Genomic DNA, 72089 nt, shown 5'->3' with positions numbered 1-72089 from the left:
ATAGTAAGAAATGTTTTTTAAGGTTGTGTGAGAGAGAAATAAACATGTTTTATTGTGTTATTTATTTTACGTGGTATCTTGCTTTGAAAGATAAGTATGATTTTAAAGATTCTGAAAGAGAATGAAGAAAAGTGTATCCGCCACGTAATGAAGATTCTGAAGGAGATTAGGTAAGTTAGTATTTTTAATTATTTTTATGCATTGTTGGAAATGTAAGGTGGAAAGGAATTTGGTATTATTGGGAAAATTGTTATTAGCAATGATTTAGTTTAAAGTAATTAGGATTGTAAGGTAATTTTTATTAATTGAATGTATGTGCTCATGTATATTTTAAGTGGTGTTTTTGAATTTAATTATATTTTAATGAAATGATAGTTATTTTGTGAATTTTATACTTGTAGGAATTTGGTGTATGTTTAAGTTGAAATAAATGTGCATGGAAATAATTTAAATATTTGATAATAAATATTTGTAATGCTTCATGTATGAATTCGTTGGTGACGTGTATAATGTAATAGATGATTTAGAGGTAAACGTTTTTGGATATTTTATTTATTTTATATGTGGAAATGTTCATATTTGTAAAGGGTAAATACTTTTTCGCGATCATGTAATTTCATATATGTTCTTTTTACCGGGTTTAAAGATTGAGAAAATTGTCATGTATTTTCGTGAAATTTTTCGAATTTATGAGAAAAAAGCAGTGTACATGGATATAGTGAAGAGTGTGCGCAATGCCATTTTTGTGCAATTCTGAGATGTTTTTTTAAGTAAAAATAAGTCGGCGTGTACATGGTTTATGTGTATGTGTTATTTTGAAAAACGCGTAAGGTGTATGGTATTGTGCACTTTCTCCGAATTTTGCAGTGAATATTTGTCATGATTAAGCAGTTTTGTTTGATAAAATTTCTAGCATAAGTGTAATTCGGCTAGTAGATTGTTGGAAGAAGTGTTCAGTAGATAAGAAGAAAAGAAACATGTCTTTACTTCGTGAAGACAAAATGGCGGCGGGGAAAAAAAATAGAGGGTTGCTGTACGGGAGTTGGTCGCCAAATTTTCGCCAAAAAATCGCCAAGTTACCGTAATGTAAAGATCAACCCTTGTTTGCAAAAGTTGGGTGACAAATATATTGCGATTTGCAACAGACTTCTTTTATACCCCCGAGCTAAATGATTACATTTGAAAAATAAATATTATCTTATGCTTTACAGAATGCTTTACGGATGACCGGAAACACACGTCCGGTCACAGAAAAAGCTTTACGGATGAACGGAAACACACGTCCTTATTTATGTTTTATTATTCATTTAGCTAAAATGACAGTGCAATTACTGCTAATTTCATTAACATACAAGTAATCCAACCCCATTATTGCTGTTTTATGTGCTTATATATTTTCTGTAAAAATGCGTTTCTTTTCGTTTCTAAAAGCGGGCTGTAAACATAAATGTTTGGGAAACACAGCTTTAGGGCCCGATTCATGACATTTTTAACCACAGCGTTAAGTGATTTTTACGGAATCACGTGGTACTCTGACATCACAAGAAGTTAAATCGCAAGTATTGGTATTCTCATCAAAGCTAGCGTTAAATTTCACCGTTAAATTGACGAGACGGCTGTTAAAGTAAGGGTAGGTCTGACCCATCGTGTTAAATAAACAGATGATTATATTTCCGGCAATAAACATGGCGGAAGGTTTTGCGTCAGTTTTAGCTGAAGCGTATGTCATCGAAGCAATGCGTTCGATTTACATACAATATAGACAATGGATAATTAATTATTGTCAAGATTAATGAATTCCGGGCCCAGGAGAGTGTTGTTGGTGAGGTAAGTTCAGCTTCGTATTTTTTCATAGAATGTTAGAAAAATTACTCTTCGTATTTCTTCAAAATGTGTATTTTTATTTCACTGTCACTTATTGACGATCAACCGATTGTATAAATACAAAATGAATTGCGGAATGTGCATGTGTTTGTGCAGTAAAATTATCGCCAATACTGTTTGTGATGTTTCTTTTATTATCGCCTAGTTTATGCTGTTTGTAAAATTGTATCCTACATTTCATGTAAACTTTGTGCTGAGTTGTCACATGAAATTCAGTAATTATATTTCATGTATACATTATACTTGATAAAGAACTATATCAGTATCTCACGTTGCCAGCCATAAAATTCTGTACACATGTCATTCTGATAAATGTTGTATGTGTGTAAAAATGTCTACCTGCTGTATATTTAAGTGATGCATTTAATAAGCTTGTTTTTTTTGCCCAACTTTAAATGCTTATATATCTAAAATTGTGTATATTCCTCATTCTACTTAGCATTGTGGGCACGTATGATGGATATATTATTTATATTCAGCCATTGCATATTTTCAAATTTTATCCTTGATATACAGAACTGAACGTTTTCTTAAGTATATATTGGGATTATGAGAGTTATTATTTTTTGTGTGCTGTTAAAATATATTTTAGGATGTCTGTGTCTCTTTTATTTATAATAAACAGATTGATTTGATCAATAGCTTTATCAAAAATTTCATTATTTTCATTTGAGAAATTGAAGTTTCTCTAACACTGAAAATGTAAATTGCTGCAATGCACTTAATTCAATTACTAGTTTCTTAATGTTAACACCAATGAAATTTAGAATACAAATGAAAGTGAAGAGAAACACACTTGTGTAATATTAAAATTAGTCAAAAAAGCAACTTCGGGTTTGAGTTTCATTCAAAATCTATGCCACAGTAAGACTTTTTTTTTTCTTTTATGACGCAATGATTTTAGAATGTCAATGCAAATACTGCACAGAGGTCAAAATCTGCATTATTTAAACTTTTATTGTTTAAGATTTTCTAAAAATAGTTATTTAATAATATAAAAAATTCTTTAGTATGTAAAATTTAATCTCTTTAAGTAATATTTTTACTCCAATGCCGTGGAAAGAGATATACAAATTTTAGATCACGGTGTATTACTATGTTAATTACATCTTTGATAGGGGATACTAAATTATTTTTTGGCCCAGTACAGCCGATAGAAATATTTTGAAAATTTTTCACTGAAATAGTACATGATCTGAAACTATCTGTTAACTTTTTACTATATAAATAATTAAAAAATAAGGTTTATACTCTGAATTACCTTTAAATTAGAATAAATAGTTGTAATGCGTACATTCCAGAATAGCGTATGTCTATATGAAAGCAGGAATTAAAATCGAGATCAAATAGCTGTGAAAAAAAAAAAAAAAAGGTGAGATAGCTTAAAATTCCATGCTTTCCTTCTAATTAAAATATTTTTACTAAGAAGAAATCAACAATTTCTGACTACTATGGATTAATCGTTTTTAAACTTTGCATATAACAAGACAGAATTCGTTTTTGGTACATTTTTGTAAACATCGCAAAGTGTAGCAGAATTGTAGCGCCATCTTGCGGTCAGTAGGAACATCACGCAGGCAACCGAAAACACAAAACAATATTTTCACACTGGCAGGCCTTGAGTATAAGTTGGCCTTGCTGCAATTAAACTTTTATATCTTCAAATATAAACAAATGTCTCGTTAGTCTTAGCTCACTCTAAAAGTTTAAATATTCATAACCTATAAACCATGCAAGTTGGGATCGTGCTTTTAAAAATACAAGTAGAAATCACAATTCCAAATACATCTCTTTAAAAAAATAAATTTGCACGGTATATTTATCAAAACATCAACATAAAACTTACCCGTGCATGCAATTGGGGCGTTCCGTGACGTAGAAATTTTCAATCATTCGTATCTTCAAAAACAACCACAATCTTCATACAGAAAGCACATTTTTCGAAGCCGAAGCACAAAATAAATTATAATAACACACTTTCAGAAGCACAAAAGCAAAATTCACAAAATTATAAAGATTATCGAAACACCAAACCATTCAACTAACACGGCTGCTGACATGCCCGTCGCAAAGGGGTGTTAGGTTTGCCAGAATGTGTAAGGAAAGTCACGGTACCCACATTTGGCGCGAAATCGCCCATTTAGCGATATGCCATAGACGGAACGAGAACATTCTGGAACTAAATTTTAGCGGTTTTTTTAGGGAATATTTCGAAAGGTAGGTTAAAACTCTATATACCCTGCCTATACAAGAAGATAGTAGTGTCTTGAAGGTCAGAGATTGGCTAGAGAGCAACGACAGAGTCGAAAGTTGTATTTTAGGTCTTTGCCGTGAAGCTTTCTTCACTGTTATAACCTCAAGGGTGCGTTGCTGATTGTTTCCGTGTGTTCGTAGTAGTTTTGTAAACGTGTCTTTGGAACTGTCCTGTGTAATAGCGCTTACAGGCCAATAAATTGTGTTTCAATTCTTCATCAATTACTCCAAATCCACAAACCCGTAATGCAAAGATTTGAAAGGAAATCATTTAATTCTGCATGTATTTTTGAGCCCAGTCTCAAAATTGCTTAGACTAAAAGCATTTTCAATTCTGCTTCAAAAGAAACTAATGCTTATACAGAGCAACCATATAATTGTTATCGAAGATCCTTAATTTTTTAAAAATTCCTATTTCTATTCTCGTCGAAATATTGGATGGCATGAAAAAACTGAAATAACATAAATTTAAAGAGTTTTTAAAATTATTGTACATTTTATATCCGTGTGCTTACTTTGATGCTTCATTAGGATTAAACTATTTTTACGATTAGCGACTCTTCACCATAATCGCGAATGGGCAATTCCCCCCAGTTGGGCAATGTTTTTCCACCCCAGTTAAGGCAATTTTTTCCCACCCCAGTTGGGGCAATTTTTTCCCACCCCAGTTGGGACAATTTTTTCCCATCCCAGTTGGGACAATTTTTTCCCACCATAATTGGGGCAATTTTTTCCCACCCCAGTTGGGGCAATTTCTTTCCCACCCCAGTTGGGGCAATTTTTTTCCCACCCCAGTTGGGGTAATTTTTTTCCCATCCCAGTTGGGGCAATTTTTTTTCCACCCCAGTTGGAGCAATTCTTTTTGCACTCAGTTGGGGCAATTTTTAGGCATACCATCCTTCCGTTAGGTATGCATCCTTTGAACACGTAAAAATATTATAATAACTAAACTCGCTTGGTCTCCTGGAATAGGCATTGTAGTCAATTAGTTTGTATCCCGAAATACCGGAACAGCGGTAAACTGGGGAAAATAAATTGTAATTGTACCCTTCCTATCTGTGTCATTTCTTCTACAATTTCAAAGAACATAGTTTAAAGTAAACTCATTTTTCTACTCGGAACACTCACATGTGTGCCAAATCAACTAGGCGAAATAGTAGTTCTGATAAATGTTTTAATAGGAACTGGCAGCGGGAATCCAACACTGGTGTTAATATTAGTGGCGTCGCTTAAAAATTAAGGCTGTGTAGAAATGTGAATACCTATTTTTGTAAAAAAGCAACTAGAACTTACTTAATAGGTATGGCGTTCAACAGGAGCGCAACTATGGCAACGCGAACTTGAGACAGGTGATGTGAGAGCAATAGTATGGTGAGTTTTCCAAATCTTATGTGTAGACGGTGGCTTTCTTCTTATTTTGATGCTCAAGAGCGCACAATTTCATCCAGATCGGAATAAAAGTGTACATTTGTACAAATTACACTACAAAGAGAAACGGGCACAGATTTTTATATGTACAGATGATTCTAATAAATTCGGTTAGTGTTATTTCATAAGTTCAGATAATTTATATGAATCTCGGCTTTTTTCTAAATCGCTTAGTTTGTGAAAAATAGAAGAATTAATTTGAAAGGAAAATTAAAATTCCTGCGCTTTGTTGAATGAGAAAAATCTGCTGCGTGGTCAGCATAAATATTTAATTCGGCTAGTGGCAATGCATTTTTTTAAATAACTTGTTTGGGTTGATCTTTACATTACGGTAACTGGTAGTTTGGCGACATTTTGGAGGCGATAAAGGTTACTACCTGGGACTTTGGTAATAATGTGAGCAGTACTGAGTTCCGATTACGCATTATTTTGTGTGGGGGAAATGAGAGATAATGGGATATGTCATGTGATATTAATGGACGAATTACGGTTCTTTAATCGGAAGAGATCATGGGATATGTCATGTGATTTTAATGGACGAATTACTGTTCTTTAATGGGGAAAAATCTAGGAATTTTGTATTTGGCTTTATTCTGTGTTGTGTGAAATAGTGTTTGTGAATTTTTGGATCCCATGGCCGTAAGTAAAGTGAATTCGAAATGGGTATTTATTGGTATTGAAAAGTATAGTAAGAAATGTTTTTTAAGGTTGTGTGAGAGAGAAATAAACATGTTTTATTGTGTTATTTATTTTACGTGGTATCTTGCTTTGAAAGATAAGTATGATTTTAAAGATTCTGAAAGAGAATGAAGAAAAGTGTATCCGCCACGTAATGAAGATTCTGAAGGAGATTAGGTAAGTTAGTATTTTTAATTATTTTTATGCATTGTTGGAAACGTAAGGTGGAAAGGAATTTGGTATTATTGGGAAAATTGTTATTAGCAATGATTTAGTTTAAAGTAATTAGGATTGTAAGGTAATTTTTATTAATTGAATGTATGTGCTCATGTATATTTTAAGTGGTGTTTTTGAATTTAATTATATTTTAATGAAATGATAGTTATTTTGTGAATTTTATACTTGTAGGAATTTGGTGTATGTTTAAGTTGAAATAAATGTGCATGGAAATAATTTAAATATTTGATAATAAATATTTGTAATGCTTCATGTATGAATTCGTTGGTGACGTGTATAATGTAATAGATGATTTAGAGGTAAACGTTTTTGGATATTTTATTTATTTTATATGTGGAAATGTTCATATTTGTAAAGGGTAAATACTTTTTCGCGATCATGTAATTTCATATATGTTCTTTTTACCGGGTTTAAAGATTGAGAAAATTGTCATGTATTTTCGTGAAATTTTTCGAATTTATGAGAAAAAAGCAGTGTACATGGATATAGTGAAGAGTGTGCGCAATGCCATTTTTGTGCAATTCTGAGATGTTTTTTTAAGTAAAAATAAGTCGGCGTGTACATGGTTTATGTGTATGTGTTATTTTGAAAAACGCGTAAGGTGTATGGTATTGTGCACTTTCTCCGAATTTTGCAGTGAATATTTGTCATGATTAAGCAGTTTTGTTTGATAAAATTTCTAGCATAAGTGTAATTCGGCTAGTAGATTGTTGGAAGAAGTGTTCAGTAGATAAGAAGAAAAGAAACATGTCTTTACTTCGTGAAGACAAAATGGCGGCGGGGAAAAAAAATAGAGGGTTGCTGTACGGGAGTTGGTCGCCAAATTTTCGCCAAAAAATCGCCAAGTTACCGTAATGTAAAGATCAACCCTTGTTTGCAAAAGTTGGGTGACAAATATATTGCGATTTGCAACAGACTTCTTTTATACCCCCGAGCTAAATGATTACATTTGAAAAATAAATATTATCTTATGCTTTACAGAATGCTTTACGGATGACCGGAAACACACGTCCGGTCACAGAAAAAGCTTTACGGATGAACGGAAACACACGTCCTTATTTATGTTTTATTATTCATTTAGCTAAAATGACAGTGCAATTACTGCTAATTTCATTAACATACAAGTAATCCAACCCCATTATTGCTGTTTTATATGCTTATATATTTTCTGTAAAAATGCGTTTCTTTTCGTTTCTAAAAGCGGGCTGTAAACATAAATGTTTGGGAAACACAGCTTTAGGGCCCGATTCATGACATTTTTAACCACAGCGTTAAGTGATTTTTACGGAATCACGTGGTACTCTGACATCACAAGAAGTTAAATCGCAAGTATTGGTATTCTCATCAAAGCTAGCGTTAAATTTCACCGTTAAATTGATGAGACGGCTGTTAAAGTAAGGCTAGGTCTGACCCATCGTGTTAAATAAACAGATGATTATATTTCCGGCAATAAACATGGCGGAAGGTTTTGCGTCAGTTTTAGCTGAAGCGTATGTCATCGAAGCAATGCGTTCGATTTACATACAATATAGACAATGGATAATTAATTATTGTCAAGATTAATGAATTCCGGGCCCAGGAGAGTGTTGTTGGTGAGGTAAGTTCAGCTTCGTATTTTTTCATAGAATGTTAGAAAAATTACTCTTCGTATTTCTTCAAAATGTGTATTTTTATTTCACTGTCACTTATTGACGATCAACCGATTGTATAAATACAAAATGAATTGCGGAATGTGAATGTGTTTGTGCAGTAAAATTATCGCCAATACTGTTTGTGATGTTTCTTTTATTATCGCCTAGTTTATGCTGTTTGTAAAATTGTATCCTACATTTCATGTAAACTTTGTGCTGAGTTGTCACATGAAATTCAGTAATTATATTTCATGTATACATTATACTTGATAAAGAACTATATCAGTATCTCACGTTGCCAGCCATAAAATTTTGTACACATGTCATTCTGATAAATGTTGTATGTGTGTAAAAATGTCTACCTGCTGTATATTTAAGTGATGCATTTAATAAGCTTGTTTTTTTTGCCCAACTTTAAATGCTTATATATCTAAAATTGTGTATATTCCTCATTCTACTTAGCATTGTGGGCACGTATGATGGATATATTATTTATATTCAGCCATTGCATATTTTCAAATTTTATCCTTGATATACAGAACTGAACGTTTTCTTAAGTATATATTGGGATTATGAGAGTTATTATTTTTTGTGTGCTGTTAAAATATATTTTAGGATGTCTGAGTCTCTTTTATTTATAATAAACAGATTGATTTGATCAATAGCTTTATCAAAAATTTCATTATTTTCATTTGAGAAATTGAAGTTTCTCTAACACTGAAAATGTAAATTGCTGCAATGCACTTAATTCAATTACTAGTTTCTTAATGTTAACACCAATGAAATTTAGAATACAAATGAAAGTAAAGAGAAACACACTTATGTAATATTAAAATTAGTCAAAAAAGCAACTTTGGGTTTGAGTTTCATTCAAAACCTATGCCACAGTAAGACTTTTTTTTTTCTTTTATGGCCTAATGATTTTAGAATGTCTTTGAATATCTGCAATGCAAATACTGCACAGAGGTCAAAATCTGCATTATTTAAACTTTTATTGTTTAAGATTTCCTAAAAACAGTTATTTAATAATTTAAAAAATTCTTCAGTATGTAAAGTTTAATCTCTTTAAGTAATATTTTTACTCCAATGCCGTGGAAAGAGATATACAAATTTTAGATCACGGTGTATTACTATGTTAATTACATCTTTGATAGGGGATACTAAATTATTTTTTGGCCCAGTACAGCCGATAGAAATATTTTGAAAATTTTTCACTGAAATAGTACATGAGCTGAAGCTATCTGTTAACTTCTTACTATATAAATAATTAAAAAATAAGATGTATACTCTGAATTACCTTTAAATTAGAATAAATAGTTGTAATGCGTACATTCCAGAATAGCGTATGTCTATATGAAAGCAGGAATTAAAATCGAGATCAAATAGCTGTGAGAAAAAAAAGGTGAGATAGCTTAGAATTCCATGCTTTCCTTCTAATTAAAATATTTTTACCAATAAGAAATCAACAATTTCTGACTACTATGGATTAATCGTTTTTAAACTTTGCATATAACAAGACAGAATTCGTGTTTGGTACTTTTTTTGTAAACATCGCAAAGTTTAGCAGAATTGTAGCGCCATCTTGCGGTCAGTAGGAATATCACGCAGGCAACCGAAAACACAAAACAATATTTTCACACTGGCAGGCCTTGAGTATAAGTTGGCCTTGCTGCAATTAAACTTTTATATCTTCAAATATAAACAAATGTCTCGTTAGTCTTAGCTCACTCTAAAAGTTTAAATATTCATAACCTATAAACCATGCAAGTTGGGATCGTGCTTTTAAAAATACAAGTAGAAATCACAATTCCAAATACATCTCTTCAAAAGAAATAAATTTGCACGGTATATTTATCAAAACATCAACATAAAACTTACCCGTGCATGCAAATGGGGCGTTCCGTGACGTAGAAATTTTCAATCATTCGTATCTTCAAAAATAACCACAATCTTCATACAGAAAGCACATTTTTCGAAACCGAAGCACAAAATAAATTATAATAACACACTTTCAGAAGCACAAAAGCAAAATGCACAAAATTATAAAGATTATCGAAACACCAAACCATTCAACCAACACGGCTGCTGACATGCCCGTCGCAAAGGGGTGTTAGGTTTCCCTAACAACATGTAACAACATTCCCTAACAACATGTTTCCCTAACAACATTCCCTAACAACATGTTTCCCTAACAACAGTCCCTAACATGTGTAAGGAAAGTCACGGTACCCACATTTGGCGCGAAATCGCCCGTTTAGCGATATGCCATAGACGGAACGAGAACATTCTGGAACTAAATTTTAGCGGTTTTTTTAGGGAATATTTCGAAAGGTAGGTTAAAACTCTATATACCCTGCCTATACAAGAAGATAGTAGTGTCTTGAAGGTCAGAGATTGGCTAGAGAGCAACGACAGAGTCGAAAGTTGTATTTTAGGTCTTTGCCGTGAAGCTTTCTTCACTGTTATAACCTCAAGGGTGCGTTGCTGATTGTTTCCGTGTGTTCGTAGTTGTTTTGTAAACGTGTCTTTGGAACTGTCCTGTGTAATAGCGCTTACTGGCCAATAAATTGTGTTTCAATTCTTCATCAATTACTCCAAATCCACAAACCCGTAATGCAAAGATTCGAAAGGAAATCATTTAATTCTGCATGTATTTTTGAGCCCAGTCTCAAAATTGCTTAGACTAAAAGCATTTTCAATTCTGCTTCAAAAGAAACTAATGCTTATACAGAGCAACCATATAATTGTTATCGAAGATCCTTAATTTTTTAAAAATTCCTATTTCTATTCTCGTCGAAATATTGGATGGCATGAAAAAACTGAAATAACATAAATTTAAAGAGTTTTTAAAATTATTGTACATTTTATATCCGTGTGCTTACTTTGATGCTTCATTAGGATTAAACTATTTTTACGATTAGCGACTCTTCACCATAATCGCGAATGGGCAATTCCCCCCAGTTGGGGCAATGTTTTTCCACCCCAGTTAAGGCAATTTTTTCCCACCCCAGTTGGGGCAATTTTTTCCCACCATAGTTGGGGCAATTTTTTCCCACCATAATTGGGGCAATTTTTTTCCCACCCCAGTTGGGGCAATTTCTTTCCCACCCCAGTTGGGGCAATTTTTTTCCCACCCCAGTTGGGGTAATTTTTTTCCCATCCCAGTTGGGGCAATTTTTTTCCACCCCAGTTGGAGCAATTCTTTTTGCACTCAGTTGGGGCAATTTTTAGGCATACCATCCTTCCGTTAGGTATGCATCCTTTGAACACGTAAAAATATTATAATAACTAAACTCGCTTGGTCTCCTGGAATAGGCATTGTAGTCAATTAGTTTGTATCCCGAAATACCGGAACAGCGGTAAACTGGGGAAAATAAATTGTAATTGTACCCTTCCTATCTGTGTCATTTCTTCTACAATTTCAAAGAACATAGTTTAAAGTAAACTCATTTTTCTACTCGGAACACTCACATGTGTGCCAAATCAACTAGGCGAAATAGTAGTTCTGATAAATGTTTTAATAGGAACTGGCAGCGGGAATCCAACACTGGTGTTAATATTAGTGGCGTCGCTTAAAAATTAAGGCTGTGTAGAAATGTGAATACCTATTTTTGTAAAAAAGCAACTGGAACTTACTTAATAGGTATGGCGTTCAACAGGAGCGCAACTATGGCAACGCGAACTTGAGACAGGTGATGTGAGAGCAATAGTATGGTGAGTTTTCCAAATCTTACGTGTAGACGGTGGCTTTCTTCTTATTTTGATGCTCAAGAGCGCACAATTTCATCCAGATCGGAATAAAAGTGTACATTTGTACAAATTACACTACAAAGAGAAACGGGCACAGATTTTTATATGTACAGATGATTCTAATAAATTCGGTTAGTGTTATTTCATAAGTTCAGATAATTTATATGAATTTCGGCTTTTTTCTAAATCGCTTAGTTTGTGAAAAATAGAAGAATTAATTTGAAAGGAAAATTAAAATTCCTGCGCTTTGTTGAATGAGAAAAATCTGCTGCGTGGTCAGCATAAATATTTAATTCGGCTAGTGGCAATGCATTTTTTTAAATAACTTGTTTGGGTTGATCTTTACATTACGGTAACTGGTAGTTTGGCGACATTTTGGAGGCGATAAAGGTTACTACCTGGGACTTTGGTAATAATGTGAGCAGTACTGAGTTCCGATTACGCATTATTTTGTGTGGGGGAAATGAGAGATAATGGGATATGTCATGTGATATTAATGGACGAATTACGGTTCTTTAATCGGAAGAGATCATGGGATATGTCATGTGATTTTAATGGACGAATTACTGTTCTTTAATGGGGAAAAATCTAGGAATTTTGTATTTGGCTTTATTCTGTGTTGTGTGAAATAGTGTTTGTGAATTTTTGGATCCCATGGCCGTAAGTAAAGTGAATTCGAAATGTGTATTTATTGGTATTGAAAAGTATAGTAAGAAATGTTTTTTAAGGTTGTGTGAGAGAGAAATAAACATGTTTTATTGTGTTATTTATTTTACGTGGTATCTTGCTTTGAAAGATAAGTATGATTTTAAAGATTCTGAAAGAGAATGAAGAAAAGTGTATCCGCCACGTAATGAAGATTCTGAAGGAGATTAGGTAAGTTAGTATTTTTAATTATTTTTATGCATTGTTGGAAATGTAAGGTGGAAAGGAATTTGGTATTATTGGGAAAATTGTTATTAGCAATGATTTAGTTTAAAGTAATTAGGATTGTAAGGTAATTTTTATTAATTGAATGTATGTGCTCATGTATATTTTAAGTGGTGTTTTTGAATTTAATTATATTTTAATGAAATGATAGTTATTTTGTGAATTTTATACTTGTAGGAATTTGGTGTATGTTTAAGTTGAAATAAATGTGCATGGAAATAATTTAAATATTTGATAATAAATATTTGTAATGCTTCATGTATGAATTCGTTGGTGACGTGTATAATGTAATAGATGATTTAGAGGTAAACGTTTTTGGATATTTTATTTATTTTATATGTGGAAATGTTCATATTTGTAAAGGGTAAATACTTTTTCGCGATCATGTAATTTCATATATGTTCTTTTTACCGGGTTTAAAGATTGAGAAAATTGTCATGTATTTTCGTGAAATTTTTCGAATTTATGAGAAAAAAGCAGTGTACATGGATATAGTGAAGAGTGTGCGCAATGCCATTTTTGTGCAATTCTGAGATGTTTTTTTAAGTAAAAATAAGTCGGCGTGTACATGGTTTATGTGTATGTGTTATTTTGAAAAACGCGTAAGGTGTATGGTATTGTGCACTTTCTCCGAATTTTGCAGTGAATATTTGTCATGATTAAGCAGTTTTGTTTGATAAAATTTCTAGCATAAGTGTAATTCGGCTAGTAGATTGTTGGAAGAAGTGTTCAGTAGATAAGAAGAAAAGAAACATGTCTTTACTTCGTGAAGACAAAATGGCGGCGGGGAAAAAAAATAGAGGGTTGCTGTACGGGAGTTGGTCGCCAAATTTTCGCCAAAAAATCGCCAAGTTACCGTAATGTAAAGATCAACCCTTGTTTGCAAAAGTTGGGTGACAAATATATTGCGATTTGCAACAGACTTCTTTTATACCCCCGAGCTAAATGATTACATTTGAAAAATAAATATTATCTTATGCTTTACAGAATGCTTTACGGATGACCGGAAACACACGTCCGGTCACAGAAAAAGCTTTACGGATGAACGGAAACACACGTCCTTATTTATGTTTTATTATTCATTTAGCTAAAATGACAGTGCAATTACTGCTAATTTCATTAACATACAAGTAATCCAACCCCATTATTGCTGTTTTATGTGCTTATATATTTTCTGTAAAAATGCGTTTCTTTTCGTTTCTAAAAGCGGGCTGTAAACATAAATGTTTGGGAAACACAGCTTTAGGGCCCGATTCATGACATTTTTAACCACAGCGTTAAGTGATTTTTACGGAATCACGTGGTACTCTGACATCACAAGAAGTTAAATCGCAAGTATTGGTATTCTCATCAAAGCTAGCGTTAAATTTCACCGTTAAATTGACGAGACGGCTGTTAAAGTAAGGGTAGGTCTGACCCATCGTGTTAAATAAACAGATGATTATATTTCCGGCAATAAACATGGCGGAAGGTTTTGCGTCAGTTTTAGCTGAAGCGTATGTCATCGAAGCAATGCGTTCGATTTACATACAATATAGACAATGGATAATTAATTATTGTCAAGATTAATGAATTCCGGGCCCAGGAGAGTGTTGTTGGTGAGGTAAGTTCAGCTTCGTATTTTTTCATAGAATGTTAGAAAAATTACTCTTCGTATTTCTTCAAAATGTGTATTTTTATTTCACTGTCACTTATTGACGATCAACCGATTGTATAAATACAAAATGAATTGCGGAATGTGCATGTGTTTGTGCAGTAAAATTATCGCCAATACTGTTTGTGATGTTTCTTTTATTATCGCCTAGTTTATGCTGTTTGTAAAATTGTATCCTACATTTCATGTAAACTTTGTGCTGAGTTGTCACATGAAATTCAGTAATTATATTTCATGTATACATTATACTTGATAAAGAACTATATCAGTATCTCACGTTGCCAGCCATAAAATTTTGTACACATGTCATTCTGATAAATGTTGTATGTGTGTAAAAATGTCTACCTGCTGTATATTTAAGTGATGCATTTAATAAGCTTGTTTTTTTTGCCCAACTTTAAATGCTTATATATCTAAAATTGTGTATATTCCTCATTCTACTTAGCATTGTGGGCACGTATGATGGATATATTATTTATATTCAGCCATTGCATATTTTCAAATTTTATCCTTGATATACAGAACTGAACGTTTTCTTAAGTATATATTGGGATTATGAGAGTTATTATTTTTTGTGTGCTGTTAAAATATATTTTAGGATGTCTGTGTCTCTTTTATTTATAATAAACAGATTGATTTGATCAATAGCTTTATCAAAAATTTCATTATTTTCATTTGAGAAATTGAAGTTTCTCTAACACTGAAAATGTAAATTGCTGCAATGCACTTAATTCAATTACTAGTTTCTTAATGTTAACACCAATGAAATTTAGAATACAAATGAAAGTAAAGAGAAACACACTTATGTAATATTAAAATTAGTCAAAAAAGCAACTTTGGGTTTGAGTTTCATTCAAAATCTATGCCACAGTAAGACTTTTTTTTTTCTTTTATGGCCTAATGATTTTAGAATGTCTTTGAATATCTGCAATGCAAATACTGCACAGAGGTCAAAATCTGCATTATTTAAACTTTTATTGTTTAAGATTTTCTAAAAATAGTTATTTAATAATTTAAAAAATTCTTTAGTATGTAAAATTTAATCTCTTTAAGTAATATTTTTACTCCAATGCCGTGGAAAGAGATATACAAATTTTAGATCACGGTGTATTACTATGTTAATTACATCTTTGATAGGGGATACTAAATTATTTTTTGGCCCAGTACAGCCGATAAAAATATTTTGAAAATTTTTCACTGAAATAGTACATGATCTGAAGCTATCTGTTAACTTCTTACTATATAAATAATTAAAAAATAAGGTGTATACTCTGAATTACCTTTAAATTAGAATAAATAGTTGTAATGCGTACATTCCAGAATAGCGTATGTCTATATGAAAGCAGGAATTAAAATCGAGATCAAATAGCTGTGAGAAAAAAAAGGTGAGATAGCTTAGAATTCCATGCTTTCCTTCTAATTAAAATATTTTTACCAATAAGAAATCAACAATTTCTGACTACTATGGATTAATCTTTTTTAAACTTTGCATATAACAAGACAGAATTCGTGTTTGGTACTTTTTTTGTAAACATCGCAAAGTTTAGCAGAATTGTAGCGCCATCTTGCGGTCAGTAGGAATATCACGCAGGCAACCGAAAACACAAAACAATATTTTCACACTGGCAGGCCTTGAGTATAAGTTGGCCTTGCTGCAATTAAACTTTTATATCTTCAAATATAAACAAATGTCTCGTTAGTCTTAGCTCACTCTAAAAGTTTAAATATTCATAACCTATAAACCATGCAAGTTGGGATCGTGCTTTTAAAAATACAAGTAGAAATCACAATTCCAAATACATCTCTTCAAAAGAAATAAATTTGCACGGTATATTTATCAAAACATCAACATAAAACTTACCCGTGCATGCAAATGGGGCGTTCCGTGACGTAGAAATTTTCAATCATTCGTATCTTCAAAAACAACCACAATCTTCATACAGAAAGCACATTTTTCGAAGCCGAAGCACAAAATAAATTATAATAACACACTTTCAGAAGCACAAAAGCAAAATGCACAAAATTATAAAGATTATCGAAACACCAAACCATTCAACCAACACGGCTGCTGACATGCCCGTCGCAAAGGGGTGTTAGGTTTCCCTAACAACATGTAACAACATTCCCTAACAACATGTTTCCCTAACAACATTCCCTAACATGTGTAAGGAAAGTCACGGTTCCCACATTTGGCGCGAAATCGCCCGTTTAGCGATATGCCATAGACGGAACGAGAACATTCTGGAACTAAATTTTAGCGGTTTTTTTAGGGAATATTTCGAAAGGTAGGTTAAAACTCTATATACCCTGCCTATACAAGAAGATAGTAGTGTCTTGAAGGTCAGAGATTGGCTAGAGAGCAACGACAGAGTCGAAAGTTGTATTTTAGGTCTTTGCCGTGAAGCTTTCTTCACTGTTATAACCTCAAGGGTGCGTTACTGATTGTTTCCGTGTGTTCGTAGTTGTTTTGTAAACGTGTCTTTGGAACTGTCCTGTGTAATAGCGCTTACTGGCCAATAAATTGTGTTTCAATTCTTCATCAATTACTCCAAATCCACAAACCCCTAATGCAAAGATTCGAAAGGAAATCATTTAATTCTGCATGTATTTTTGAGCCCAGTCTCAAAATTGCTTAGACTAAAAGCATTTTCAATTCTGCTTCAAAAGAAACTAATGCTTATACAGAGCAACCATATAATTGTTATCGAAGATCCTTAATTTTTTAAAAATTCCTATTTCTATTCTCGTCGAAATATTGGATGGCATGAAAAAACTGAAATAACATAAATTTAAAGAGTTTTTAAAATTATTGTACATTTTATATCCGTGTGCTTACTTTGATGCTTCATTAGGATTAAACTATTTTTACGATTAGCGACTCTTCACCATAATCGCGAATGGGCAATTCCCCCCAGTTGGGGCAATGTTTTTCCACCCCAGTTAAGGCAATTTTTTCCCACCCCAGTTGGGGCAATTTTTTCCCACCATAGTTGGGGCAATTTTTTCCCACCATAATTGGGGCAATTTTTTTCCCACCCCAGTTGGGGCAATTTCTTTCCCACCCCAGTTGGGGCAATTTTTTTCCCATCCCAGTTGGGGCAATTTTTTTCCACCCCAGTTGGAGCAATTCTTTTTGCACTCAGTTGGGGCAATTTTTAGGCATACCATCCTTCCGTTAGGTATGCATCCTTTGAACACGTAAAAATATTATAATAACTAAACTCGCTTGGTCTCCTGGAATAGGCATTGTAGTCAATTAGTTTGTATCCCGAAATACCGGAACAGCGGTAAACTGGGGAAAATAAATTGTAATTGTACCCTTCCTATCTGTGTCATTTCTTCTATAATTTCAAAGAACATAGTTTAAAGTAAACTCATTTTTCTACTCGGAACACTCACATGTGTGCCAAATCAAATAGGCGAAATAGTAGTTCTGATAAATGTTTTAATAGGAACTGGCAGCGGGAATCCAACACTGGTGTTAATATTAGTGGCGTCGCTTAAAAATTAAGGCTGTGTAGAAATGTGAATACCTATTTTTGTAAAAAAGCAACTGGAACTTACTTAATAGGTATGGCGTTCAACAGGAGCGCAACTATGGCAACGCGAACTTGAGACAGGTGATGTGAGAGCAATAGTATGGTGAGTTTTCCAAATCTTATGTGTAGACGGTGGCTTTCTTCTTATTTTGATGCTCAAGAGCGCACAATTTCATCCAGATCGGAATAAAAGTGTACATTTGTACAAATTACACTACAAAGAGAAACGGGCACAGATTTTTATATGTACAGATGATTCTAATAAATTCGGTTAGTGTTATTTCATAAGTTCAGATAATTTATATGAATTTCGGCTTTTTTCTAAATCGCTTAGTTTGTGAAAAATAGAAGAATTAATTTGAAAGGAAAATTAAAATTCCTGCGCTTTGTTGAATGAGAAAAATCTGCTGCGTGGTCAGCATAAATATTTAATTCGGCTAGTGGCAATGCATTTTTTTAAATAACTTGTTTGGGTTGATCTTTACATTACGGTAACTGGTAGTTTGGCGACATTTTGGAGGCGATAAAGGTTACTACCTGGGACTTTGGTAATAATGTGAGCAGTACTGAGTTCCGATTACGCATTATTTTGTGTGGGGGAAATGAGAGATAATGGGATATGTCATGTGATATTAATGGACGAATTACGGTTCTTTAATCGGAAGAGATCATGGGATATGTCATGTGATTTTAATGGACGAATTACTGTTCTTTAATGGGGAAAAATCTAGGAATTTTGTATTTGGCTTTATTCTGTGTTGTGTGAAATAGTGTTTGTGAATTTTTGGATCCCATGGCCGTAAGTAAAGTGAATTCGAAATGGGTATTTATTGGTATTGAAAAGTATAGTAAGAAATGTTTTTTAAGGTTGTGTGAGAGAGAAATAAACATGTTTTATTGTGTTATTTATTTTACGTGGTATCTTGCTTTGAAAGATAAGTATGATTTTAAAGATTCTGAAAGAGAATGAAGAAAAGTGTATCCGCCACGTAATGAAGATTCTGAAGGAGATTAGGTAAGTTAGTATTTTTAATTATTTTTATGCATTGTTGGAAATGTAAGGTGGAAAGGAATTTGGTATTATTGGGAAAATTGTTATTAGCAATGATTTAGTTTAAAGTAATTAGGATTGTAAGGTAATTTTTATTAATTGAATGTATGTGCTCATGTATATTTTAAGTGGTGTTTTTGAATTTAATTATATTTTAATGAAATGATAGTTATTTTGTGAATTTTATACTTGTAGGAATTTGGTGTATGTTTAAGTTGAAATAAATGTGCATGGAAATAATTTAAATATTTGATAATAAATATTTGTAATGCTTCATGTATGAATTCGTTGGTGACGTGTATAATGTAATAGATGATTTAGAGGTAAACGTTTTTGGATATTTTATTTATTTTATATGTGGAAATGTTCATATTTGTAAAGGGTAAATACTTTTTCGCGATCATGTAATTTCATATATGTTCTTTTTACCGGGTTTAAAGATTGAGAAAATTGTCATGTATTTTCGTGAAATTTTTCGAATTTATGAGAAAAAAGCAGTGTACATGGATATAGTGAAGAGTGTGCGCAATGCCATTTTTGTGCAATTCTGAGATGTTTTTTTAAGTAAAAATAAGTCGGCGTGTACATGGTTTATGTGTATGTGTTATTTTGAAAAACGCGTAAGGTGTATGGTATTGTGCACTTTCTCCGAATTTTGCAGTGAATATTTGTCATGATTAAGCAGTTTTGTTTGATAAAATTTCTAGCATAAGTGTAATTCGGCTAGTAGATTGTTGGAAGAAGTGTTCAGTAGATAAGAAGAAAAGAAACATGTCTTTACTTCGTGAAGACAAAATGGCGGCGGGGAGAAAAAATAGAGGGTTGCTGTACGGGAGTTGGTCGCCAAATTTTCGCCAAAAAATCGCCAAGTTACCGTAATGTAAAGATCAACCCTTGTTTGCAAAAGTTGGGTGACAAATATATTGCGATTTGCAACAGACTTCTTTTATACCCCCGAGCTAAATGATTACATTTGAAAAATAAATATTATCTTATGCTTTACAGAATGCTTTACGGATGACCGGAAACACACGTCCGGTCACAGAAAAAGCTTTACGCATGACCGGAAACACACGTCCTGATTTATGTTTTATTATTCATTTAGCTAAAATGACAGTGCAATTACTGCTAATTTCATTAACATACAAGTAATCCAACCCCATTATTGCTGTTTTATGTGCTTATATATTTTCTGTAAAAATGCGTTTCTTTTCGTTTCTAAAAGCGGGCTGTAAACATAAATGTTTGGGAAACACAGCTTTAGGGCCCGATTCATGACATTTTTAACCACAGCGTTAAGTGATTTTTACGGAATCACGTGGTACTCTGACATCACAAGAAGTTAAATCGCAAGTATTGGTATTCTCATCAAAGCTAGCGTTAAATTTCACCGTTAAATTGACGAGACGGCTGTTAAAGTAAGGGTAGGTCTGACCCATCGTGTTAAATAAACAGATGATTATATTTCCGGCAATAAACATGGCGGAAGGTTTTGCGTCAGTTTTAGCTGAAGCGTATGTCATCGAAGCAATGCGTTCGATTTACATACAATATAGACAATGGATAATTAATTATTGTCAAGATTAATGAATTCCGGGCCCAGGAGAGTGTTGTTGGTGAGGTAAGTTCAGCTTCGTATTTTTTCATAGAATGTTAGAAAAATTACTCTTCGTATTTCTTCAAAATGTGTATTTTTATTTCACTGTCACTTATTGACGATCAACCGATTGTATAAATACAAAATGAATTGCGGAATGTGCATGTGTTTGTGCAGTAAAATTATCGCCAATACTGTTTGTGATGTTTCTTTTATTATCGCCTAGTTTATGCTGTTTGTAAAATTGTATCCTACATTTCATGTAAACTTTGTGCTGAGTTGTCACATGAAATTCAGTAATTATATTTCATGTATACATTATACTTGATAAAGAACTATATCAGTATCTCACGTTGCCAGCCATAAAATTTTGTACACATGTCATTCTGATAAATGTTGTATGTGTGTAAAAATGTCTACCTGCTGTATATTTAAGTGATGCATTTAATAAGCTTGTTTTTTTTTGCCCAACTTTAAATGCTTATATATCTAAAATTGTGTATATTCCTCATTCTACTTAGCATTGTGGGCACGTATGATGGATATATTATTTATATTCAGCCATTGCATATTTTCAAATTTTATCCTTGATATACAGAACTGAACGTTTTCTTAAGTATATATTGGGATTATGAGAGTTATTATTTTTTGTGTGCTGTTAAAATATATTTTAGGATGTCTGTGTCTCTTTTATTTATAATAAACAGATTGATTTGATCAATAGCTTTATCAAAAATTTCATTATTTTCATTTGAGAAATTGAAGTTTCTCTAACACTGAAAATGTAAATTGCTGCAATGCACTTAATTCAATTACTAGTTTCTTAATGTTAACACCAATGAAATTTAGAATACAAATGAAAGTAAAGAGAAACACACTTATGTAATATTAAAATTAGTCAAAAAAGCAACTTTGGGTTTGAGTTTCATTCAAAATCTATGCCACAGTAAGACTTTTTTTTTTCTTTTATGGCCTAATGATTTTAGAATGTCTTTGAATATCTGCAATGCAAATACTGCACAGAGGTCAAAATCTGCATTATTTAAACTTTTATTGTTTAAGATTTCCTAAAAACAGTTATTTAATAATTTAAAAAATTCTTCAGTATGTAAAGTTTAATCTCTTTAAGTAATATTTTTACTCCAATGCCGTGGAAAGAGATATACAAATTTTAGATCACGGTGTATTACTATGTTAATTACATCTTTGATAGGGGATACTAAATTATTTTTTGGCCCAGTACAGCCGATAGAAATATTTTGAAAATTTTTCACTGAAATAGTACATGAGCTGAAGCTATCTGTTAACTTCTTACTATATAAATAATTAAAAAATAAGGTGTATACTCTGAATTACCTTTAAATTAGAATAAATAGTTGTAATGCGTACATTCCAGAATAGCGTATGTCTATATGAAAGCAGGAATTAAAATCGAGATCAAATAGCTGTGAGAAAAAAAAGGTGAGATAGCTTAGAATTCCATGCTTTCCTTCTAATTAAAATATTTTTACCAATAAGAAATCAACAATTTCTGACTACTATGGATTAATCTTTTTTAAACTTTGCATATAACAAGACAGAATTCGTGTTTGGTACTTTTTTTGTAAACATCGCAAAGTTTAGCAGAATTGTAGCGCCATCTTGCGGTCAGTAGGAATATCACGCAGGCAACCGAAAACACAAAACAATATTTTCACACTGGCAGGCCTTGAGTATAAGTTGGCCTTGCTGCAATTAAACTTTTATATCTTCAAATATAAACAAATGTCTCGTTAGTCTTAGCTCACTCTAAAAGTTTAAATATTCATAACCTATAAACCATGCAAGTTGGGATCGTGCTTTTAAAAATACAAGTAGAAATCACAATTCCAAATACATCTCTTCAAAAGAAAGAAATTTGCACGGTATATTTATCAAAACATCAACATAAAACTTACCCGTGCATGCAAATGGGGCGTTCCGTGACGTAGAAATTTTCAATCATTCGTATCTTAAAAAACAACCACAATCTTCATACAGAAAGCACATTTTTCGAAGCCGAAGCACAAAATAAATTATAATAACACACTTTCAGAAGCACAAAAGCAAAATGCACAAAATTATAAAGATTATCGAAACACCAAACCATTCAACCAACACGGCTGCTGACATGCCCGTCGCAAAGGGGTGTTAGGTTTCCCTAACAACATGTAACAACATTCCCTAACAACATGTTTCCCTAACAACATTCCCTAACATGTGTAAGGAAAGTCACGGTTCCCACATTTGGCGCGAAATCGCCCGTTTAGCGATATGCCATAGACGGAACGAGAACATTCTGGAACTAAATTTTAGCGGTTTTTTTAGGGAATATTTCGAAAGGTAGGTTAAAACTCTATATACCCTGCCTATACAAGAAGATAGTAGTGTCTTGAAGGTCAGAGATTGGCTAGAGAGCAACGACAGAGTCGAAAGTTGTATTTTAGGTCTTTGCCGTGAAGCTTTCTTCACTGTTATAACCTCAAGGGTGCGTTACTGATTGTTTCCGTGTGTTCGTAGTTGTTTTGTAAACGTGTCTTTGGAACTGTCCTGTGTAATAGCGCTTACTGGCCAATAAATTGTGTTTCAATTCTTCATCAATTACTCCAAATCCACAAACCCCTAATGCAAAGATTCGAAAGGAAATCATTTAATTCTGCATGTATTTTTGAGCCCAGTCTCAAAATTGCTTAGACTAAAAGCATTTTCAATTCTGCTTCAAAAGAAACTAATGCTTATACAGAGCAACCATATAATTGTTATCGAAGATCCTTAATTTTTTAAAAATTCCTATTTCTATTCTCGTCGAAATATTGGATGGCATGAAAAAACTGAAATAACATAAATTTAAAGAGTTTTTAAAATTATTGTACATTTTATATCCGTGTGCTTACTTTGATGCTTCATTAGGATTAAACTATTTTTACGATTAGCGACTCTTCACCATAATCGCGAATGGGCAATTCCCCCCAGTTGGGGCAATGTTTTTCCACCCCAGTTAAGGCAATTTTTTCCCACCCCAGTTGGGGCAATTTTTTCCCACCCCAGTTGGGACAATTTTTTCCCACCCCAGTTGGGACAATTTTTTCCCACGATAGTTGGGGCAATTTCTTTCCCACCCCAGTTGGGGCAATTTTTTTCCCACCCCAGTTGGGGCAATTTTTTTCCCATCCCAGTTGGGGCAATTTTTTTTCCACCCCAGTTGGAGCAATTCTTTTTGCACTCAGTTGGGGCAATTTTTAGGCATACCATCCTTCCGTTAGGTATGCATCCTTTGAACACGTAAAAATATTATAATAACTAAACTCGCTTGGTCTCCTGGAATAGGCATTGTAGTCAATTAGTTTGTATCCCGAAATACCGGAACAGCGGTAAACTGGGGAAAATAAATTGTAATTGTACCCTTCCTATCTGTGTCATTTCTTCTACAATTTCAAAGAACATAGTTTAAAGTAAACTCATTTTTCTACTCGGAACACTCACATGTGTGCCAAATCAACTAGGCGAAATAGTAGTTCTGATAAATGTTTTAATAGGAACTGGCAGCGGGAATCCAACACTGGTGTTAATATTAGTGGCGTCGCTTAAAAATTAAGGCTGTGTAGAAATGTGAATACCTATTTTTGTAAAAAAGCAACTAGAACTTACTTAATAGGTATGGCGTTCAACAGGAGCGCAACTATGGCAACGCGAACTTGAGACAGGTGATGTGAGAGCAATAGTATGGTGAGTTTTCCAAATCTTATGTGTAGACGGTGGCTTTCTTCTTATTTTGATGCTCAAGAGCGCACAATTTCATCCAGATCGGAATAAAAGTGTACATTTGTACAAATTACACAACAAAGAGAAACGGGCACAGATTTTTATATGTACAGATGATTCTAATAAATTCGGTTAGTGTTATTTCATAAGTTCAGATAATTTATATGAATTTCGGCTTTTTTCTAAATCGCTTAGTTTGTGAAAAATAGAAGAATTAATTTGAAAGGAAAATTAAAATTCCTGCGCTTTGTTGAATGAGAAAAATCTGCTGCGTGGTCAGCATAAATATTTAATTCGGCTAGTGGCAATGCATTTTTTTAAATAACTTGTTTGGGTTGATCTTTACATTACGGTAACTGGTAGTTTGGCGACATTTTGGAGGCGATAAAGGTTACTACCTGGGACTTTGGTAATAATGTGAGCAGTACTGAGTTCCGATTACGCATTATTTTGTGTGGGGGAAATGAGAGATAATGGGATATGTCATGTGATATTAATGGACGAATTACGGTTCTTTAATCGGAAGAGATCATGGGATATGTCATGTGATTTTAATGGACGAATTACTGTTCTTTAATGGGGAAAAATCTAGGAATTTTGTATTTGGCTTTATTCTGTGTTGTGTGAAATAGTGTTTGTGAATTTTTGGATCCCATGGCCGTAAGTAAAGTGAATTCGAAATGGGTATTTATTGGTATTGAAAAGTATAGTAAGAAATGTTTTTTAAGGTTGTGTGAGAGAGAAATAAACATGTTTTATTGTGTTATTTATTTTACGTGGTATCTTGCTTTGAAAGATAAGTATGATTTTAAAGATTCTGAAAGAGAATGAAGAAAAGTGTATCCGCCACGTAATGAAGATTCTGAAGGAGATTAGGTAAGTTAGTATTTTTAATTATTTTTATGCATTGTTGGAAACGTAAGGTGGAAAGGAATTTGGTATTATTGGGTAAATTGTTATTAGCAATGATTTAGTTTAAAGTAATTAGGATTGTAAGGTAATTTTTATTAATTGAATGTATGTGCTCATGTATATTTTAAGTGGTGTTTTTGAATTTTATTATATTTTAATGAAATGATAGTTATTTTGTGAATTTTATACTTGTAGGAATTTGGTGTATGTTTAAGTTGAAATAAATGTGCATGGAAATAATTTAAATATTTGATAATAAATATTTGTAATGCTTCATGTATGAATTCGTTGGTGACGTGTATAATGTAATAGATGATTTAGAGGTAAACGTTTTTGGATATTTTATTTATTTTATATGTGGAAATGTTCATATTTGTAAAGGGTAAATACTTTTTCGCGATCATGTAATTTCATATATGTTCTTTTTACCGGGTTTAAAGATTGAGAAAATTGTCATGTATTTTCGTGAAATTTTTCGAATTTATGAGAAAAAAGCAGTGTACATGGATATAGTGAAGAGTGTGCGCAATGCCATTTTTGTGCAATTCTGAGATGTTTTTTTAAGTAAAAATAAGTCGGCGTGTACATGGTTTATGTGTATGTGTTATTTTGAAAAACGCGTAAGGTGTATGCTATTGTGCACTTTTTCCGAATTTTGCAGTGAATATTTGTCATGATTAAGCAGTTTTGTTTGATAAAATTTCTAGCATAAGTGTAATTCGGCTAGTAGATTGTTGGAAGAAGTGTTCAGTAGATAAGAAGAAAAGAAACATGTCTTTACTTCGTGAAGACAAAATGGCGGCGGGGAAAAAAAATAGAGGGTTGCTGTACGGGAGTTGGTCGCCAAATTTTCGCCAAAAAATCGCCAAGTTACCGTAATGTAAAGATCAACCCTTGTTTGCAAAAGTTGGGTGACAAATATATTGCGATTTGCAACAGACTTCTTTTATACCCCCGAGCTAAATGATTACATTTGAAAAATAAATATTATCTTATGCTTTACAGAATGCTTTACGGATGACCGGAAACACACGTCCGGTCACAGAAAAAGCTTTACGGATGAACGGAAACACACGTCCTTATTTATGTTTTATTATTCATTTAGCTAAAATGACAGTGCAATTACTGCTAATTTCATTAACATACAAGTAATCCAACCCCATTATTGCTGTTTTATATGCTTATATATTTTCTGTAAAAATGCGTTTCTTTTCGTTTCTAAAAGCGGGCTGTAAACATAAATGTTTGGGAAACACAGCTTTAGGGCCCGATTCATGACATTTTTAACCACAGCGTTAAGTGATTTTTACGGAATCACGTGGTACTCTGACATCACAAGAAGTTAAATCGCAAGTATTGGTATTCTCATCAAAGCTAGCGTTAAATTTCACCGTTAAATTGATGAGACGGCTGTTAAATTAAGGGCAGGTCTGACCCATCGTGTTAAATAAACAGATGATTATATTTGCGGCAATAAACATGGCGGAAGGTTTTGCGTCAGTTTTAGCTGAAGCGTATGTCATCGAAGCAATGCGTTCGATTTACATACAATATAGACAATGGATAATTAATTATTGTCAAGATTAATGAATTCCGGGCCCAGGAGAGTGTTGTTGGTGAGGTAAGTTCAGCTTCGTATTTTTTCATAGAATGTTAGAAAAATTACTCTTCGTATTTCTTCAAAATGTGTATTTTTATTTCACTGTCACTTATTGACGATCAACCGATTGTATAAATACAAAATGAATTGCGGAATGTGCATGTGTTTGTGCAGTAAAATTATCGCCAATACTGTTTGTGATGTTTCTTTTATTATCGCATAGTTTATGCTGTTTGTAAAATTGTATCCTACATTTCATGTAAACTTTGTGCTGAGTTATCACATGAAATTCAGTAATTATATTTCATGTATACATTATTCTTGATAAAGAACTATATCAGTATCTCACGTTGCCAGCCATAAAATTTTGTACACATGTCATTCTGATAAATGTTGCATGTGTGTAAAAATGTCTACCTGCTGTATATTTAAGTGATGCATTTAATAAGCTTGTTTTTTTTGCCCAACTTTAAATGCTTATATATCTAAAATTGTGTATATTCCTCATTCTACTTAGCATTGTGGGCACGTATGATGGATATATTATTTATATTCAGCCGTTGCAAGTTTTCAAATTTTATCCTTGATATACAGAACTAAAAGTTTTCTTAAGTATATATTGTGATTATGAGAGTTATTATTTTTTGTGTGCTGTTAAAATATATTTTAGGATGTCTGTGTCTCTTTTATTTATAATAAACAGATTGATTTGATCAATAGCTTTATCAAAAATTTCATTATTTTTCATTTGAAAAATTGAAGTTTCTCTAACACTGAAAATGTAAATTGCTGCAATGCACTTAATTAAATTACTAGTTTCTTAATGTTAACACCAATGAAATTTAGAATACAAATGAAAGTGAAGAGAAACACACTTGTGTAATATTAAAATTAGTCAAAAAAGCAACTTCGGGTTTGAGTTTCATTCAAAATCTATGCCACAGTAAGACTTTTTTTTTTCTTTTATGACGCAATGATTTTAGAATGTCAATGCAAATACTGCACAGAGGTCAAAATCTGCATTATTTAAACTTTTATTGTTTAAGATTTTCTAAAAATAGTTATTTAATAATTTAAAAAATTCTTTAGTATGTAAAATTTAATCTCTTTAAGTAATATTTTTACTCCAATGCCGTGGAAAGAGATATACAAATTTTAGATCACGGTGTATTACTATGTTAATTACATCTTTGATAGGGGATACTAAATTATTTTTTGGCCCAGTACAGCCGATAGAAATATTTTGAAAATTTTTCACTGAAATAGTACATGATCTGAAGCTATCTGTTAACTTTTTACTATATAAATAATTAAAAAATAAGGTTTATACTCTGAATTACCTTTAAATTAGAATAAATAGTTGTAATGCGTACATTCCAGAATAGCGTATGTCTATATGAAAGCAGGAATTAAAATCGAGATCAAATAGCTGTGAAAAAAAAAAAAAAAAAGGTGAGATAGCTTAAAATTCCATGCTTTCCTTCTAATTAAAATATTTTTACTAATAAGAAATCAACAATTTCTGACTACTATGGATTAATCGTTTTTAAACTTTGCATATAACAAGACAGAATTCGTTTTTGGTACATTTTTGTAAACATCGCAAAGTGTAGCAGAATTGTAGCGCCATCTTGCGGTCAGTAGGAATATCACGCAGGCAACCGAAAACACAAAACAATATTTTCACACTGGCAGGCCTTGAGTATAAGTTGGCCTTGCTGCAATTAAACTTTTATATCTTCAAATATAAACAAATGTCTCGTTAGTCTTAGCTCACTCTAAAAGTTTAAATATTCATAACCTATAAACCATGCAAGTTGGGATCGTGCTTTTAAAAATACAAGTAGAAATCACAATTCCAAATACATCTCTTCAAAAGAAATAAATTTGCACGGTATATTTATCAAAACATCAACATAAAACTTACCCGTGCATGCAAATGGGGCGTTCCGTGACGTAGAAATTTTCAATCATTCGTATCTTCAAAAACAACCACAATCTTCATACAGAAAGCACATTTTTCGAAGCCGAAGCACAAAATAAATTATAATAACACACTTTCAGAAGCACAAAAGCAAAATTCACAAAATTATAAAGATTATCGAAACACCAAACCATTCAACTAACACGGCTGCTGACATGCCCGTCGCAAAGGGGTGTTAGGTTTGCCAGAATGTGTAAGGAAAGTCACGGTACCCACATTTGGCGCGAAATCGCCCATTTAGCGATATGCCATAGACGGAACGAGAACATTCTGGAACTAAATTTTAGCGGTTTATTTAGGGAATATTTCGAAAGGTAGGTTAAAACTCTATATACCCTGCCTATACAAGAAGATAGTAGTGTCTTGAAGGTCAGAGATTGGCTAGAGAGCAACGACAGAGTCGAAAGTTGTATTTTAGGTCTTTGCCGTGAAGCTTTCTTCACTGTTATAACCTCAAGGGTGCGTTGCTGATTGTTTCTGTGTGTTCGTAGTTGTTTTGTAAACGTGTCTTTGGAACTGTCCTGTGTAATAGCGCTTACTGGCCAATAAATTGTGTTTCAATTCTTCATCAATTACTCCAAATCCACAAACCCGTAATGCACAGATTCGAAAGGAAATCATTTAATTCTGCATGTATTTTTGAGCCCAGTCTCAAAATTGTTTAGACTAAAAGCATTTTGAATTCTGCTTCAAAAGAAACTAATGCTTATACAGAGCAACCATATAACTGTTATCGAAGATCCTTAATTTTTTAAAAATTCCTATTTCTATTCTCGTCGAAATATTGGATGACATGAAAAAACTGAAATAACATAAATTTAAAGAGTTTTTAAAATTATTGTACATTTTATATCCGTGTACTTACTTTGATGCTTCATTAGGATTAAACTATTTTTACGATTAGCGACTCTTCACCATAATCGCGAAAGGGCAATTCCCCCCAGTTGGGGCAATGTTTTTCCACCCCAGTTAAGGCAATTTTTTCCCACCCCAGTTGGGGCAATTTTTTCGCACCCCAGTTGGGGCAATTTTTTCCCACCATAGTTGGGGCAATTTTTTCCCACCCCAGTTGGGGCAATTTCTTTCCCACCCCAGTTGGGGCAATTTTTTCCCACCCCAGTTGGGGCAATTTCTTTCCCACCCCAGTTGGGGCAATTTTTTTCCCATCCCAGTTGGGGCAATTTTTTTTTCCACCCCAGTTGGAGCAATTCTTTTTGCACTCAGTTGGGGCAATTTTTAGGCATACCATCCTTCCGTTAGGTATGCATCCTTTGAACACGTAAAAATATTATAATAACTAAACTCGCTTGGTCTCCTGGAATAGGCATTGTAGTCAATTAGTTTGTATCCCGAAATACCGGAACAGCGGTAAACTGGGGAAAATAAATTGTAATTGTACCCTTCCTATCTGTGTCATTTCTTCTACAATTTCAAAGAACATAGTTTAAAGTAAACTCATTTTTCTACTCGGAACACTCACATGTGTGCCAAATCAACTAGGCGAAATAGTAGTTCTGATAAATGTTTTAATAGGAACTGGCAGCGGGAATCCAACACTGGTGTTAATATTAGTGGCGTCGCTTAAAAATTAAGGCTGTGTAGAAATGTGAATACCTATTTTTGTAAAAAAGCAACTAGAACTTACTTAATAGGTATGGCGTTCAACAGGAGCGCAACTATGGCAACGCGAACTTGAGACAGGTGATGTGAGAGCAATAGTATGGTGAGTTTTCCAAATCTTACGTGTAGACGGTGGCTTTCTTCTTATTTTGATGCTCAAGAGCGCACAATTTCATCCAGATCGGAATAAAAGTGTACATTTGTACAAATTACACAACAAAGAGAAACGGGCACAGATTTTTATATGTACAGATGATTCTAATAAATTCGGTTAGTGTTATTTCATAAGTTCAGATAATTTATATGAATTTCGGCTTTTTTCTAAATCGCTTAGTTTGTGAAAAATAGAAGAATTAATTTGAAAGGAAAATTAAAATTCCTGCGCTTTGTTGAATGAGAAAAATCTGCTGCGTGGTCAGCATAAATATTTAATTCGGCTAGTGGCAATGCATTTTTTTAAATAACTTGTTTGGGTTGATCTTTACATTACGGTAACTGGTAGTTTGGCGACATTTTGGAGGCGATAAAGGTTACTACCTGGGACTTTGGTAATAATGTGAGCAGTACTGAGTTCCGATTACGCATTATTTTGTGTGGGGGAAGTGAGAGATAATGGGATATGTCATGTGATATTAATGGACGAATTACGGTTCTTTAATCGGAAGAGATCATGGGATATGTCATGTGATTTTAAGGGACGAATTACTGTTCTTTAATGGGGAAAAATCTAGGAATTTTGTATTTGGCTTTATTCTGTGTTGTGTGAAATAGTGTTTGTGAATTTTTGGATCCCATGGCCGTAAGTAAAGTGAATTCGAAATGGGTATTTATTGGTATTGAAAAGTATAGTAAGAAATGTTTTTTAAGGTTGTGTGAGAGAGAAATAAACGTGTTTTATTATGTTATTTATTTTACGTGGTATCTTGCTTTGAAAGATAAGTATGATTTTAAAGATTCTGAAAGAGAATGAAGAAAAGTGTATCCGCCACGTAATGAAGATTCTGAAGGAGATTAGGTAAGTAAGTATTTTTAATTATTTTTATGCATTGTTGGAAATGTAAGGCGGAAAGGAATTTGGTCTTATTGGGAAAATTGTTATTAGCAATGATTTAGTTTAAAGTAATCAGGATTGTAAGGTAATTTTTATTAATTGAATGTATGTGCTCATGTATATTTTAAGTGGTGTTTTTGAATTTAATTATATTTTAATGAAATGATAGTTATTTTGTGAATTTTATACTTGTAGGAATTTGGTGTATGTTTAAGTTGAAATAAATGTGCATGGAAATAATTTAAATATTTGATAATAAATATTTGTAATGCTTCATGTATGAATTCGTTGGTGACGTGTATAATGTAATAGATGATTTAGAGGTAAACGTTTTTGGATATTTTATTTATTTTATATGTGGAAATGTTCATATTTGTAAAGGGTAAATACTTTTTCGCGATCATGTAATTTCATATATGTTCTTTTTACCGGGTTTAAAGATTGAGAAAATTGTCATGTATTTTCGTGAAATTTTTCGAATTTATGAGAAAAAAGCAGTGTACATGGATATAGTGAAGAGTGTGCGCAATGCCATTTTTGTGCAATTCTGAGATGTTTTTTTAAGTAAAAATAAGTCGGCGTGTACATGGTTTATGTGTATGTGTTATTTTGAAAAACGCGTAAGGTGTATGGTATTGTGCACTTTTTCCGAATTTTGCAGTGAATATTTGTCATGATTAAGCAGTTTTGTTTGATAAAATTTCTAGCATAAGTGTAATTCGGCTAGTAGATTGTTGGAAGAAGTGTTCAGTAGATAAGAAGAAAAGAAACATGTCTTTACTTCGTGAAGACAAAATGGCGGCGGGGAAAAAAAATAGAGGGTTTCTGTACGGGAGTTGGTCGCCAAATTTTCGCCAAAAAATCGTCAAGTTACCGTAATGTAAAGATCAACCCTTGTTTGCAAAAGTTGGGTGACAAATATATTGCGATTTGCAACAGACTTCTTTTATACCCCCGAGCTAAATGATTACATTTGAAAAATAAATATTATCTTATGCTTTACAGAATGCTTTACAGATGACCGGAAACACATGTCCGGTCACAGAAAAAGCTTTACGGATGACCGGAAACACACGTCCTTATTTATGTTTTATTATTCATTTAGCTAAAATGACAGTGCAATTACTGCTAATTTCATTAACATACAAGTAATCCAACCCCATTATTGCTGTTTTATATGCTTATATATTTTCTGTAAAAATGCGTTTCTTTGCGTTTCTAAAAGCGGGCTGTAAACATAAATGTTTGGGAAACACAGCTTTAGGGCCTGATTCATGACATTTTTAACCACAGCGTTAAGTGATTTTTACGGAATCACGTGGTACTCTGACATCACATGAAGTTAAATCGCAAGTATTGGTATCCTCATCAAAGCTAGCGATAAATTTGACCGTTAAATTGATGAGACGGCTGTTAAAGTAAGGACAGGTCTGACCCTTCGTGTTAAATAAACAGATGATTATATTTCCGGCAATAAACATGGCGGAAGGTTTTGCGTCGTTTTAGCTGAAGCGCATGTCATCGAAGCAATGCGTTCGATTTACATACAATTTAGACAATGGATAATTAATTATTGTCAAAATTAATGAATTCCGGGCCCAGGAGAGTGTTGTTGGTGAGGTAAGTTCAGCTTCGTAATTTTTCATAGAATGTTAGAAAAATTACTCTTCGTATTTCTTCAGAATGTGTATTTTTATTTCACTGTCATTTAGTGACGATCAACTGTGTGTATAAATACAAAATGAATTGCGGAATGTGCATGTGTTTGTGCAGTAAAATTATCGCCAATACTGTTTGTGATGTTTCTTTTATTATCGCCTAGTTTATGCTGTTTGTAAAATTGTATCCTACATTTCATGTAAACTTTGTGCTGAGTTGTCACATGAAATTCAGTAATTATATTTCATGTATACATTATACTTGATAAAGAACTATATCAGTATCTCACGTTGCCAGCCATAAAATTTTGTACACATGTCATTCTGATAAATGTTGTATGTGTGTAAAAATGTCTACCTGCTGTATATTTAAGTGATGCATTTAATAAGCTTGTTTTTTTTGCCCAACTTTAAATGCTTATATATCTAAAATTGTGTATATTCCTCATTCTACTTAGCATTGTGGGCACGTATGATGGATATATTATTTATATTCAGCCATTGCATATTTTCAAATTTTATCCTTGATATACAGAACTGAACGTTTTCTTAAGTATATATTGGGATTATGAGAGTTATTATTTTTTGTGTGCTGTTAAAATATATTTTAGGATGTCTGTGTCTCTTTTATTTATAATAAACAGATTGATTTGATCAATAGCTTTATCAAAAATTTCATTATTTTCATTTGAGAAATTGAAGTTTCTCTAACACTGAAAATGTAAATTGCTGCAATGCACTTAATTCAATTACTAGTTTCTTAATGTTAACACCAATGAAATTTAGAATACAAATGAAAGTAAAGAGAAACACACTTATGTAATATTAAAATTAGTCAAAAAAGCAACTTTGGGTTTGAGTTTCATTCAAAATCTATGCCACAGTAAGACTTTTTTTTTTCTTTTATGGCCTAATGATTTTAGAATGTCTTTGAATATCTGCAATGCAAATACTGCACAGAGGTCAAAATCTGCATTATTTAAACTTTTATTGTTTAAGATTTCCTAAAAACAGTTATTTAATAATTTAAAAAATTCTTCAGTATGTAAAGTTTAATCTCTTTAAGTAATATTTTTACTCCAATGCCGTGGAAAGAGATATACAAATTTTAGATCACGGTGTATTTTTATGTTAATTACATCTTTGATAGGGGATACTAAATTATTTTTTGGCCCAGTACAGCCGATAGAAATATTTTGAAAATTTTTCACTGAAATAGTACATGAGCTGAAGCTATCTGTTAACTTCTAACTATATAAATAATTAAAAAATAAGGTGTATACTCTGAATTACCTTTAAATTAGAATAAATAGTTGTAATGCGTACATTCCAGAATAGCGTATGTCTATATGAAAGCAGGAATTAAAATCGAGATCAAATAGCTGTGAGAAAAAAAAGGTGAGATAGCTTAGAATTCCATGCTTTCCTTCTAATTAAAATATTTTTTGCTAATAAGAAATCAACAATTTCTGACTACTATGGATTAATCTTTTTTAAACTTTGCATATAACAAGACAGAATTCGTTTTTGGTACATTTTTGTAAACATCGCAAAGTGTAGCAGAATTGTAACGCCATCTTGCGGTCAGTAGGAATATCACGCAGGCAACCGAAAACACAAAACAATATTTTCACACTGGCAGGCCTTGAGTATAAGTTGGCCTTGCTGCAATTAAACTTTTATATCTTCAAATATAAACAAATGTCTCGTTAGTCTTAGCTCACTCTAAAAGTTTAAATATTCATAACATATAAACCATGCAAGTTGGGATCGTGGTTTTAAAAATACAAGTAGAAATCACAATTCCAAATACATCTCTTCAAAAGAAATAAAGGTTGATCTTTACATTATGGTAACTTGGCGATTTTTGGCTAAAATTTGGCGACCAACTCTCCTACAGCAACTCTCTATTTTTTTTTCCCCGCCGCCATTTTGTCTTCACGAAGTAAAGACATGTTTCTTTTCTTTTTATCTCCTGAACATTTCTTCCAACAATCTACTAGCTGAATTACACTTATGCTAGAAATTTTATCAAACAAAACTGCTTAATCATGACAAATATTCACTGCAAAATTAGGAAAAACTGCACAATACCATTCTCCTTACGCATTTTTCAAAATAACACATACACATAAACCATGTACACGCCGACTTATTTTTACTTAAAAAAACATCCCAGAATTGCACAAAAATGGCATTGCGCACACTCTTCACTATATCCATGTACACTGCTTTTTTCTCATAAATTACAAAAATTTCACGAAAATACATGACAATTTTCTCAATCTTTAAACCCGGAAAAAGAACATATATGAAATTACCTGATCGCGAAAAAGTATTTACCCTTTACAAATATGAACATTTCCACATATAAAATAAATAAAATATCCAAAAACTTTTACCTCTAAATCATCTATTACATTATACACGTCACCAACGAATTCATACCGAAAGCATTACAAATACTTAATATCAAATATTTAAATTATTTCCATGCACGTTTATTTCAACTTAAACGTATACCAAATTCCTACAAACATAAAATTCACAAAATAACTATCATTTAATTAAAATATCACTAAACCATGTACACGTCGACTTATTTTTACTTAAAAAAACATCCCAGAATTGCACAAAAATGGCATTGCGCACACTCTTCACTATATCCATGTACACTGCTTTTTTCTCATAAATTAAAAAAATTTCACGAAAATACATGACAATTTTCTCAATCTTTAAACCCGGTAAAAAGAACATATATGAAATTACATGATCGCGAAAAAGTATTTACCCTTTACAAATATGAACATTTCCACATATAAAATAAATAGAATATCCAAAAACTTTTACCTCTAAATCATCTATTACATTATACACGTCACCAACGAATTCATACCTCAAGCATTACAAATACTTAATATCAAATATTTAAATTATTTCCATGCACGTTTATTTCAACTTAAACGTATACCAAATTCCTACAAACATAAAATTCACAAAATAACTATCATTTCATTAAAATATAATTAAATTCAAAAACACTACTTAAAATATAAATGAGCACATACATTAAATTAATAAAAATTACCTTACAATCCTAATTACTTTAAACTAAATCATTGCTAATAACAATTTTCCCAATAATACCAAATTCCTTTCCACCTTACATTTCCAACAATGCATAAAAATAATTAAAAATACTAACTTACCTAATCTCCTTCAGAATCTTCATTACGTGGCGGATACACTTTTCTTCATTCTCTTTCAGAATCTTTAAAATCATACTTATCTTTCAAAGCAAGATACCACGTAAAATAAATAACATAATAAAACATGTTTATTTCTCTCTCACACAACCTTAAAAAACATTTCTTACTATACTTTTCAATACCAATAAATACCCATTTCGAATTCACTTTACTTACGGCCATGGGATCCAAAAATTCACAAACACTATTTCACACAACACAGAATAAAGCCAAATACAAAATTCCTAGATTTTTCCCCATTAAAGAACCGTAATTCGTCCATTAATATCACATAACATATCCCATGATCTCTCATTTCCCTCACACAAAATAATGCGTAATCAGAACTGACTACTACTCACATTCTTAACAAAGTCTAACTAACCTAATCTTCTTCCGAATCTTCCTTACATGGTGGATACACTTTTATTATGGATTCAATAAAATTACTGAACGATTGTTTTTCCGAATTTGATAGAATTTGATAAAAAAAAATTCTCTTTATCACATCTACAATTCACTTTAGACAGCGCCATACAATCCCAAAATTATTCAACCCTACTTCACACAACACACAATGAAGCTTAATACAAAATAATAGACATCCACAGATACTTGTCCAAATTCCCCCCCTTTTCCGATTAAAGAACCGTAATTCGTCCATTAATATCACATGACATATCCCATGATCTCTCATTTCCCCCACACAAAATAATGCGTAATCGGAACTGAGTACTGCTCACATTATTACCAAAGTCCCAGGTAGTAACCTTTATCGCCTCCAAAATGTCGCCAAACTACCAGTTACCATATTGTAAAGATCAATCGAAATAAATTTGCACGGTATATTTATCAAAAAATCAACATAAAACTTACCCGTGCGTGCAAATGGGGCGTTCCGTGACGTAGAAATTTTCAATCATTCGTATCTTCAAAAACAACCACAATCTTGATAAGGAAAGCACACTTTTCGAAACCGAAGCACAAAATAAATTATAATAACACACTTTCAGAAGCACAAAAGCAAAATGCACAAAATTATAAAGATTATCGAAACACCAAACCATTCAACTAACACGGCTGCTGACATGCCCGTCGCAAAGGGGTGTTAGGTTTGCCAGAATGTGTAAGGAAAGTCACGGTACCCACATTTGGCGCGAAATCGCCCATTTAGCGATATGCCATAGACGGAACGAAAACATTCTGAACTAAATTTTAGCGGTTTTTTTAGGGAATATTTCGAAAGGTAGGTTAAAACTCTATATACCCTGCCTATACAAGAAGATAATAGTGTCTTGAAGGTCAGAGATTGGCTAGAGAGCAACGACAGAGTCGAAAGTTGTATTTTAGGTCTTTCCCGTGAAGCTTTCTTCACTGTTATAACCTCAAGGGTGCGTTGCTGATTGTTTCCGTGTGTTCGTAGTTGTTTTGTAAACGTGTCTTTGGAACTGTCCTGTGTAATAGCGCTTACTGGCCAATAAATTGTGTTTCAATTCTTCATCAATTACTCCAAATCCACAAACCCGTAATGCAAAAATTCGAAAGGAAATTATTTAATTTTGCATGTATTTTTGAGCCCAGTCTCAAAATTGCTTAGAAGACTAAAAGCATTTTCAATTCTGCTTCTAAAGAAACTAATGCTTATACAGAGCAACCATATAATTGTTATCGAAGATCCTTAATTTTTTAAAAATTCCTATTTCTATTCTCGTCGAAATATTGGATGACATGAAAAAACTGAAATAACATAAATTTAAAGAGTTTTTAAAATTATTGTACATTTTATATCCGTGCGCTTACTTTGATGTTTCATTAGGATTAAACTATTTTTACGATTAGCGACTCTTCACCATAATCGCGAATGGGCAATTCCCCCCAGTTGGGGCAATGTTTTTCCACCCCAGTTAAGGCAATTTTTCCCACCCCAGTTGGGGCAATTTTTTCCCGCCCCAGTTGGGGCAATTTTTCCCCACCCCAGTTGGGGCAAATTTTTTCCCACCCCAGTTGGGGCAATTTTTTCCCACCCCAGTTGGGGCAATTTTTTCCCCACCCCAGTTGGGGCAATTTTTTCCCCACCCCAGTTGGGGCAATTTTTTCCCACCCCAGTTGGGGCAATTTTTCCCACCCCAGTTGGAACAATTTCTTTCCCACCGCAGTTGCGGCAATTTTATCCCATCCCAGTTGGGGCAATTTTTTTTCCACCCCAGTTGGAGCTTTTTTTTTGCACTCAGTTGGTACAATTTTTAGGCATACCATCCTTCCGTTAGGTATACATCCTTTGAACAAGTATAAATATTATCATAACTAAACTCGCTTGGTCTCCTGGAATAGGCATTGTAGTCAATTAGTTTGTATCCCGAAATACCGGAACAGCGGTAAACTGGGGAAAATAAATTGTAATTGTACCCTTCCTATCTGTGTCATTTCTTCTACAATTTCAAAGAACATAGTTTAAAGTAAACTCATTTTTCTACTCGGAACACTCACATGTGTGCCAAATCAACTAGGCGAAATAGTAGTTCTGATAAATGTTTTAATAGGAACTGGCAGCGGGAATCCAACACTGGTGTTAATATTAGTGGCGTCGCTTAAAAATTAAGGCTGTGTAGAAATGTGAATACCTATTTTTGTAAAAAAGCAACTAGAACTTACTTAATAGGTATGGCGTTCAACAGGAGCGCAACTATGGCAACGCGAACTTGAGACAGGTGATGTGAGAGCAATAGTATGGTGAGTTTTCCAAATCTTACGTGTAGACGGTGGCTTTCTTCTTATTTTGATGCTCAAGAGCGCACAATTTCATCCAGATCGGAATAAAAGTGTACATTTGTACAAATTACACAACAAAGAGAAACGGGCACAGATTTTTATATGTACAGATGATTCTAATAAATTCGGTTAGTGTTATTTCATAAGTTCAGATAATTTATATGAATTTCGGCTTTTTTCTAAATCGCTTAGTTTGTGAAAAATAGAAGAATTAATTTGAAAGGAAAATTAAAATTCCTGCGCTTTGTTGAATGAGAAAAATCTGCTGCGTGGTCAGCATAAATATTTAATTCGGCTAGTGGCAATGCATTTTTTTAAATAACTTGTTTGGGTTGATCTTTACATTACGGTAACTGGTAGTTTGGCGACATTTTGGAGGCGATAAAGGTTACTACCTGGGACTTTGGTAATAATGTGAGCAGTACTGAGTTCCGATTACGCATTATTTTGTGTGGGGGAAGTGAGAGATAATGGGATATGTCATGTGATATTAATGGACGAATTACGGTTCTTTAATCGGAAGAGATCATGGGATATGTCATGTGATTTTAAGGGACGAATTACTGTTCTTTAATGGGGAAAAATCTAGGAATTTTGTATTTGGCTTTATTCTGTGTTGTGTGAAATAGTGTTTGTGAATTTTTGGATCCCATGGCCGTAAGTAAAGTGAATTCGAAATGGGTATTTATTGGTATTGAAAAGTATAGTAAGAAATGTTTTTTAAGGTTGTGTGAGAGAGAAATAAACGTGTTTTATTATGTTATTTATTTTACGTGGTATCTTGCTTTGAAAGATAAGTATGATTTTAAAGATTCTGAAAGAGAATGAAGAAAAGTGTATCCGCCACGTAATGAAGATTCTGAAGGAGATTAGGTAAGTAAGTATTTTTAATTATTTTTATGCATTGTTGGAAATGTAAGGCGGAAAGGAATTTGGTCTTATTGGGAAAATTGTTATTAGCAATGATTTAGTTTAAAGTAATCAGGATTGTAAGGTAATTTTTATTAATTGAATGTATGTGCTCATGTATATTTTAAGTGGTGTTTTTGAATTTAATTATATTTTAATGAAATGATAGTTATTTTGTGAATTTTATACTTGTAGGAATTTGGTGTATGTTTAAGTTGAAATAAATGTGCATGGAAATAATTTAAATATTTGATAATAAATATTTGTAATGCTTCATGTATGAATTCGTTGGTGACGTGTATAATGTAATAGATGATTTAGAGGTAAACGTTTTTGGATATTTTATTTATTTTATATGTGGAAATGTTCATATTTGTAAAGGGTAAATACTTTTTCGCGATCATGTAATTTCATATATGTTCTTTTTACCGGGTTTAAAGATTGAGAAAATTGTCATGTATTTTCGTGAAATTTTTCGAATTTATGAGAAAAAAGCAGTGTACATGGATATAGTGAAGAGTGTGCGCAATGCCATTTTTGTGCAATTCTGAGATGTTTTTTTAAGTAAAAATAAGTCGGCGTGTACATGGTTTATGTGTATGTGTTATTTTGAAAAACGCGTAAGGTGTATGGTATTGTGCACTTTTTCCGAATTTTGCAGTGAATATTTGTCATGATTAAGCAGTTTTGTTTGATAAAATTTCTAGCATAAGTGTAATTCGGCTAGTAGATTGTTGGAAGAAGTGTTCAGTAGATAAGAAGAAAAGAAACATGTCTTTACTTCGTGAAGACAAAATGGCGGCGGGGAAAAAAAATAGAGGGTTTCTGTACGGGAGTTGGTCGCCAAATTTTCGCCAAAAAATCGTCAAGTTACCGTAATGTAAAGATCAACCCTTGTTTGCAAAAGTTGGGTGACAAATATATTGCGATTTGCAACAGACTTCTTTTATACCCCCGAGCTAAATGATTACATTTGAAAAACAAATATTATCTTATGCTTTACAGAATGCTTTACAGATGACCGGAAACACATGTCCGGTCACAGAAAAAGCTTTACGGATGACCGGAAACACACGTCCTTATTTATGTTTTATTATTCATTTAGCTAAAATGACAGTGCAATTACTGCTAATTTCATTAACATACAAGTAATCCAACCCCATTATTGCTGTTTTATATGCTTATATATTTTCTGTAAAAATGCGTTTCTTTGCGTTTCTAAAAGCGGGCTGTAAACATAAATGTTTGGGAAACACAGCTTTAGGGCCTGATTCATGACATTTTTAACCACAGCGTTAAGTGATTTTTACGGAATCACGTGGTACTCTGACATCACATGAAGTTAAATCGCAAGTATTGGTATCCTCATCAAAGCTAGCGATAAATTTGACCGTTAAATTGATGAGACGGCTGTTAAAGTAAGGACAGGTCTGACCCTTCGTGTTAAATAAACAGATGATTATATTTCCGGCAATAAACATGGCGGAAGGTTTTGCGTCGTTTTAGCTGAAGCGCATGTCATCGAAGCAATGCGTTCGATTTACATACAATTTAGACAATGGATAATTAATTATTGTCAAGATTAATGAATTCCGGGCCCAGGAGAGTGTTGTTGGTGAGGTAAGTTCAGCTTCGTAATTTTTCATAGAATGTTAGAAAAATTACTCTTCGTATTTCTTCAGAATGTGTATTTTTATTTCACTGTCATTTAGTGACGATCAACTGTGTGTATAAATACAAAATGAATTGCGGAATGTGCATGTGTTTGTGCAGTAAAATTATCGCCAATACTGTTTGTGATGTTTCTTTTATTATCGCCTAGTTTATGCTGTTTGTAAAATTGTATCCTACATTTCATGTAAACTTTGTGCTGAGTTGTCACATGAAATTCAGTAATTATATTTCATGTATACATTATACTTGATAAAGAACTATATCAGTATCTCACGTTGCCAGCCATAAAATTTTGTACACATGTCATTCTGATAAATGTTGTATGTGTGTAAAAATGTCTACCTGCTGTATATTTAAGTGATGCATTTAATAAGCTTGTTTTTTTTGCCCAACTTTAAATGCTTATATATCTAAAATTGTGTATATTCCTCATTCTACTTAGCATTGTGGGCACGTATGATGGATATATTATTTATATTCAGCCATTGCATATTTTCAAATTTTATCCTTGATATACAGAACTGAACGTTTTCTTAAGTATATATTGGGATTATGAGAGTTATTATTTTTTGTGTGCTGTTAAAATATATTTTAGGATGTCTGTGTCTCTTTTATTTATAATAAACAGATTGATTTGATCAATAGCTTTATCAAAAATTTCATTATTTTCATTTGAGAAATTGAAGTTTCTCTAACACTGAAAATGTAAATTGCTGCAATGCACTTAATTCAATTACTAGTTTCTTAATGTTAACACCAATGAAATTTAGAATACAAATGAAAGTAAAGAGAAACACACTTATGTAATATTAAAATTAGTCAAAAAAGCAACTTTGGGTTTGAGTTTCATTCAAAATCTATGCCACAGTAAGACTTTTTTTTTTCTTTTATGGCCTAATGATTTTAGAATGTCTTTGAATATCTGCAATGCAAATACTGCACAGAGGTCAAAATCTGCATTATTTAAACTTTTATTGTTTAAGATTTCCTAAAAACAGTTATTTAATAATTTAAAAAATTCTTCAGTATGTAAAGTTTAATCTCTTTAAGTAATATTTTTACTCCAATGCCGTGGAAAGAGATATACAAATTTTAGATCACGGTGTATTTTTATGTTAATTACATCTTTGATAGGGGATACTAAATTATTTTTTGGCCCAGTACAGCCGATAGAAATATTTTGAAAATTTTTCACTGAAATAGTACATGAGCTGAAGCTATCTGTTAACTTCTAACTATATAAATAATTAAAAAATAAGGTGTATACTCTGAATTACCTTTAAATTAGAATAAATAGTTGTAATGCGTACATTCCAGAATAGCGTATGTCTATATGAAAGCAGGAATTAAAATCGAGATCAAATAGCTGTGAGAAAAAAAAGGTGAGATAGCTTAGAATTCCATGCTTTCCTTCTAATTAAAATATTTTTTGCTAATAAGAAATCAACAATTTCTGACTACTATGGATTAATCTTTTTTAAACTTTGCATATAACAAGACAGAATTCGTTTTTGGTACATTTTTGTAAACATCGCAAAGTGTAGCAGAATTGTAACGCCATCTTGCGGTCAGTAGGAATATCACGCAGGCAACCGAAAACACAAAACAATATTTTCACACTGGCAGGCCTTGAGTATAAGTTGGCCTTGCTGCAATTAAACTTTTATATCTTCAAATATAAACAAATGTCTCGTTAGTCTTAGCTCACTCTAAAAGTTTAAATATTCATAACATATAAACCATGCAAGTTGGGATCGTGGTTTTAAAAATACAAGTAGAAATCACAATTCCAAATACATCTCTTCAAAAGAAATAAAGGTTGATCTTTACATTATGGTAACTTGGCGATTTTTGGCTAAAATTTGGCGACCAACTCTCCTACAGCAACTCTCTATTTTTTTTTCCCCGCCGCCATTTTGTCTTCACGAAGTAAAGACATGTTTCTTTTCTTTTTATCTCCTGAACATTTCTTCCAACAATCTACTAGCTGAATTACACTTATGCTAGAAATTTTATCAAACAAAACTGCTTAATCATGACAAATATTCACTGCAAAATTAGGAAAAACTGCACAATACCATTCTCCTTACGCATTTTTCAAAATAACACATACACATAAACCATGTACACGCCGACTTATTTTTACTTAAAAAAACATCCCAGAATTGCACAAAAATGGCATTGCGCACACTCTTCACTATATCCATGTACACTGCTTTTTTCTCATAAATTACAAAAATTTCACGAAAATACATGACAATTTTCTCAATCTTTAAACCCGGAAAAAGAACATATATGAAATTACCTGATCGCGAAAAAGTATTTACCCTTTACAAATATGAACATTTCCACATATAAAATAAATAAAATATCCAAAAACTTTTACCTCTAAATCATCTATTACATTATACACGTCACCAACGAATTCATACCGAAAGCATTACAAATACTTAATATCAAATATTTAAATTATTTCCATGCACGTTTATTTCAACTTAAACGTATACCAAATTCCTACAAACATAAAATTCACAAAATAACTATCATTTAATTAAAATATCACTAAACCATGTACACGTCGACTTATTTTTACTTAAAAAAACATCCCAGAATTGCACAAAAATGGCATTGCGCACACTCTTCACTATATCCATGTACACTGCTTTTTTCTCATAAATTAAAAAAATTTCACGAAAATACATGACAATTTTCTCAATCTTTAAACCCGGTAAAAAGAACATATATGAAATTACATGATCGCGAAAAAGTATTTACCCTTTACAAATATGAACATTTCCACATATAAAATAAATAGAATATCCAAAAACTTTTACCTCTAAATCATCTATTACATTATACACGTCACCAACGAATTCATACCTCAAGCATTACAAATACTTAATATCAAATATTTAAATTATTTCCATGCACGTTTATTTCAACTTAAACGTATACCAAATTCCTACAAACATAAAATTCACAAAATAACTATCATTTCATTAAAATATAATTAAATTCAAAAACACTACTTAAAATATAAATGAGCACATACATTAAATTAATAAAAATTACCTTACAATCCTAATTACTTTAAACTAAATCATTGCTAATAACAATTTTCCCAATAATACCAAATTCCTTTCCACCTTACATTTCCAACAATGCATAAAAATAATTAAAAATACTAACTTACCTAATCTCCTTCAGAATCTTCATTACGTGGCGGATACACTTTTCTTCATTCTCTTTCAGAATCTTTAAAATCATACTTATCTTTCAAAGCAAGATACCACGTAAAATAAATAAAATAATAAAACATGTTTATTTCTCTCTCACACAACCTTAAAAAACATTTCTTACTATACTTTTCAATACCAATAAATACCCATTTCGAATTCACTTTACTTACGGCCATGGGATCCAAAAATTCACAAACACTATTTCACACAACACAGAATAAAGCCAAATACAAAATTCCTAGATTTTTCCCCATTAAAGAACCGTAATTCGTCCATTAATATCACATAACATATCCCATGATCTCTCATTTCCCTCACACAAAATAATGCGTAATCAGAACTGACTACTACTCACATTCTTAACAAAGTCTAACTAACCTAATCTTCTTCCGAATCTTCCTTACATGGTGGATACACTTTTATTATGGATTCAATAAAATTACTGAACGATTGTTTTTCCGAATTTGATAGAATTTGATAAAAAAAAATTCTCTTTATCACATCTACAATTCACTTTAGACAGCGCCATACAATCCCAAAATTATTCAACCCTACTTCACACAACACACAATGAAGCTTAATACAAAATAATAGACATCCACAGATACTTGTCCAAATTCCCCCCCTTTTCCGATTAAAGAACCGTAATTCGTCCATTAATATCACATGACATATCCCATGATCTCTCATTTCCCCCACACAAAATAATGCGTAATCGGAACTGAGTACTGCTCACATTATTACCAAAGTCCCAGGTAGTAACCTTTATCGCCTCCAAAATGTCGCCAAACTACCAGTTACCATATTGTAAAGATCAATCGAAATAAATTTGCACGGTATATTTATCAAAAAATCAACATAAAACTTACCCGTGCGTGCAAATGGGGCGTTCCGTGACGTAGAAATTTTCAATCATTCGTATCTTCAAAAACAACCACAATCTTGATAAGGAAAGCACACTTTTCGAAACCGAAGCACAAAATAAATTATAATAACACACTTTCAGAAGCACAAAAGCAAAATGCACAAAATTATAAAGATTATCGAAACACCAAACCATTCAACTAACACGGCTGCTGACATGCCCGTCGCAAAGGGGTGTTAGGTTTGCCAGAATGTGTAAGGAAAGTCACGGTACCCACATTTGGCGCGAAATCGCCCATTTAGCGATATGCCATAGACGGAACGAAAACATTCTGAACTAAATTTTAGCGGTTTTTTTAGGGAATATTTCGAAAGGTAGGTTAAAACTCTATATACCCTGCCTATACAAGAAGATAATAGTGTCTTGAAGGTCAGAGATTGGCTAGAGAGCAACGACAGAGTCGAAAGTTGTATTTTAGGTCTTTCCCGTGAAGCTTTCTTCACTGTTATAACCTCAAGGGTGCGTTGCTGATTGTTTCCGTGTGTTCGTAGTGGTTTTGTAAACGTGTCTTTGGAACTGTCCTGTGTAATAGCGCTTACTGGCCAATAAATTGTGTTTCAATTCTTCATCAATTACTCCAAATCCACAAACCCGTAATGCAAAAATTCGAAAGGAAATTATTTAATTTTGCATGTATTTTTGAGCCCAGTCTCAAAATTGCTTAGAAGACTAAAAGCATTTTCAATTCTGCTTCTAAAGAAACTAATGCTTATACAGAGCAACCATATAATTGTTATCGAAGATCCTTAATTTTTTAAAAATTCCTATTTCTATTCTCGTCGAAATATTGGATGACATGAAAAAACTGAAATAACATAAATTTAAAGAGTTTTTAAAATTATTGTACATTTTATATCCGTGCGCTTACTTTGATGTTTCATTAGGATTAAACTATTTTTACGATTAGCGACTCTTCACCATAATCGCGAATGGGCAATTCCCCCCAGTTGGGGCAATGTTTTTCCACCCCAGTTAAGGCAATTTTTCCCACCCCAGTTGGGGCAATTTTTTCCCGCCCCAGTTGGGGCAATTTTTCCCCACCCCAGTTGGGGCAAATTTTTTCCCACCCCAGTTGGGGCAATTTTTTCCCACCCCAGTTGGGGCAATTTTTTCCCCACCCCAGTTGGGGCAATTTTTTCCCCACCCCAGTTGGGGCAATTTTTTCCCACCCCAGTTGGGGCAATTTTTCCCACCCCAGTTGGAACAATTTCTTTCCCACCGCAGTTGCGGCAATTTTATCCCATCCCAGTTGGGGCAATTTTTTTTCCACCCCAGTTGGAGCTTTTTTTTTGCACTCAGTTGGTACAATTTTTAGGCATACCATCCTTCCGTTAGGTATACATCCTTTGAACAAGTATAAATATTATCATAACTAAACTCGCTTGGTCTCCTGGAATAGGCATTGTAGTCAATTAGTTTTTATCCCGAAGTACCGGAACAGCGGTAAACTGGGGAAAATAAATTGTAATTGTACCCTTCCTATCTGTGTCATTTCTTCTAGAATTTCAAAGAACATAGTTTAAAGTAAACTCATTTTTCTACTCGGAACACTCACATGTGTGCCAAATCAACTAGGCGAAATAGTAGTTCTGATAAATGTTTTAATAGGAACTGGCAGCGGGAATCCAACACTGGTGTTAATATTAGTGGCGTCGCTTAAAAATTAAGGCTGTGTAGAAATGTGAGTACCTATTTTTGTAAAAAAGCAACTAGAACTTACTTAATAGGTATGGCGTTCAACAGGAGCGCAACTATGGCAACGCGAACTTGAGACAGATGATGTGAGAGCAATAGTATGGTGAGTTTTCCAAATCTTATGTGTAGACGGTGGCTTTCTTCTTATTTTGATGGTCAAGAGCGCACAATTTCATCCAGATCGGAATAAAAGTGTACATTTGTACAAATTACACAACAAAGAGAAACGGGCACAGATTTTTATATGTACAGATGATTCTAATAAATTCGGTTAGTGTTATTTCATAAGTTCAGATAATTTATATGAATTTCGGCTTTTTTCTAAATCGCTTAGTTTGTGAAAAATAGAAGAATTAATTTGAAAGGAAAATTAAAATTCCTGCGCTTTGTTGAATGAGAAAAATCTGCTGCGTGGTCAGCATAAATATTTAATTCGGCTAGTGGCAATGCATTTTTTTAAATAACTTGTTTGCAAAAGTTGGGTGACAAATATAATGCGATTTGCAACAGACTTCTTTTATACCCCCGAGCTAAATGATTACATTTGAAAAATAAATATTATTTTATGCTTTACAGAATGCTTTACGGATAACCGGAAACACACGTCCGGTCACAGAAAAAGCTTTACGGATGACCGGAAACACACGTCCTTATTTATGTTTTATTATTCATTTAGCTAAAATGACAGTGCAATTACTGCTAATTTCATTAACATACAAGTAATCCAACCCCATTATTGCTGTTTTATATGCTTATATATTTTCTGTAAAAATGCGTTTCTTTGCGTTTCTAAAAGCGGGCTGTAAACATAAATGTTTGGGAAACACAGCTTTAGGGCCTGATTCATGACATTTTTAACCACAGCGTTAAGTGATTTTTACGGAATCACGTGGTACTCTGACATCACATGAAGTTAAATCGCAAGTATTGGTATCCTCATCAAAGCTAGCGATAAATTTGACCGTTAAATTGATGAGACGGCTGTTAAAGTAAGGACAGGTCTGACCCTTCGTGTTAAATAAACAGATGATTATATTTCCGGCTATAAACATGGCGGAAGGTTTTGCGTCGTTTTAGCTGAAGCGTATGTCAACGAAGCAATGCGTTCGATTTACATACAATTTAGACAATGGATAATTAATTATTGTCAAGATTAATGAATTCCGGGCCCAGGAGAGTGTTGTTGGTGAGGTAAGTTCAGCTTCGTAATTTTTCATAGAATGTTAGAAAAATTACTCTTCGTATTTCTTCAGAATGTGTATTTTTATTTCACTGTCATTTAGTGACGATCAACTGTGTGTATAAATACAAAATGAATTGCGGAATGTGCATGTGTTTGTGCAGTAAAATTATCGCCAATACTGTTTGTGATGTTCCTTTTATTATCGCATAATTTATGCTGTTTGTAAAATTGTATCCTACATTTCATGTAAACTTTGTGCTGAGTCATCACATGAAATTCAGTAATTATATTTCATGTATACATTATTCTTGATAAAGAACTATATCAGTATCTCACGTTGCCAGCCATAAAATTTTGTACACATGTCAATCTAATAAATGTTGTATGTATGTAAAAATGTCTACCTGCTGTATATTTAAGTGATGCATTTAATAAGTTTGTTTTTTTTTGCCTAACTTTAAATGCATATATATCTAAAATTGTGTATATTCCTCATTCTACTTAGCATTGTGGGCACGTATGATGGATATATTATTTATATTCAGCCATTGCATATTTTCAAATTTTATCCTTGATATACAGAACTGAACGTTTTCTTAAGTATATATTGGGATTATGAGAGTTATTATTTTTTCTGTGCTGTTAAAATATATTTTAGGATGTCTGTGTCTCTTTTATTTATAATAAACAGATTGATTTGATCAATAGCTTTATCAAAAATTTCATTATTTTCATTTGAGAAATTGAAGTTTCTCTAACACTGAAAATGTAAATTGCTGCAATGCACTTAATTCAATTACTAGTTTCTTAATGTTAACACCAATGAAATTTAGAATACAAATGAAAGTAAAGAGAAACACACTTATGTAATATTAAAATTAGTCAAAAAAGCAACTTTGGGTTTGAGTTTCATTCAAAATCTATGCCACAGTAAGACTTTTTTTTTTTTTCTTTTATGGCCTAATGATTTTAGAATGTCTTTGAATATCTGCAATGCAAATACTGCACAGAGGTCAAAATCTGCATTATTTAAACTTTTATTGTTTAAGATTTCCTAAAAACAGTTATTTAATAATTTAAAAAATTCTTCAGTATGTAAAGTTTAATCTCTTTAAGTAATATTTTTACTCCAATGCCGTGGAAAGAGATACACAAATTTTAGATCACGGTGTATTACTATGTTAATTACATCTTTGATAGGGGATACTAAATTATTTTTTGGCCCAGTACAGCCGATAGAAATATTTTGAAAATTTTTAGGCATACCATCCTTCCGTTAGGTATGCATCCTTTGAACACGTAAAAATATTATAATAACTAAACTCGCTTGGTCTCCTGGAATAGGCATTGTAGTCAATTAGTTTGTATCCCGAAATACCGGAACAGCGGTAAACTGGGGAAAATAAATTGTAATTGTACCCTTCCTATCTGTGTCATTTCTTCTACAATTTCAAAGAACATAGTTTAAAGTAAACTCATTTTTCTACTCGGAACACTCACATGTGTGCCAAATCAACTAGGCGAAATAGTAGTTCTGATAAATGTTTTAATAGGAACTGGCAGCGGGAATCCAACACTGGTGTTAATATTAGTGGCGTCGCTTAAAAATTAAGGCTGTGTAGAAATGTGAATACCTATTTTTGTAAAAAAGCAACTAGAACTTACTTAATAGGTATGGCGTTCAACAGGAGCGCAACTATGGCAACGCGAACTTGAGACAGGTGATGTGAGAGCAATAGTATGGTGAGTTTTCCAAATCTTACGTGTAGACGGTGGCTTTCTTCTTATTTTGATGCTCAAGAGCGCACAATTTCATCCAGATCGGAATAAAAGTGTACATTTGTACAAATTACACAACAAAGAGAAACGGGCACAGATTTTTATATGTACAGATGATTCTAATAAATTCGGTTAGTGTTATTTCATAAGTTCAGATAATTTATATGAATTTCGGCTTTTTTCTAAATCGCTTAGTTTGTGAAAAATAGAAGAATTAATTTGAAAGGAAAATTAAAATTCCTGCGCTTTGTTGAATGAGAAAAATCTGCTGCGTGGTCAGCATAAATATTTAATTCGGCTAGTGGCAATGCATTTTTTTAAATAACTTGTTTGGGTTGATCTTTACATTACGGTAACTGGTAGTTTGGCGACATTTTGGAGGCGATAAAGGTTACTACCTGGGACTTTGGTAATAATGTGAGCAGTACTGAGTTCCGATTACGCATTATTTTGTGTGGGGGAAATGAGAGATAATGGGATATGTCATGTGATATTAATGGACGAATTACGGTTCTTTAATCGGAAGAGATCATGGGATATGTCATGTGATTTTAATGGACGAATTACTGTTCTTTAATGGGGAAAAATCTAGGAATTTTGTATTTGGCTTTATTCTGTGTTGTGTGAAATAGTGTTTGTGAATTTTTGGATCCCATGGCCGTAAGTAAAGTGAATTCGAAATGGGTATTTATTGGTATTGAAAAGTATAGTAAGAAATGTTTTTTAAGGTTGTGTGAGAGAGAAATAAACGTGTTTTATTATGTTATTTATTTTACGTGGTATCTTGCTTTGAAAGATAAGTATGATTTTAAAGATTCTGAAAGAGAATGAAGAAAAGTGTATCCGCCACGTAATGAAGATTCTGAAGGAGATTAGGTAAGTAAGTATTTTTAATTATTTTTATGCATTGTTGGAAATGTAAGGCGGAAAGGAATTTGGTCTTATTGGGAAAATTGTTATTAGCAATGATTTAGTTTAAAGTAATCAGGATTGTAAGGTAATTTTTATTAATTGAATGTATGTGCTCATGTATATTTTAAGTGGTGTTTTTGAATTTAATTATATTTTAATGAAATGATAGTTATTTTGTGAATTTTATACTTGTAGGAATTTGGTGTATGTTTAAGTTGAAATAAATGTGCATGGAAATAATTTAAATATTTGATAATAAATATTTGTTATGCTTCATGTATGAATTCGTTGGTGACGTGTATAATGTAATAGATGATTTAGAGGTAAAAGTTTTTGGATATTTTATTTATTTTATATGTGGAAATGTTCATATTTGTAAAGGGTAAATACTTTTTCGCGATCATGTAATTTCATATATGTTCTTTTTACCGGGTTTAAAGATTGAGAAAATTGTCATGTATTTTCGTGAAATTTTTCGAATTTATGAGAAAAAAGCAGTGTACATGGATATAGTGAAGAGTGTGCGCAATGCCATTTTTGTGCAATTCTGAGATGTTTTTTTAAGTAAAAATAAGTCGGCGTGTACATGGTTTATGTGTATGTGTTATTTTGAAAAACGCGTAAGGTGTATGCTATTGTGCACTTTTTCCGAATTTTGCAGTGAATATTTGTCATGATTAAGCAGTTTTGTTTGATAAAATTTCTAGCATAAGTGTAATTCGGCTAGTAGATTGTTGGAAGAAGTGTTCAGTAGATAAGAAGAAAAGAAACATGTCTTTACTTCGTGAAGACAAAATGGCGGCGGGGAAAAAAAATAGAGGGTTTCTGTACGGGAGTTGGTCGCCAAATTTTCGCCAAAAAATCGCCAAGTTACCGTAATGTAAAGATCAACCCTTGTTTGCAAAAGTTGGGTGACAAATATATTGCGATTTGCAACAGACTTCTTTTATACCCCCGAGCTAAATGATTACATTTGAAAAATAAATATTATCTTATGCTTTACAGAATGCTTTACAGATGACCGGAAACACACGTCCGGTCACAGAAAAAGCTTTACGGATGAACGGAAACACACGTCCTTATTTATGTTTTATTATTCATTTAGCTAAAATGACAGTGCAATTACTGCTAATTTCATTAACATACAAGTAATCCAACCCCATTATTGCTGTTTTATATGCTTATATATTTTCTGTAAAAATGCGTTTCTTTTCGTTTCTAAAAGCGGGCTGTAAACATAAATGTTTGGGAAACACAGCTTTAGGGCCCGATTCATGACATTTTTAACCACAGCGTTAAGTGATTTTTACGGAATCACGTGGTACTCTGACATCACAAGAAGTTAAATCGCAAGTATTGGTATTCTCATCAAAGCTAGCGTTAAATTTCACCGTTAAATTGATGAGACGGCTGTTAAATTAAGGGCAGGTCTGACCCATCGTGTTAAATAAACAGATGATTATATTTGCGGCAATAAACATGGCGGAAGGTTTTGCGTCAGTTTTAGCTGAAGCGTATGTCATCGAAGCAATGCGTTCGATTTACATACAATATAGACAATGGATAATTAATTATTGTCAAGATTAATGAATTCCGGGCCCAGGAGAGTGTTGTTGGTGAGGTAAGTTCAGCTTCGTATTTTTTCATAGAATGTTAGAAAAATTACTCTTCGCATTTCTTCAAAATGTGTATTTTTATTTCACTGTCACTTATTGACGATCAACCGATTGTATAAATACAAAATGAATTGCGGAATGTGCATGTGTTTGTGCAGTAAAATTATCGCCAATACTGTTTGTGATGTTTCTTTTATTATCGCATAGTTTATGCTGTTTGTAAAATTGTATCCTACATTTCATGTAAACTTTGTCCTGAGTTATCACATGAAATTCAGTAATTATATTTCATGTATACATTATTCTTGATAAAGAACTATATCAGTATCTCACGTTGCCAGCCATGAAATTTTGTACACATGTCATTCTGATAAATGTTGTATGTGTGTAAAAATGTCTACCTGCTGTATATTTAAGTGATGCATTTAATAAGCTTGTTTTTTTTGCCCAACTTTAAATGCTTATATATCTAAAATTGTGTATATTCCTCATTCTACTTAGCATTGTGGGCACGTATGATGGATATATTATTTATATTCAGCCATTGCAAGTTTTCAAATTTTATCCTTGATATACAGAACTGAAAGTTTTCTTAAGTATATATTGTGATTATGAGAGTTATTATTTTTTGTGTGCTGTTAAAATATATTTTAGGTTGTCTGTTTCTCTTTTATTTATAATAAACAGATTGATTTGATCAATAGCTTTATCAAAAATTTCATTATTTTCATTTGAAAAATTGAAGTTTCTCTAACACTGAAAATGTAAATTGCTGCAATGCACTTAATTCAATTACTAGTTTCTTAATGTTAACACCAATGAAATTTAGAATACAAATGAAAGTGAAGAGAAACACACTTGTGTAATATTAAAATTAGTCAAGAAAGCAACTTCGGGTTTGAGTTTCATTCAAAATCTATGCCACAGTAAGACTTTTTTTTTTCTTTTAAAACATAATGATTTTAGAATGTCGTTGAATATCTGCAATGCAAATACTGCACAGAGATCAAAATCTGCATTATTTAAACTTTTATTTTTTAAGATTTCCTAAAAATAGTTATTTAATAATTTAAAAAATTCTTTAGTATGTAAAATTTAATCTCTTTAAGTAATATTTTTACTCCAATGCCGTGGAAAGAGATATACAAATTTTAGATCACGGTGTATTACTATGTTAATTACATCTTTGATAGGGGATACTAAATTATTTTGTGGCCCAGTACAGCCGATAGAAATATTTTGAAATTTTTCACTGAAATAGTACATGATCTGAAGCTATCTGTTAACTTCTTACTATATAAATAATTAAAAAATAAGTTTTATACTTTGAATTACCTCTAAATTAGAATAAATAGTTGTAATGCGTACATTCCAGAATAGCGTATGTCTATATGAAAGCGGGAATTAAAATCGAGATCAAATAGCTGTGAAAAAAAAAAAAAAGGTGAGATAGCTTAAAATTCCATGCTTTCCTTCTAATTAAAATATTTTTACTAATAAGAAATCAACAATTTCTGACTACTATGGATTAATCGTTTTTAAACTTTGCATATAACAAGACAGAATTCGTTTTTGGTACATTTTTCTAAACATCGCAAAGTGTAGCAGAATTGTAGCGCAATCTTGCGGTCAGTAGGAATATCACGCAGGCAACCGAAAACGCAAAAGAATATTTTCACACTGGCAGGCCTTGAGTATAAGTTGGCCTTGCTGCAATTAAACTTTTATATCTTCAAATATAAACAAATGTCAGCCTCGTTAGTCTTAGCTCACTCTAAAAGTTTAAGTATTCATAACATATAAACCATGCAAGTTGGGATCGTGCTTTTAAAAATACAAGTAGAAATCACAATTCCAAATACATCTCTTCAAAAGAAATAAATTTGCATGGTATATTTATCAAAAAATCAACATAAAACTTACCCGTGCATGCAAATGGGGCGTTCCGTGACGTAGAAATTTTCAATCATTCGTATCTTCAAAAACAACCACACTCTTGATACAGAAAGCACATTTTTCGAAACCGAAGCACAAAATAAATTATAATAACACACTTTCAGAAGCACAAAAGCAAAATGCACAAAATTATAAAGATTATCGAAACACCAAACCATTCAACCAACACGGCTGCTGACATGCCCATCGCAAAGGGGTGTTAGGTTTGCCAGAATGTGTAAGGAAAGTCAAGGTACCCACATTTGGCGCGAAATCGCCCATTTAGCGATATGCCATAGACGGAACGAGAACATTCTGGAACTAAATTTTAGAGGTTTTTTTAGGGAATATTTCGAAAGGTAGGTTAAAACTCTATATACCCTGCCTATACAAGAAGATAGTAGTGTCTTGAAGGTCAGAGATTAGCTAGAAAGAAACGACAGAGTCGAAAGTTGTATTTTAGGTCTTTGCCGTGAAGCTTTCTTCACTGTTATAACCTCAAGGGTGCGTTGCTGATTGTTTCCGTGTGTTCGTAGTAGTTTTGTAAACGTGTCTTTGGAACTGTCCTGTGTAATAGCGCTTACAGGCCAATAAATTGTGTTTCAATTCTTCATCAATTACTCCAAATCCACAAACCCGTAATGCAAAGATTTGAAAGGAAATCATTTAATTCTGCATGTATTTTTGAGCCCAGTCTCAAAATTGCTCAGAAGACTAAAAGCATTTTCAATTCTGCTTCAAAAGAAACTAATGCTTGTACAGAGCAACCATATAATTGTTATCGAAGATCCTTAATTTTTTAAAAATTCCTATTTCTATTCTCGTCGAAATATTGGATGACATGAAAAATCTGAAATAACATAAATTTAAACAGTTTTTAAAATTATTGTACATTTTATATCCGTGTGCTTACTTTGATGCTTCATTAGGATTAAACTATTTTTACGATTAGCGACTCTTCACCATAATCGCGAATGGGCAATTCCCCCCAGTTGGGGCAATGTTTTTCCACCCCAGTTAAGGCAATTTTTCCCACCCCAGTTGGGGCAATTTTTTCCCGCCCCAGTTGGGGCAATTTTTTCCCACCCTAGTTGGGGCAATTTTTTCCCACCCCAGTTGGGGCAATTTTTTCCCCACCCCAGTTGGGGCAATTTTTTTCCCACCCCAGTTGGGGAAATTTTTTCCCACCCGATTTGGGGCAATTTTTTTCCCACCCCAGTTGAGGAAATTTTTTTCCCACCCGAGTTGGGGAATTTTTTTCCCACCCGAGTTGGGGCAATATTTTCCCACCCCAGTTATGGCAATTTTTTCCCACCCGAGTTGGGGCAATTTTTCCCACCCCAGTTAGGGCAATTTTTTCCCACCCCAGTAGGGGCAATTTTTTCCCAGCCCAGTTGGGACAATTTTTTTCCCACCCCAGTTGGAGCAATTTTTTTTGCACTCAGTTGGGGCAATTTTTAGGCGTACCATCCTTCCGTTAGGCATACATCCTTTGAACACGTATAAATATTATAACTAAACTCGCTTGGTCTCCTGGAATAGGCATTGCAGTCAATTAGTTTGTATCCTGAAGTACCGGAATAGCAGTAAACTGGGGAAATAAATTGTAATTGTACCCTTCCTATCTGTGTCATATCTTCTACAATTTCAAAGAACATAGTTTAAAATAAACTCATTGTTCTACTCGGAACACTCACATGTGTGCCAAATCAATTAGGCGAAATAGTAGTTCTGATAAATGTTTTAATAGGAACTGGCAGCGGGAATCCAACACTGGTGTTAATATTAGTGGCGTCGCTTAAAAATTAAGGCTGTGTAGAAATGTGAATACCTGTTTTTGTAAAAAAGCAACTAGAACTTACATAATAGGTATGGCGTTCAACAGGAGCGCAACTATGGCAACGCGAACTTGAGACAGGTGATGTGAGAGCAATAGTACGGTGACGCGGTATGGTGAGTTTTCCAAATCTTATGTGTAGACGGTGGCTTTCTTCTTATTTTGATGGTCAAGAGCGCACAATTTCATCCAGATCGGAATAAAGGTGTACATTTGTACAAATTACACAACAAAGAAAAATGGGCACAGATTTTTATATGTACAGATGATTCTAATAAATTCGGTTAGTGTTATTTCATAAGTTCAGATAATTTATATGAATTTCGGCTTTTTTCTAAATCGCTTAGTTTGTGAAAAATAGAAGAATTAATTTCAAAGGAAAATTAAAATTCCTGCGCTTTGTTGAATGAGAAAAATCTGCTGCGTGGTCAGCGTAAATATTTAATTTGGCTGGTGGCAATGCATTTCTTTTAAATAACTTGTTTGCAAAAGTTGGATGACAAATATATTGCGATTTGCAACAGACTTCTTTTATACCCCCGAGCTAAATGATTACATTTGAAAAATAAATATTATCTTATGCTTTCCAGAATGCTTTACGGATGACCGGAAACACACGTCCGGTCACAGAAAAAGCTTTACGCATGACCGGAAACACACGTCCTGATTTATGTTTTATTATTCATTTAGCAAAAATGACAGTGCAATTACTGCTAATTTCATTAACATACAAGTAATCCAACCTTATTATTGCTGTTTTATATGCTTATATATTTTCTGTAAAAATGCGTTTCTTTTCGTTTCTAAAAGCGGGCTGTAAACATAAATGTTTGGGAAACACAGCTTTAGGGCCCGATTCATGACATTTTTAACCACAGCGTTAAGTGATTTTTACGGAATCACGTGGTACTCTGACATCACAAGAAGTTAAATCGCAAGTATTGGTATTCTCATCAAAGCTAGCGTTAAATTTGACCGTTAAATTGATGAGACGGCTGTTAAAGTAAGGACAGGTCTGACCCTTCGTGTTAAATAAACAGATGATTATATTTCCGGCAATAAACATGGCGGAAGGTTTTGCGTCAGTTTTAGCTGAAGCGTATGTCATCGAAGCAATGCGTTCGATTTACATACAATATAGACAATGGATAATTAATTATTGTCAAGATTAATGAATTCCGGGCCCAGGAGAGTGTTGTTAGTGAGGTAAGTTCAGCTTCGTATTTTTTCATAGAATGTTAGAAAAATTACTCTTCGCATTTCTTCAAAATGTGTATTTTTATTTCACTGTCACTTATTGACGATCAACCGATTGTATAAATACAAAATGAATTGCGGAATGTGCATGTGTTTGTGCAGTAAAATTATCGCCAATACTGTTTGTGATGTTTCTTTTATTATCGCATAGTTTATGCTGTTTGTAAAATTGTATCCTACATTTCATGTAAACTTTGTGCTGAGTTATCACATGAAATTCAGTAATTATATTTCATGTATACATTATTCTTGATAAAGAACTATATCAGTATCTCACGTTGCCAGCCATGAAATTTTGTACACATGTCATTCTGATAAATGTTGTATGTGTGTAAAAATGTCTACCTGCTGTATATTTAAGTGATGCATTTAATAAGCTTGTTTTTTTGCCTAACTTTAAATGCATATATATCTAAAATTGTGTATATTCCTCATTCTACTTATCATTGTGGGCACGTATGATGGATATATTATTTATATTCAGCCATTGCAAGTTTTCAAATTTTATCCTTGATATACAGAACTGAAAGTTTTCTTAAGTATATATTGTGATTATGAGAGTTATTAATTTTTGTGTGCTGTTAAAATATATTTTAGGTTGTCCGTTTCTCTTTTATTTATAATAAACAGATTGATTTGATCAATAGCTTTATCAAAAATTTCATTATTTTCATTTGAAAAATTGAAGTTTCTCTAACACTGAAAATGTAAATTGCTGCAATGCACTTAATTCAATTACTAGTTTCTTAATGTTAACACCAATGAAATTTAGAATACAAATGAAAGTGAAGAGAAACACACTTGTGTAATATTAAAATAAGTCAAGAAAGCAACTTCGGGTTTGAGTTTCATTCAAAATCTATGCCACAGTAAGACTTTTTTTTTTTCTTTTAAAACATAATGATTTTAGAATGTCTTTGAATACCTGCAATGCAAATACTGCACAGAGGTCAAAATCTGCATTATTTAAACTTTTATTGTTTAAGATTTCCTAAAAATAGTTATTTAATAATTTAAAAATTTCTTTAGTATGTAAAATTTAATCTCTTTAAGTAATATTTTTACTCCAATGCCGTGGAAAGAGATATACAAATTTTAGATCACGGTGTATTACTATGTTAATTACATCTTTGATAGGGGATACTAAATTATTTTTTGGCCCAGTACAGCCGATAGAAATATTTTTAAAATTTTTCACTGAAATAGTACATGATCTGAAGCTATCTGTTAAATTCTTACTATATAAATAATTAAAAAATAAGGTTTATACTCTGAATTACCTTTAAATTAGAATAAATAGTTGTAATGCGTACATTCCAGAATAGCGTATGTCTATATGAAAGCAGGAATTAAAATCGAGATCAAATAGCTGTGAAAAAAAAAAAAAAAAAAGGTGAGATAGCTTAAAATTCCATGCTTTCCTTCTAATTAAAATATTTTTACTAATAAGAAATCAACAATTTCTGACTACTATGGATTAATCGTTTTTAAACTTTGCATATAACAAGACAGAATTCGTTTTTGGTACTTTTTTTGTAAACATCGCAAAGTGTAGCAGAATTGTAGCGCCATCTTGCGGTAAGTAGGAATATCACGCAGGTAACCGAAAACGCAAAAGAATATTTTCACACTGGCAGGCCTTGAGTATAAGTTGGCCTTGCTGCAATTAAACTTTTATATCTTCAAATATAAACAAATGTCAGCCTCGTTAGTCTTAGCTCACTCTAAAAGTTTAAGTATTCATAACATATAAACCATGCAAGTTGGGATCATGCTTTTAAAAATACAGGTAGAAATCACAATTCCAAATACATCTCTTCAAAAGAAATAAATTTGCACGGTATATTTATCAAAAAATCAACATAAAACTTACCCGTGCATGCAAATGGGGCGTTCCGTGACGTAGAAATTTTCAATCATTCGTATCTTCAAAAACAACCACACTCTTGATACAGAAAGCACATTTTTCGAAACCGAAGCACAAAATAAATTATAATAACACACTTTCAGAAGCACAAAAGCAAAATGCACAAAATTATAAAGATTATCGAAACACCAAACCATTCAACCAACACGGCTGCTGACATGCCCGTCGCAAAGGGGTGTTAGGTTTGCCAAAATGTGTAAGGAAAGTCAAGGTACCCACATTTGACGCGAAATCGCCCATTTAGCGATATGCCATAGACGGAACGAGAACATTCTGGAACTAAATTTTAGCGGTTCTTTTAGGGAATATTTCGAAAGGTAGGTTAAAACTCTATATACCCTGCCTATACAAGAAGATAGTAGTGTCTTGAAGGTCAGAGATTAGCTAGAAAGCAACGACAGAGTCGAAAGTTGTATTTTAGGTCTTTGCCGTGAAGCTTTCTTCACTGTTATAACCTCAAGGGTGCGTTACTGATTGTTTCCGTGTGTTCGTAGTTGTTTTGTAAACGTGTCTTTGGAACTGTCCTGTGTAATAGCGCTTACTGGCCAATAAATTGTGTTTCAATTCTTCATCAATTACTCCAAATCCACAAACCCCTAATGCAAAGATTCGAAAGGAAATCATTTAATTCTGCATGTATTTTTGAGCCCAGTCTCAAAATTGCTCAGAAGACTAAAAGCATTTTCAATTCTGCTTCAAAAGAAACTAATGCTTGTACAGAGCAACCATATAATTGTTATCGAAGATCCTTAATTTTTTAAAAATTCCTATTTCTATTCTCGTCGAAATATTGGATGACATGAAAAAACTGAAATAACATAAATTTAAAGAGTTTTTAAAATTATTGTACATTTTATATCCGTGTGCTTACTTTGATGCTTCATTAGGATTAAACTATTTTTACGATTAGCGACTCTTCACCATAATCGCGAATGGGCAATTCCCCCCAGTTGGGGCAATGTTTTTCTACCCCAGTTGGGGCAATGTTTTTCCACCCCAGGTAAGGTAATTTTTTCCCACCCCAGTTGGGGCAATTTTTTTCCCACCCCAGTTGGGGCAATTCTTTCCCACCCCAGTTGGGGGCAATTTTTTTCCCACCCCAGTTGGGGCAATTTTTTTCCCACCCCAGTTGGGGCAATTTTTTCCCACCACAGTTGGGGCAATTTTTAGGCATACATCCTTTGAACACGTAAAAATATTATAATAACTAAACTCGCTTGGTCTCCTGGAATAGGCATTGCAGTCAATTAGTTTGTATCCTGAAGTACCGGAATAGCAGTAAACTGGGGAAATAAATTGTAATTGTACCCTTCCTATCTGTGTCATTTCTTCTACAATTTCAAAGAACATAGTTTAAAGTAAACTCATTTTTCTACTCGGAACACTCACATGTGTGCCAAATCAACTAGGCGAAATAGTAGTTCTGATAAATGTTTTAATAGGAACTGGCAGCGGGAATCCAACACTGGTGTTAATATTAGTGGCGTCGCTTAAAAATTAAGGCTGTGTAGAAATGTGAATACCTATTTTTGTAAAAAAGCAACTGGAACTTACTTAATAGGTATGGCGTTCAACAGGAGCGCAACTATGGCAACGCGAACTTGAGACAGGTGATGTGAGAGCAATAGTATGGTGAGTTTTCCAAATCTTACGTGTAGACGGTGGCTTTCTTCTTATTTTGATGCTCAAGAGCGCACAATTTCATCCAGATCGGAATAAAAGTGTACATTTGTACAAATTACACTACAAAGAGAAACGGGCACAGATTTTTATATGTACAGATGATTCTAATAAATTCGGTTAGTGTTATTTCATAAGTTCAGATAATTTATATGAATTTCGGCTTTTTTCTAAATCGCTTAGTTTGTGAAAAATAGAAGAATTAATTTGAAAGGAAAATTAAAATTCCTGCGCTTTGTTGAATGAGAAAAGTCTGCTGCGTGGTCAGCGTAAATATTAAATTTGGCTAGTGGCAATGCATTTCTTTTAAATAACTTGTTTGCAAAAGTTGGATGACAAATATATTGCGATTTGCAACAGACTTCTTTTATACCCCCGAGCTAAATGATTACATTTGAAAAATAAATATTATCTTATGCTTTGCAGAATGCTTTACGGATGACCGGAAACACACGTCCTGATTTATGTTTTATTATTCATTTAGCAAAAATGACAGTGCAATTACTGCTAATTTCATTAACATACAAGTAATCCAACCCCATTATTGCTGTTTTATATGCTTATATATTTTCTGTAAAAATGCGTTTCTTTTCGTTTCTAAAAGCGGGCTGGAAACATAAACATTTGGGAAACACAGCATTAGGGCCCGATTCATGACATTTTTAACCACAGCGTTAAGTGAATTTTACGGAATCACGTGGTACTCTGACATCACAAGAAGTTAAATCGCAAGTATTGGTATTCTCATGAAAGCTAGCGTTAAATTTGACCGTTAAATTGATGAGACGGCTGTTAAAGTAAGGGCAGGTCTGAGCCATCGTGTTAAATAAACAGATGATTATATTTCCGGCAATAAACATGGCGGAAGGTTTTGCGTCAGTTTTAGCTGAAGCGTATGTCATCGAAGCAATCCGTTCGATTTGCATACAATATAGACAATGGATAATTAATTATTGTCAAGATTAATGAATTCCGGGCCCAGGAGAGTGTTGTTGGTGAGGTAAGTTCAGCTTCGTATTTTTTCATAGAATGTTAGAAAAATTACTCTTCGTATTTCTTCAAAATGTGTATTTTTATTTCACTGTGACTTATTGACGATCAACCGATTGTATAAATACAAAATGAATTGCGGAATGTGCATGTGTTTGTGCAGTAAAATTATCGCCAATACTGTTTGTGATGTTTCTTTTATTATCGCATAGTTTATGCTGTTTGTAAAATTGTATCCTACATTTCATGTAAACTTTGTGCTGAGTTATCACATGAAATTCAGTAATTATATTTCATGTATACATTATTCCTGATAAAGAACTATATCAGTATCTCACGTTGCCAGCCACAAAATTTTGTACACATGCCATTCTGATAAATGTTGTATGTGTGTAAAAATGTCTACCTGCTGTATATTTAAGTGATGCATTTAATAAGCTTGTTTTTTTTGCCCAACTTTAAATGCTTATATATCTAAAATTGTGTATATTCCTCATTCTACTTAGCATTGTGGGCACGTATGATGGATATATTATTTATATTCAGCCGTTGCAAGTTTTCAAATTTTATCCTTGATATACAGAACTGAAAGTTTTCTTAAGTATATATTGTGATTATGAGAGTTATTATTTTTTGTGTGCTGTTAAAATATATTTTAGGATGTCTGTGTCTCTTTTATTTATAATAAACAGATTGATTTGATCAATAGCTTTATCAAAAATTTCATTATTTTTCATTTGAAAAATTGAAGTTTCTCTAACACTGAAAATGTAAATTGCTGCAATGCACTTAATTCAATTACTAGTTTCTTAATGTTAACACCAATGAAATTTAGAATACAAATGAAAGTGAAGAGAAACACACTTGTGTAATATTAAAATTAGTCAAAAAAGCAACTTCGGGCTTGAGTTTCATTCAAAATCTATGCAACAGTAAGACTTTTTTTTTTTTTCTTTTATGACCTAATGATTTTAGAATGTCTTTAAATATCTGCAATGCAAATACTGCACAGAGGTCAAAATCTGCATTATTTAAACTTTTATTGTTAAAGATTTCCTAAAAATAGTTATTTAATAATTTAAAAAATTCTTTAGTATGTAAAATTTAATCTTTTTAAGTAATATTTTTACTCCAATGCCGTGGAAAGAGATATACAAATTTTAGATCACGGTGTATTACTATGTTAATTACATCTTTGATAGGGGATACTAAATTATTTTTTGGCCCAGTACAGCCGATAGAAATATTTTGAAAATTTTTCACTGAAATAGTACATGATCTGAAGCTATCTGTTAACTTCTTACTATATAAATAATTAAAAAATAAGGTTTATACTCTGAATTACCTTTAAATTAGAATAAATAGTTGTAATGCGTACATTCCAGAATAGCGTATGTCTATATGAAAGCAGGAATTAAAATCGAGATCAAATAGCTGTGAAAAAAAAAAAAAAGGTGAGATAGCTTAAAATTCCATGCTTTCCTTCTAATTAAAATATTTTTACTAATAAGAAATCAACAATTTCTGACTACTATGGATTAATCGTTTTTAAACTTTGCATATAACAATTCGTTTTTGGTACTTTTTTTGTAAACATCGCAAAGTGTAGCAGAATTGTAGCGCCATCTTGCGGTAAGTAGGAATATCACGCAGGTAACCGAAAACGCAAAAGAATATTTTCACACTGGCAGGCCTTGAGTATAAGTTGGCCTTGCTGCAATTAAACTTTTATATCTTCAAATATAAACAAATGTCAGCCTCGTTAGTCTTAGCTCACTCTAAAAGTTTAAGTATTCATAACATATAAACCATGCAAGTTGGGATCATGCTTTTAAAAATACAGGTAGAAATCACAATTCCAAATACATCTCTTCAAAAGAAATAAATTTGCACGGTATATTTATCAAAAAATCAACATAAAACTTACCCGTGCATGCAAATGGGGCGTTCCGTGACGTAGAAATTTTCAATCATTCGTATCTTCAAAAACAACCACACTCTTGATACAGAAAGCACATTTTTCGAAACCGAAGCACAAAATAAATTATAATAACACACTTTCAGAAGCACAAAAGCAAAATGCACAAAATTATAAAGATTATCGAAACACCAAACCATTCAACCAACACGGCTGCTGACATGCCCGTCGCAAAGGGGTGTTAGGTTTGCCAGAATGTGTAAGGAAAGTCAAGGTACCCACATTTGACGCGAAATCGCCCATTTAGCGATATGCCATAGACGGAACGAGAACATTCTGGAACTAAATTTTAGCGGTTCTTTTAGGGAATATTTCGAAAGGTAGGTTAAAACTCTATATACCCTGCCTATACAAGAAGATAGTAGTGTCTTTAAGGTCAGAGATTAGCTAGAAAGCAACGACAGAGTCGAAAGTTGTATTTTAGGTCTTTGCCGTGAAGCTTTCTTCACTGTTATAACCTCAAGGGTGCGTTGCTAATTGTTTCCGTGTGTTCGTAGTAGTTTTGTAAACGTGTCTTTGGAACTGTCCTGCGTAACAGCGCTTACAGGCCAATAAATTGTCTTTCAATTCTTCATCAATTACTCCAAATCCACAAACCCGTAATGCAAAGATTTGAAAGGAAATCATTTAATTCTGCATGTATTTTTCAGCCCAGTCTTAAATTGCTCAGAAGACTAAAAGCATTTTCAATTCTGCTTCAAAAGAAACTAATGCTTGTACAGAGCAACCATATAATTGTTATCGAAGATCCTTAATTTTTTAAAAATTCCTATTTCTATTCTCGTCGAAATATTGGATGACATGAAAAAACTGAAATAACATAAATTTAAAGAGTTTTTAAAATTATTGTACATTTTATATCCGTGTGCTTACTTTGATGCTTCATTAGGATTAAACTATTTTTACGATTAGCGACTCTTCACCATAATCGCGAATGGGCAATTCCCCCCAGTTGGGGCAATGTTTTTCTACCCCAGTTGGGGCAATGTTTTTCCACCCCAGGTAAGGTAATTTTTCCCACCCCAGTTGGGGCAATTTTTTCCCACCCCAGTTGGGGCAATTCTTTCCCACCCCAGTTGGGGCAATTTTTTTCCCACCCCAGTTGGGGCAATTTTTTTCCCACCCCAGTTGGAGCAATTTTTTTTGCACTCAGTTGGGGCAATTTTTAGGCATACCATCCTTCCGTTAGACATACATCCTTTGAACACGTAAAAATATTATAACTAAACTCGCTTGGTCTCCTGGAATAGGCATTGCAGTCAATTAGTTTGTATCCCGAAGTACCGGAATAGCAGTAAACTGGGGAAATAAATTGTAATTGTACCCTTCCTATCTGTGTCATATCTTCTACAATTTCAAAGAACATAGTTTAAAATAAACTCATTGTTCTACTCGGAACACTCACATGTGTGCCAAATCAATTAGGCGAAATAGTAGTTCTGATAAATGTTTTAATAGGAACTGGCAGCGGGAATCCAACACTGGTGTTAATATTAGTGGCGTCGCTTAAAAATTAAGGCTGTGTAGAAATGTGAATACCTATTTTTGTAAAAAAGCAACTAGAACTTACATAATAGGTATAGCGTTCAACAGGAGCGCAACTATGGTAACGCGAACTTGAGACAGGTGATGTGAGAGCAATAGTACGGTGACGCGGTATGGTGAGTTTTCCAAATCTTATGTGTAGACGGTGGCTTTCTTCTTATTTTGATGGTCAAGAGCGCACAATTTCATCCAGATCGGAATAAAGGTGTACATTTGTACAAATTACACAACAAAGAAAAATGGGCACAGATTTTTATATGTACAGATGATTCTAATAAATTCGGTTAGTGTTATTTCATAAGTTCAGATAATTTATATGAATTTCGGCTTTTTTCTAAATCGCTTAGTTTGTGAAAAATAGAAGAATTAATTTGAAAGGAAAATTAAAATTCCTGCGCTTTGTTGAATGAGAAAAATCTGCTGCGTGGTCAGCGTAAATATTAAATTTGGCTAGTGGCAATGCATTTCTTTTAAATAACTCGTTTGCAAAAGTTGGATGACAAATATATTGCGATTTGCAACAGACTTCTTTTATACCCCCGAGCTAAATGATTACATTTGAAAAATAAATATTATCTTATGCTTTGCAGAATGCTTTACGGATGACCGGAAACACACGTCCGGTCACAGAAAAAGCTTTACGGATGACCGGAAACACACGTCCTGATTTATGTTTTATTATTCATTTAGCAAAAATGACAGTGCAATTACTGCTAATTTCATTAACATACAAGTAATCCAACCCCATTATTGCTGTTTTATATGCTTATATATTTTCTGTAAAAATGCGTTTCTTCTAAAAGCGGGCTGTAAACATAAATGTTTGGGAAACACAGCATTAGGGCCCGATTCATGACATTTTTAACCACAGCGTTAAGTGAATTTTACGGAATCACGTGGTACTCTGACATCACAAGAAGTTAAATCGCAAGTATTGGTATTCTCATCAAAGCTAGCGTTAAATTTGACCGTTAAATTGATGAGACGGCTGTTAAAGTAAGGGCAGGTCTGAGCCATCGTGTTAAATAAACAGATGATTATATTTCCGGCAATAAACATGGCGGAAGGTTTTGCGTCAGTTTTAGCTGAAGCGTATGTCATCGAAGCAATGCGTTCGATTTACATACAATATAGACAATGGATAATTAATTATTGTCAAGATTAATGAATTCCGGGCCCAGGAGAGTGTTGTTGGTGAGGTAAGTTCAGCTTCGTATTTTTTCATAGAATGTTAGAAAAATTACTCTTCGTATTTCTTCAAAATGTGTATTTTTATTTCACTGTGACTTATTGACGATCAACCGATTGTATAAATACAAAATGAATTGCGGAATGTGCATGTGTTTGTGCAGTAAAATTATCGCCAATACTGTTTGTGATGTTTCTTTTATTATCGCATAGTTTATGCTGTTTGTAAAATTGTATCCTACATTTCATGTAAACTTTGTGCTGAGTTATCACATGAAATTCAGTAATTATATTTCATGTATACATTATTCTTGATAAAGAACTATATCAGTATCTCACGTTGCCAGCCATAAAATTTTGTACACATGCCATTCTGATAAATGTTGTATGTGTGTAAAAATGTCTACCTGCTGTATATTTAAGTGATGCATTTAATAAGCTTGTTTTTTTTGCCCAACTTTAAATGCTTATATATCTAAAATTGTGTATATTCCTCATTCTACTTAGCATTGTGGGCACGTATGATGGATATATTATTTATATTCAGCCGTTGCAAGTTTTCAAATTTTATCCTTGATATACAGAACTGAAAGTTTTCTTAAGGATATATTGTGATTATGAGAGTTATTATTTTTTGTGTGCTGTTAAAATATATTTTAGGATGTCTGTGTCTCTTTTATTTATAATAAACAGATTGATTTGATCAATAGCTTTATCAAAAATTTCATTATTTTTCATTTGAAAAATTGAAGTTTCTCTAATACTGAAAATGTAAATTGCTGCAATGCACTTAATTCAATTACTAGTTTCTTAATGTTATCACCAATGAAATTTAGAATACAAATGAAAGTGAAGAGAAACACACTTGTGTAATATTAAAATTAGTCAAAAAAGCAACTTCGGGCTTGAGTTTCATTCAAAATCTATGCAACAGTAAGACTTTTTTTTTTTTTTTCTTTTATGACCTAATGATTTTAGAATGTCTTTAAATATCTGCAATGCAAATACTGCACAGAGGTCAAAATCTGCATTATTCAAACTTTTATTGTTAAAGATTTCCTAAAAATAGTTATTTAATAATTTAAATAATTCTTTAGTATGTAAAATTTAATCTCTTTAAGTAATATTTTTACTCCAATGCCGTGGAAAGAGATATACAAATTTTAGATCACTGTGTATTACTATGTTAATTACATCTTTGATAGGGGATACTAAATTATTTTTTGGCCCAGTACAGCCGATAGAAATATTTTGAAAATTTTTCACTGAAATAGTACATGATCTGAAGCTATCTGTTAACTTCTTACTATATAAATAATTAAAAAATAAGGTTTATACTCTGAATTACCTTTAAATTAGAATAAATAGTTGTAATGCGTACATTCCAGAATAGCGTATGTCTATATGAAAGCAGGAATTAAAATCGAGATCAAATAGCTGTGAAAAAAAAAAAAAGGTGAGATAGCTTAAAATTCCATGCTTTCCTTCTAATTAAAATATTTTTACTAATAAGAAATCAACAATTTCTGACTACTATGGATTAATCGTTTTTAAACTTTGCATATAACAAGACAGAATTCGTTTTTGGTACTTTTTTTGTAAACATCGCGAAGTGTAGCAGAATTGTAGCGCCATCTTGCGGTAAGTAGGAATATCACGCAGGTAACCGAAAACGCAAAAGAATATTTTCACACTGGCAGGCCTTGAGTATAAGTTGGCCTTGCTGCAATTAAACTTTTATATCTTCAAATATAAACAAATGTCAGCCTCGTTAGTCTTAGCTCACTCTAAAAGTTTAAGTATTCATAACATATAAACCATGCAAGTTGGGATCATGCTTTTAAAAATACAGGTAGAAATCACAATTCCAAATACATCTCTTCAAAAGAAATAAATTTGCACGGTATATTTATCAAAAAATCAACATAAAACTTACCCGTGCATGCAAATGGGGCGTTCCGTGACGTAGAAATTTTCAATCATTCGTATCTTCAAAAACAACCACACTCTTGATACAGAAAGCACATTTTTCGAAACCGAAGCACAAAATAAATTATAATAACACACTTTCAGAAGCACAAAAGCAAAATGCACAAAATTATAAAGATTATCGAAACACCAAACCATTCAACCAACACGGCTGCTGACATGCCCGTCGCAAAGGGGTGTTAGGTTTGCCAGAATGTGTAAGGAAAGTCAAGGTACCCACATTTGACGCGAAATCGCCCATTTAGCGATATGCCATAGACGGAACGAGAACATTCTGGAACTAAATTTTAGCGGTTCTTTTAGGGAATATTTCGAAAGGTAGTTTAAAACTCTATATACCCTGCCTATACAAGAAGATAGTAGTGTCTTGAAGGTCAGAGATTAGCTAGAAAGCAACGACAGAGTCGAAAGTTGCATTTTAGGTCTTTGCCGTGAAGCTTTCTTCACTGTTATAACCTCAAGGGTGCGTTGCTAATTGTTTCCGTGTGTTCGTAGTAGTTTTGTAAACGTGTCTTTGGAACTGTCCTGTGTAACAGCGCTTACAGGCCAATAAATTGTCTTTCAATTCTTCATCAATTACTCCAAATCCACAAACCCGTAATGCAAAGATTTGAAAGGAAATCATTTAATTCTGCATGTATTTTTGAGCCCAGTCTCAAAATTGCTCAGAAGACTAAAAGCATTTTCAATTCTGCTTCAAAAGAAACTAATGCTTGTACAGAGCAACCATATAATTGTTATCGAAGATCCTTAATTTTTTAAAAATTCCTATTTGTATTCTCGTCGAAATATTGGATGACATGAAAAAACTGAAATAACATAAATTTAAAGAGTTTTTAAAATTATTGTACATTTTATATCCGTGTGCTTACTTTGATGCTTCATTAGGATTAAACTATTTTTACGATTAGCGACTCTTCACCATAATCGCGAATGGGCAATTCCCCCCAGTTGGGGCAATGTTTTTCCACCCCAGGTAAGGCAATTTTTTCCCACCCCAGTTAGGGCAATTTTTCCCACCCCAGTTGGGGCAATTTTTTCCCACCCCAGTTGGGGCAATTTTTTTCCCACCCCAGTTGGGGCAATTTTTTCCCACCCTAGTTGGGGCAATTTTTCCCCACTCCAGTAGGGGCAATTTTTTTCCCACCACAGTTGGGGCAATTTTTTCCCCACCCCAGTTGGAGCAATTTTTTTTGCACTCAGTTGGGGCAATTTTTAGGCATACCATCCTTCCGTTAGGCATACATCCTCTGAACACGTAAAAATATTATAATAACTAAACTCGCTTGGTCTCCTGGAATAGGTATTGAAGTCAATTAGTTTGTATCCCGAAATACCGGAATAGCAGTAAACTGGGGAAATAAATTGTAATTGTACGTTTCCTATCTGTGCCATATCTTCTACAATTTCATAGAACATAGTTTAAAGTAAACTCATTGTTCTACTCGGAACACTCACATGTGTGCCAAATCAATTAGGCGAAATAGTAGTTCTGATAAATGTTTTAATAGGAACTGGCAGCGGGAATCCAACACTGGTGTTAATATTAGTGGCGTCGCTTAAAAATTAAGGCTGTGTAGAAATGTGAATACCTATTTTTGTAAAAAAGCAACTAGAACTTACTTAATAGGTATGGCGTTCACTCATAAGGGGAGCGCAACTATGGCAACGCGAACTTGAGACAGGTGATGTGAGAGCAATAGTATGGTGACGCGGTATGGTGAGTTTTCCAAATCTCATGTGTAGACGGTGGCTTTCTTCTTATTTTGATGGTCAAGAGCGCACAATTTCATCCAGATCGGAATAAAAGTGTACATTTGTACAAATTACACAACAAAGAAAAACGGGCACAGATTTTTATATGTACAGATGATTCTAATACATTCGGCTAGTGTTATTTCATAAGTTCAGATAATTTATATGAATTTCGGCTTTTTTCTAAATCGCTTTGTTTGTGAAAAATAGAAGAATTAATTTGAAAGGAAAATTAAAATTCCTGCGCTTTGTTGAATGAGAAAAATCTGCTGCGTGGTCAGCGTAAATATTTAATTTGGCTAGTGGCAATGCATTTCTTTTAAATAACTTGTTTGCAAAAGTTGGATGACAAATATATTGCGATTTGCAACAGACTTCTTTTATACCCCCGAGCTAAATGATTACATTTGAAAATAAATATTATCTTATGCTTTGCAGAATGCTTTACGGATGACCGGAAACACACGTCCGGTCACAGAAAAAGCTTTACGGATGACCGGAAACACACGTCCTTATTTATCTTTTATTATTCATTTAGCTAAAATGACAGTGCAATTACTGCTAATTTCATTAACATACAAGTAATCCAACCCCATTATTGCTGTTTTCTATGCTTATATATTTTCTGTAAAAATGCGTTTCTTTTCGTTTCTAAAAGCGGGCTGTAAACGTAAATGTTTGGGGAACACAGCTTTAGGGCCCGATTCATGACATTTTTAACCACAGCGTTAAGTGATTTTTACGGAATCACGTGGTACTCTGACATCACAAGAAGTTAAATCGCAAGTATTGGTATTCTCATCAAAGCTAGCGTTAAATTTG

Source organism: Stegodyphus dumicola, chromosome 11, assembly GCF_044657685.1.
Source record: "Stegodyphus dumicola isolate Sdum_Otavi_A_Nest chromosome 11, ASM4465768v1".
Lineage (NCBI taxonomy): Eukaryota > Metazoa > Arthropoda > Arachnida > Araneae > Eresidae > Stegodyphus > Stegodyphus dumicola.
This window is presented reverse-complemented; position numbering follows the sequence as displayed.